The following is a 69,977-nucleotide window of genomic DNA, read 5'->3' as shown; positions in this document are numbered from 1 at the left end:
AAAAAAAAAAAAAGAAAAAAAAAAAAAACCAAAATTTTCTTTTGCTCCCAATTTTAAACCAAATTTCTTTTATATCCCACCAAAACCAAATTTTTCCCAAAAAATCCAAACCCATCAAAAACCAAATTTTTGAAAACCCATTAAAACCAAATAGTGGGCGTTGTGTCTTTTCAAAATGGGCCAACCTCATGCTCTCCATGAATACATGTATCCGTCAATAAAAATTCCATTATCATGTATTGTATTACCTCAAACCAATAACCCTTTTAAAATAAATGCAAGCATGATACAAATACTTCCTATATTTCGAGGGTTCGATTCTGAGAACCCCTATACTCATGTAAGAGAGTTTGAACAAATTTGTCGGACTATGCAACCTGATCATATGTCCGAAGACTCTCTGAAATTGCGTTTGTTTACATTTTCTTTAAAGGAAAGGGCCAAAACATGGTTTTACGGTTTGAGACCACAATCAATTAACACTTGGGACCAACTCACAGATCTTTTTTTCGAAAAATTCTTTCCACATCATAGGACCATCGTTATTCGTCAAAGTATCAATTGTTTTGTTCAATTGGATGAGGAAACTGTTTTTCACTATTTTGAACGTTTTAATGATTTGTTGAGTGAATGTCCGCACCATGGAATTGAGAAGTGGAGACTTGTCGTCATCCTCTATGAGGGACTAGACTTTAAATCTCGAACCATGGTTGAGTCTATGTGTAATGGTGAGTTTATTGATAAATCTGTGGATGATGCATGGAATTTTTTAGCCGAGATTGCAGAGAAAACCCATCAATGGGAATCCGTTAGGGAAACAGGAACAACACCACATGATATGAGTCACCCCCATGAATTAGAGTTTTATTCTTGTAATAGCTCCGACCTTAGGATTGAAAATTATCCTAGATTGCAAAATTCCTATCATGATGATGATGATGATTATGATGTTATGTTAGAAGAACATGTCTATACTGAAAATGTTATGGAACCTTTGGGTTCAAATACATTAGGCTTCTCTGCCCCGACCTTAATGCATGATATTTCTTCTAGTATTCCATGTGATGTTTCCCCTGATGTGCCGATACACGATGATGATTCTGATTGTGATCTTGCCAATTTGATTGATGATTGTGAGCATGATGTGACATGTGTAGATGATTTAGAAGATTTTGATTTGATTGATAATGATATGCCTATTCTTCTACCTAAGTCACAATCTGGTGGCCTTCCACCCAACCTAGATTTGGTTTGTACCAATATTGTAAAACCAATTTTTCTGAAAATTCCTAATCTAGGATTGGAACTGTGTGCTTCCCAAGTCCTCTTGGACTATTTTGCTTCAAAATATAACACTTTTAAAGAGCCACAGTTGGAATGCATTTCTTTGCCCATCCCGAAAACAGTCCATTATGAGTTAGACCTTTTAAATCCTGAACCCCTAAAATTGTTAGATTTTGTGCTTAAAAGTAAACCTGTTGAACAATTTAGGTTTAGGGGTGATTCATTCGGTTTTTCACTCTCACTCCCATTTAAGTTCAATTTTAGTGTTTTGAAACTTTCTATGTCTCTACACTTTTTCTTTTGGGTTGATCCTCAACTCTTTAGACTTTTGGTGTATGGTGAATTTTTTTGTATATAATCAAGTAGATAAATTTTAAAAACTTTTGTTCCTTTTGTATATATTTTGCTAATCCAATATGATCTCGGCTGAAATATGTTGGATTTTTGCCTTGAATAACGGAGTTTTAATTCTGCTTTCGCCGAAATCGGGTATTCTCTCTCCTTTTACTCTACTCAGCATGTCCCTTTCCATATGTTGCATTTTAATTCTTTCCATATTTTGAAACATTGAGGACAATTTTTAGTTTAGGTTTGGGGGTATAGAGTAGATACTTTGATAATTTGCCATAATTGAAAACGAACTCCTTCTTTTTGAAAAAATTGAAAAATTCCAAAAAAAATTGAAAAATCAAAATTCAAAAAAAAAGTAAAAAATTAAAAAAAAAATCATAAAAAATGGAGCTCATTTACCTTGAAATGTTGACTCTTGTGCAAATATGTATTTTTATTAGGAGTCTTAGTCTAGATATTTAGGCACCCTGATTCTAGCACAATTCACATAGTGATAAGAAATTTGCACGCGCACGATCTACCAATACATGTATGGCCTCGATCTTCAAGGTGTTGGATAGGAAGTTACGATTGCCAATCACTTTAGAATACTGAACGAAACTTGACTAGCTTGTTCTTTGGTTGGTTGGGATAGAAGGTGGAGGTTACATTAAGAAAGACAACCATCGAATTTAACTGGGTGCATCAAAAAGGGCTACCTCTTGCAAAGTGTCATGTAATCTTTTGTTTCCTTTTGTATATGTATCAAAAGTGTTTCCTTGTTCAAAAAAAAAAAAAAAAAAAAAAAAAAAAAAAAAAAAAAAAAAAAAAAAAAAAAAAAAAAAAAAAAAAAAAAAAAAAAAAAAAAAAAAAAAAAAAAAAAAAAAAAAAAAAAAAAAAAAAAAAAAAAAAATCAAGTATTTATCAATTCCATCCTCTCTTGTTCCAAAAATAAAAAGAGAGTAGTAAATGTAAATAAGAGTCATGTAAATAGTCATCTTTTGTTGTTTCATTGTAATAAGCAAGGAGGGTGTATGCCATTGATGTACAACGCGAGCAATTGTGAAATACCTCCAACTCATTCACAATTCTCGTAAAGTCCGGACAGCTAGCTAGATTTCGACCTTGGTTCTTAGCCTGAGAAACTATCTCTTGGTGATTAGTAGTCATAACTTCAGATCTTTCTTTACACATGTGTAGATACACTTTACACTCTTATCACATGTCTTTTTTTGTTATCAGTGCTAGGATTGTGCCTTTGATAGCTAGATTGACATCTCCATTTTGCTGTGAGCTTAACTGTTTTGCACATGTCACATTTGATGGAATCTGAGCTCATATTTTGTCCTTAGGTTTTGTAGGCACACCTCTGGTAAACCTTCACGAGACTTCAACTCGTCCACTAGGGACACTTAGTGGTTTAAAAGGCTTAGTGCATACGCTAAATGCATTCGAGAAACCAGCGACAGTGGTATAGGTAGGATTTCCTTAGTTTGTTTTTACTTGAGGACAAGTAAAATTCAGGTTTGGGGGTATTTGATGAGTGCCAAATATTGTATATATTTATCCCTTTTTGTTGGCATTTAACTCATCTTTTGATCATTAATTCTACATTTTATCCCATATTCTGTATTTTCATTGTTTTCAAGAATAAATATTTTTCTTACTTAATTTTGCATTTTTAGGTAATAAATAAAGTCTGGATGACTTGCGGAGCGGAAAAGAGCAGAAAAGTAGTGAAAAGCCGGGAGAAATCACGCAAGGAAGCCGCGAAGAATGGTGCGCACAACCTCATTTTCTACACACAAAAACGCCTCCGTTCTCAGCCATCAGATCAGTTCTCAGAAGCATCCGATGGTCGCTCCTTTATAGAGCATCAAAATCTGAAGTCTCTGCCAAGCACCACAGCGCTGAAATTCCAAGCCTTCAGATTAGATGGTAGTTGAATCCAACGGTCGCTCCCTTGCTGCTCATCAAATCCCGATACTTCCGCTTAACACTACAACACCTAACCCCATCTAGAGCCGTTAACTTCGTTGTATCAAAAAATCTGACGGTCGCTACCAGCCTCTTCAGGAGGAACCATCCGATCCACCTACCAGCTTCACATCCCACGGCCCATCTCACGAAACATCACCTCTTGATGGACCCGCCTCACACCAGAACATCCCATACCCTAAAACTATCGAACCAACCTCATTCTTCCTCTTCCCTTCTCTTTCTTTTCCTTCTCCTTCACCTGACAGTTGCAGAGCTCTGCAACTCGATCTCCTGCCTCTCTTCCTTTTCGCAACAGCCACCACACCACACCGTACATCACCACCCCATCCCAAGTTTCTCCCTTGCCTCGTTTTTAGCATCAAACTAGGTGCTACAAGCTAGAACAGTGAGAAGCTAGGGTTACACAATCGAAAGAGGGGACAAAACTTGAAGAGACAGGAGCAGAAGAAGAAGATAAAGCGTGGGTTAGACGCAAATCAACAGAAATCAGTGAGTAATTTTGGGAATTTGAGAAAACCCTAATTTCAATTTAGGGTTTCGAAAATTTAGGGTTTGTTGTAAACTATAAATATGGATGTTGTTGCTACTGTTAGGGGTGTTCTTGGACTAGCCAAGTTACCAATTAGGTTTAATTTCATTTTTTTGGTTCCAATTTTAATTGCACTGTTAATTTTTAGGGTTCTTGTTTGGCAATTTTAATTCTCTGTTTAGTAGTTCAAATGTTTGTTATGTTCTTGTTAATTTCATGTTTTAATTTCCTGTTTAATGTGTTCCTGTTTAATTTTAATTTGTCATGTTAGTGCCATGTCTAGCTCAACTGTTATGTTTAATTTGCTGTTAGTTTGATGGAATGCTAGGCTAGTTACCTTTGAAGCATTGAACTGATTGAGTAATGGATGAAATCAGTGCTCATAGCAAGCTGATTATCTTGCCATTCCTTTTGCATGCTTAGGATGCAATGTGCTGATTGTGCAATGGAAGAAATCAGTGCTCATAGCAAGCTGATTATCTTGCCATTCCATTTTTGTTTGCATGTATTCTTGCCTTAGCCTTGCTCTGTTAGTTTCACTATCATCCTTGCCCTTGGCCTTAGGCCTTGGTTCACTTGCTTTGTTCTTTGTTTTTGCCCTGTGTTGCCCTGTGTTGCCCTATGTTGCTTCCATGTTTATTTTGTTTGCTATTTTCTTTATTTCATTGCCTTGTTTTGCCCTGTTGATTGCATCTCTTTTTTCTCTGTTGCTGCTGCTGTTGGTGTTTTCTCTGCCAAGCTGCTGCTGCTTTCTCTTCTTTGCCTTGTGTTGCTGCCACTCCACTTCCCTTGCAGCTGTCTGCTACACTGCTGCTGCAGCTGCTGTTGCTGTTACTTTTGCCCTGTAGCTGTCTCTCTTGCACTTGCCCTGCTGCATTGCACTGCTGCATTGCATTGTTTCCTTCCCCTGCTGCTACTACTTGCACTGCTTGTGCAGCTGCTGTGCAGCACTTGTGCAGCTGCTGTGCAGCACTTGTGCAGCTGCTGTGCAGCACTTGTGCTGCTGCTGCTTCCTCCCCAAAGCTCACAGTTCATTCTTAGGAATAAGGCTAAAGCCAACTGAGCCCAAAGCTCACTTCAACACTGAGCCCAAGTTCAGTTCACTGAACTTAACCAAAGCCCAAGGTTTAGTTCACAACCAAAGGCCCAACCACAGTTTGGGTTAAGGTAAGCCCAAAGGCCTAGCTAAATCAAAACTGGAGTTCAGTTCCTCAAAGGCCCAAAGGCCCAGATCCTTGACTGAAACCAAAGCCCAAGTTTACAATTCATCATTCAAAGGCCCAAAGCCTAGTGCACTTCAAGACCAACTGAGCCCAAGCTCAGTTCATTTCATTGTTAAAAACAAACCCATTAGACCCAATTTACTCAAAGGAGAATCAAAGCCCAACAATAGCAATTTAGGAACCCAATTAGCTAAACACTACAAACACTCCCGATCTCTGTGGATCGACCCGTACTTGCACGAGCTACAACTGACGACCGTGCACTTGCGGTATTACTGTAGGCCCCCGTTTTTATTGCGCTTAATTTTATACACTTCTCCGGGCCCACCAAGTTTTTGGCCGGGGATAATTTTTAGGACCTTTTCCAAGCCTACCAGTTACTTTCTCCCCACACGCTGGTTACCGAACTCTCCAGTAATGGAAATTTCTAGGATTCCAGTATTTTGTTCGGTTGTTTGGTAACAAATTAACAAGTACGTAAAAAATTAGATACAACTTAGTGTTCAGAGTTCGGTTAGTTGGCAACCAATTAACCAATAACGAACCGAACCTACGTACAAATAAGAATTAACTTACTGTACAAAGTTCGCATGTTTCGCAAACTGCATGGTTATGGTAGGACTAGAAATGATCCTAAAAATTCTAACTGCAAGTGCACAGTGTCGGCAAGCAACACAGGGAAAGCACAGGTCAGTTCCACAGGGACAAGGTGGGCTTATTTGCTATTTTTGGTTTCTTGCTTCCTTTGCTAACTTGTTCCTAGGGGCAGTGAACAGTGAGGTGGAAATGGTGAAATAAGAAGATTGTGGCAGTGTGTGAAACAAGTAAAGATTGTGATGTTAAGATACCACAGTGAGCATGAGGGGAAACAAACAGTGAGCAGTTACAAAACAGAAGCATTTACTTGACACTAAACAGAAGCATTTACAAAACAGTGAGCATTGAAGATGGAGTGAGATTGTTGTGTTGAAGTAAAACAATAAGTAAAATGCAAATATGATAGGAGCTAAAACTTACTAAAACATAACATGGGAGAGAAACTGTGGATGGGAATGAAGAACAGTGGGGAATGAGTGAGAACTAGGGGATTGAATTCACCCTAGCTTAAGCTATGCATTCTCCTATAGACATGTTAAACACAACTATGGTATTCTTTCCAAAGTACTAACTGTCTTTCTAAGGTACAATTAGTCAAAAGACATATGAATTCAGCTTAAGTTGCAGCTTATCAACAGCTCATGAACCTAACTACAAAGTATACTTGGCATACATTGTGAAAGTGATCTGTCACTAAACTAAGTTCATTCAAACTTGCTTAATCATTCAAGAATAACTACACAACAGGGCTAGGGCTTCATCAAGTCCCTAGCAAGAGAGCTAGAACATGCTGGAGTCAGGAGTTTTCATGTTTGTCAAGCATTAAGACTCAAAACAAGAACATGTGAGTCAAACAGGGGAATTACAAGAACATTAACATACACAACATGGTTTAACAGTGAAGAACAAGTGATGACAGTATAATTGAAATTGAAATTGAAAAATCAAATTAACCCAATTAGGGGGAACTAGGATGACCCAAGAACCCCTTTAACATCCTACATCAGTTTCTATTTATAGCTTACATCAAATTCCTAATTTCTAAAAACCCTGATTTTGAAAACCCTAAATTGATTTGGGGAAAATCAAATTCTCTCACCCATGTGTGAATTCTGCTCGACCCATGCTCCTTGATGTCCCTCTGATGCTCTTCCTGCTCCAATTGATGTATTGCAACCCTAGCTCGAGTTGTTTCATCAACTCCACACCTAGGTCAGAGAGATGTGGGTTTGGGGAAACGACTAGGCTAGGGAGAGAAAACTGTGGTGCGTACGGGTTTTGGTAGAGTCGGAGAGGGGTGTAGTGAAGCTCGAGGAGCAGCAGTTGCAGGCTGCCATGGTCGGGTGGAAGGAGGAGCTGGTTTTGGGGAAAATTGATTTGGGAAGAAGAACCCGATGGAGAAGAAGGGTTTGTTTGGTTAGGGGTATAGGTTTCTGATGCTAGGGTGTGAGGCGGATGTATCAAAGGTTGATGGTCAGCGAAGCGAAAGCGTAAGATGAAAAGGTGATGGAATGATCCAACAGTGCGATAGGAACGACCGTTGGATGATGAGACACAACAAAACTGACGGCTTCAGATGGAGTTAGGTACTATAGTGTTTGACAGGAGCTTCGGATTTTGATGCACAATGATGAGGCGACCGTTGGATGACAAGATGGATCCGATCTGACGGCTCTCATGGAAATGGGTATGGATAATGGAAATGGATTTGGGTAAGGGTTTTGGGCCTTGGGTATTCCAAGCCCATATATTCTTTAAGAACAATTCTTCCTTCTTCAAGCCCACTTCTAGTTGATCCGGCTCTTGCAAACATCATTCTTCGCTTCCTCCTATCGAGAGTCTTTGCCGTTCCTTTGCTCTTTTCGCTCCGTGAGATAACCAGGATTTATTTAGTACCTAAAAATGCAAAATTAATTAAGAAAATTATTTATTCTTGAAAACAATGAAAATACAGAATATGGGATAAAATGTAGAATTAATGCGCAAAAGATGAGTTAAATGCCAACAAAAAGGGATAAATATATACAATATTTGGCACTCATCAAATACCCCCAAACCTGAATTTTACTTGTCCTCAAGTAAAAACAAACTAAGGAAATCCTACCTATACCACTGTCGCTGGTCTCTCGAATGCATTTAGCGTATGCACTAAGCCTTTTAAACCACTAAGTGTCCCTAGTGGACGAGTTGAAGTCTCGTGAAGGTTTACCAGAGGTGTGCCTACAAAACCTAAGGACAAAATATGAGCTCAGATTCCATCAAATGTGACATGTGCAAAACAGTTTAAGCTCATAGCAAAATGGAGATGTCAATCTAGCTATCAAAGGCACAATCCTAGCACTGATAACAAAAAAAGACATGTGATAAGAGTGTAAAGTGTATCTACACATGTGTAAAGAAAGATCTGAAGTTATGACTACTAATCACCAAGAGATAGTTTCTCAGGCTAAGAACCAAGGTCGAAATCTAGCTAGCTGTCCGGACTTTACGAGAATTGTGAATGAGTTGGAGGTATTTCACAATTGCTCGCGTTGTACATCAATGGCATACACCCTCCTTGCTTATTACAATGAAACAACAAAAGATGACTATTTACATGACTCTTATTTACATTGACTATTCTCTTTTATTTTTGGAACAAGAGATGATGGAATTGATAAATACTTGAATTTTTTTTTTTTTTTTTTTTTTTTTTTTTTTTTTTTTTTTTTTTTTTTTTTTTTTTTTTTTTTTTTTTTTTTTTTTTTTTTTTTTTTTTTTTTTTTTTTTTTTTTTTTTTTTTTTTTTTTTTTTTTTTGGAAGAAGGAAACACTTTTGATATAATTACAAAAGGAAACAAAAGATTACATGACACTTTGCAAGAGGTAGCCCTTTTTGATGCACCCAGTTAAATTCGATGGTTGTCTTTCTTAATGTAACCTCCACCTTCTATCCCAACCAACCAAAGAACAAGCTAGTCAAGTTTCGTTCAGTATTCTAAAGTGATTGGCAATCGTAACTTCATATCAAACACCTTGAAGATCGAGGCCATACATGTATTGATAGATCGTGCGCGTGCAAATTTCTTATCACTATGTGAATTGTGCTAGAATCAGGGTGCCTAAATATCTAGACTAAGACTCCTAATAAAAATACATATTTGCACAAGAGTCAACATTTCAAGGTAAATGAGCTCCATTTTTTATGATTTTTCATTTTTTAATTTTTTTGAATTTTGATTTTTTAATTTTTTTGGAATTTTTCAATTTTTTCAAAAAGAAGAAGGAGTTCGTTTTCAATTATAGCAAATTATCATGGTATCTACTCTATACCCCCAAACCTAAACTAAACATTGTCCTCAATGTTTCAAAATATGGAAAGAATTAAAATGCAACATATGGAAAGGGACATGCTGAGTAGAGTAAAAGGAGAGAGAATACCCGATTTCGGCGAAAGCAGAATTAAAACTCCGTTATTCAAGGCAAAAATCCAACATATTTCAGCCGAGATCATATTGGATAAGCAAAATATATACAAAAAGAACAAAAGGGTTTTTAAAATTTTATCTACTGGATTATTTACAAAAATATTCACCATACACTAACAATCTAAAGAGTTGAGGATCAACCCAAAAGACAAAGTGTAGCGGTTTCAACAACTTCACACATGAAAGAAAAGCACGTGAAGCTGTGAAACCAAATGAGCTACCCCCAAACCTGGATTTTACAGAAGATACAATTTTGAAAACAAAATCGCGCAGTTTTGGGGGTTCATCATGCACAAGATCTAACTCAAAGTGAACTGTGCTATGGACGGGCAAACATGCAATTTCCAACTGTGGTTCCTCAGATGTATTATACTTAGAAGCAAAATAGTCCAAGAGGACTTGGGAAGCACACAGTTCCAAACCTAGGTTGGGGACTCTCAGAAAAGTCGGTTTGTCAATATGGGTACAAACCAAATCTAGGTTGGGTGGAAGGCCATCAGATTGTGACTTATGTAGGACGATAGGCACATCATTATTAATCAAATCAAAATCTCCTAAATCATCTACACATGTCACATCATGCTCACAATCATCAATCAAATTAGCAAGTTCACACTCAGAATCATCAGAATCATCAACAGTAAAATTGACATTGGAATTAACCCAATTAGGGGGTATCTCGGCTAACCAAGAACACCTCAACAGTAATACCCAGCCCTCAATTTATACAAAAAAGGAATGACGAACCCTAATTCCCAAAACCGAGAAAACTAGGGTTAGGGTTTACCTAAAATTCTTCACCCACGTCGACGACCCATGCTCTCTTCTTGTTCCTCCTGCTCTTCCCATGCTTCTATTGCTTCTTCTTCCATCTCTGTCATGCCTATAACTCTATTTCCCTAATTTCAAAACCCTAAATTTGAGAGGGTTTGTGAAACTAGCGAAATAGGCTAATAGGATGGATGGGTTTCGATGTCTTTGATGTAGGGTGGCTATGGTGTTTGGTGATGAAGCGGCAGTGGCAGAGGTGGTGTTCTGGTGGTGGCAGGACATGGTCGGGGAAGGTGGTGGCAGAGAGGTGGCTCTGCAAATGTCGGGGAAGAAGGAGCTCAGTTGATTTTGGGAGAAGGGATGCGTTTGTTTAGGGTGTAGGTGTTCGGTCGCTAGGGTGTGAGGCGGGATCATCTGAAGTTGATGCGCAGCGAGGAGATCCGTTGGATAATCAGTTACTAATTGAATCGAACGGCACGATGTAAACAAGCTCTGAGCGACCGTTGGATTAGGTGATACAACGAAGCTGACGGCTCCAGATGGGGTTAGGTGCTGTAGTGTAAGGCGGAGATATCAAACTTTGATGAACAGCAAGGGAGCAACCGTTGGATTCAACTACCATCTAATCTGAAGGCTTGGAATTTCAGCGCTGTGGTGCTTGGCAGAGACTTCAGATTTTGATGCTCTATGAAGGAGCGACCATCAGATGCTTCTGAGAACTGATCTGATGGCTGAGAACGGAGGCGTTTTTGTGTGTAGAAAATGAGGTTGTGCGCACCATTCTTCGCGGCTTCCTTGCGTGATTTCTCCCGGCTTTTCACTACTTTTCTGCTCTTTTCCGCTCCGCAAGTCATCCAGACTTTATTTATTACCTAAAAATGCAAAATTAAGTAAGAAAAATATTTATTCTTGAAAACAATGAAAATACAGAATATGGGATAAAATGTAGAATTAATGCGCAAAAGATGAGTTAAAATGCCAACAAAAAGGGATAAATATATACAATATTTGGCACTCATCAAATACCCCCAAACCTGAATTTTACTTGTCCTCAAGTAAAAACAAACTAAGGAAATCCTACCTATACCACTGTCGCTGGTCTCTCGAATGCATTTAGCGTATGCACTAAGCCTTTTAAACCACTAAGTGTCCCTAGTGGACGAGTTGAAGTCTCGTGAAGGTTTACCAGAGGTGTGCCTACAAAACCTAAGGACAAAATATAAGCTCATATTCCATCAAACGTGACATGTGCAAAACAGTTTAAGCTCACAGCAAAATGGAGATGTCAATCTAGCTATCGAAGGCACAATCCTAGCACTGATAACAAAAAAAGACATGTGATAAGAGTGTAAAGTGTATCTACACATGTGTAAAGAAAGATCTGAAGTCATGACTACTAATCACCAAGAGATAGTTTCTCAGGCTAAGAACTGAGGTCGAAATCTAGCTAGCTGTCCGGACTTTACGAGAATTGTGAATGAGTTGGAGGTATTTCACAATTTCTCGCGTTGTACATCAATGGCATACACCCTCCTTGCTTATTACAACGAAACAACAAAAGATGACTATTTACATGACTCTTATTTACATTGACAAATCTCTTTTTATTTTTTTGGAACAAGAGATGATGGAATTGATAAATACTTGATTTTTTTTTTTTGGTATTTTTCTGATATATTTTTTTTCTGAATATATACATCGTTTTTTTTTTTTTAAGGAAACACTTTTGATACATAACAATAAAGAAACAAAAGATTACATGACACTTTGCAAGAGGTAGCCCTTTTTGATGCACCCAGTTAAATTCGATGGTTGTCTTTCTTAATGTAACCTCCATCTTCTATCCCAACCAACCAAAGAACAAGCTAGTCAAGTTTCGTTCAGTATTCTAAAGTGATTGGCAATCGTAACTTCCTATCCAACACCTTGAAGATCGAGGCCATACATGTATTGGTAGATCGTGCGCGTGCAAATTTCTTATCACTATGTGAATTGTGCTAGAATCAGGGTGCCTAAATATCTAGACTAAGACTCCTAATAAAAATACATATTTGCACAAGAGTCAACATTTCAAGGTAAATGAGCTCCATTTTTTTATGATTTTTCATTTTTTAATTTTTTTTTTTTTTCAAAAAGAAGAAGGAGTTCGTTTTCAATTATAGCATATTATCATGGTATCTACTCTATACCCCCAAACCTAAACTAAACATTGTCCTCAATGTTTCAAAAAATGGAAAGAATTAAAATGCAACATATGGAAAGGGACATGCTGAGTAGAGTAAAAGGAGAGAGAATACCCGATTTCGGCGAAAGCAGAATTAAAACTCCGTTATTCAAGGCAAAAATCCATCATATTTTAGCCGAGATCATATTGGATTAGAAAAATATATACAAAAGGAACAAAAGGGTTTTTTAAGAAATTTTAGCTACTGGATTATATACAAAAAAATTCACCATACACCAAAAGTCTAAAGAGTTGAGGATCAACCCAAAAGACAAAGTGTAGAGGTTTCAACAGCTTCAAATAATAATAGGAAAGAAACGCAAGTGAAACTGTGAAACAAAATGAGCTACCCCCAAACCTGGATTTTACAGAAGATATAATTTTGAAAACAAAATCGCGCAGTTTCGGGGGTTCATCATGCAAAAGGTCTAGCTCGAAATGAACTGTGCTAGGGACGGGCAAACATGCTAATTCCAACTGTGGTTCCTCAAATGTATTATATTTGGATGAAAAATAGTCCAAGAGGACTTGGGAAGCACACAGTTCCAAACCTAGGTTAGGAATTTTCAGAAAAATTGGTTTTACAATATTGGTACAAACCAAATCTAGGTTGGGTGGAAGGCCATCAGATTGTGACTCATGTAGGATGATAGGCACATCATTACTAATCACATCAACATCTCCTAAGTCTTCTACAAGTGTCACAACATGCTCACAATCATCAAACAAATTGGCAAGATCACAATCAGAGTCATCAACATCATTAACAGATTCATTCTCATGCATTTGCAAATCAGGAGAAATATCACAATGTGACCTAGGTAGAGAATCAGACACATCAAATATATTTTCATGCATATTAGTGTCTACAGAAGATTCAACTATTCCTATGTCATGTTCATCTTCACAGAATAATTGTACGAATCCCATGTCAATATCAAAATCATATGCATTACAATGAGTATTAGAAAAAACAACATTCATGAAGGTCGAGGGCGAGAAGCCATATGTTATTGAACCAACAGGTTCCACAATATTTTCATGTTCTTCTAACATATCATCATAATCATCATAATCATCATCATGGTAGCATGCATATTGGTCCTCATTAACAGTGGTGGTGTCATTAGTCGATTCATGTTCCTCTAAATTAGGTTCATATTCAACATTATTTACATGAATGGGACTAGATACTTCATTAGGGACAACATACATTTCCTCATGAATTTCCTCCTTTTGTCGGTGAAGCAAAATCTGATCTAAATGTGCATGAATTTGTGTTGTAGATCTATCATAGTCTTGCTTACAGAGTCTTAAAGCTTCTGTGGTGGAGTCTAAATTCATGGGAGTACAAAATTCTTCATGTTCAAATTGTGGTGAATGGTACATGTGTGCATGGTCATTAGGGTCTACAAAATATTGATCGCAACCCTCGAAGGATTGATTATGGTCCCAATGACTATCATTCTCACAATTTATGGGCATTTCATACATTGGATTTTCTCTACATTGCCTAAAATTATGCAAAATATGACAATTCTCAACAGGGTGGTCTAAACTACCACATGCGGGACATGCATAGATTTCAGGTTGCCTAAGAAAATTAGATGTGACAAATTCCTCATGTGATTGCATTTCTAAAGCGGTGATTCGAGCTTCTATTTGATCCATAAGTGATGATTGTGTGAGTGAGGCACTAGCAAAATGTTCATTTTAACGTTGCGACGAATGATGCATGTATGAATAGTCATTAGGGTTCATGTATTGCGGCTCGGGACTTTGAAAATGTCCATAATAATTCCTATGACTATTGACATCATGGTCCGTGGAAGGTTCATAACGTGGCATATGCCCATAAGCAAGTTCTCTAAGAGTTTTATTTCCATCCCCAGAAGCAGACCAAAATCCAGACATGATTGGCTCAAAAGCTAAGTAACTATGTTACAAAGCTCAGAATTTGGTTTTTAAAGGGTTTGGATTTTTGGGAAAAATTTGGTTTTGGTGGGAGACATTTTTTTTTTGGCAAGTTTGGTTTTAATGGGATATTTTAGAAAAAATTTGGTTGTCAAAATGGGAGCAAGTAAAATTTGGTTTTTGAATGGGAGAAAAGTTTTGGTTTTTGAAATTAGGAACAAAATTTATTTTTTTATTTTTTCTTTTTTTTTAAACTTAGCCTAGCATAAATTATCACACCCCACAAAAGAAAATAAAAACAACAATAAATTATTACAAGCCCAAATAAAAAAAAATAAAAAAAAACAAAAATTATTACAAGCCCACAAATTATAAATGGAAGCCCACAGGTTGGGTTCTCTTAATGGGTTTAGGCTTACTTGCTTAAGCACAGCCCAGCTGCTCAGTTAGGTTGCAAAAGCCCAGTTGGGCTTTGGATCATCCTAAGCTTTGGCTTTTCTGAGGCCCAGTTGGGCTTTGTTCAACTTGTGCAGCTTACAGCCCAGTTGGGCTTTGGTTCACTTTCTTCACCTTCTGCAGCTTACAGCCCAGTTGGGCTTTGGTTCAGCAAAGCTGCAAGTGCACAGGGTCAGTTGGCCTGGCACCAGGTGCAGCAGCTTTGGTTCAGCAACAGGTGCAACAGCTCACAGGGTTTTTGGCCTGGCACCAGCAGGAGCACCACAGCAGCACAAGAGCATCAGCAGCAGCAACAGCAACAGCAGGTGGTTCAGTTCAGGGCTTGCAGCAAGGCAGGGCAGCAGGTGGTTCAGTTCAGTGCAGGCAGGGCAGTAGCAACAGATTTTCAACAGCACCACAGCACCACAGCAGATTTCAGGCAGCAGCAGCAGTTCAGTGGCAGACTTAGCAACAACTCAACAGGAGTTACAGCAAGCAAAATCAGCAAGCAAGCATAGGAGTTACAGCAAGCAGAGTTCAGTAACAACCCAAAAGAAAGAAAGAGCAATTGCGCCGCAACCGAGTCCCCGACAGCGGCGCCAAAAACTTGGTAGGACTAGAAATGATCCTAAAAATTCTAACTGCAAGTGCACAGTGTCGGCAAGCAACACAGGGAAAGCACAGGTCAGTTCCACAGGGACAAGGTGGGCTTATTTGCTATTTTTGGTTTCTTGCTTCCTTTGCTAACTTGTTCCTAGGGGCAGTGAACAGTGAGGTGGAAATGGTGAAATAAGAAGATTGTGGCAGTGTGTGAAACAAGTAAAGATTGTGATGTTAAGATACCACAGTGAGCATGAGGGGAAACAAACAGTGAGCAGTTACAAAACAGAAGCATTTACTTGACACTAAACAGAAGCATTTACAAAACAGTGAGCATTGAAGATGGAGTGAGATTGTTGTGTTGAAGTAAAACAATAAGTAAAATGCAAATATGATAGGAGCTAAAACTTACTAAAACAGAACATGGGAGAGAAACTGTGGATGGGAATGAAGAACAGTGGGGAATGAGTGAGAACTAGGGGATTGAATTCACCCTAGCTTAAGCTATGCATTCTCCTATAGACATGTTAAACACAACTATGGTATTCTTTCCAAAGTACTAACTGTCTTTCTAAGGTACAATTAGTCAAAAGACATATGAATTCAGCTTAAGTTGCAGCTTATCAACAGCTCATGAACCTAACTAAAAAGTATACTTGGCATACATTGTGAAAGTGATCTGTCACTAAACTAAGTTCATTCAAACTTGCTTAATCATTCAAGAATAACTACACAACAGGTCTAGGGCTTCATCAAGTCCCTAGCAAGAGAGCTAGAACATGCTGGAGTCAGGAGTTTTCATGTTTGTCAAGCATTAAGACTCAAAACAAGAACATGTGAGTCAAACAGGGGAATTACAAGAACATTAACATACACAACATGGTTTAACAGTGAAGAACAAGTGATGACAGTATAATTGAAATTGAAATTGAAAAATCAAATTAACCCAATTAGGGGGAACTAGGATGACCCAAGAACCCTTTTAACATCCTACATCAGTTTCTATTTATAGCTTACATCAAATTCCTAATTTCTAAAAACCCTAATTTTGAAAACCCTAAATTGATTTGGGGAAAATCAAATTCTCTCACCCATGTGTGAATTCTGCTCGACCCATGCTCCTTGATGTCCCTCTGATGCTCTTCCTGCTCCAATTGATGTATTGCAACCCTAGCTCGAGTTGTTTCATCAACTCCACACCTAGGTCAGAGAGATGTGGGTTTGGGGAAACGACTAGGCTAGGGAGAGAAAACTGTGGTGCGTACGGGTTTTGTTAGAGGCGGAGAGGGGTGTAGTGAAGCTCGAGGAGCAGCAGTTGCAGGCTTCCATGGTCGGGTGGAAGGAGGAGCTGGTTTTGGGGAAAATTGATTTGGGAAGAAGAACCCGATGGAGAAGAAGGGTCTGTTTGGTTAGGGGTATAGGTTTCTGATGCTAGGGTGTGAGGCGGATGTATCAAAGGTTGATGGTCAGCGAAGCGAAAGCGTAAGATGAAAAGGTGATGGAATGATCCAACAGTGCGATAGGAACGACCGTTGGATGATGAGACACAACAAAACTGACGGCTTCAGATGGAGTTAGGTACTATAGTGTTTGACAGGAGCTTCGGATTTTGATGCACAATGATGAGGCGACCGTTGGATGACAAGATGGATCCGATCTGACGGCTCTCATGGAAATGGGTATGGATAATGGAAATGGATTTGGGTAAGGGTTTTGGGCCTTGGGTATTCCAAGCCCATATCTTCTTTAAGAACAATTCTTCCTTCTTCAAGCCCACTTCTAGTTGATCCGGCTCTTGCAAACATCATTCTTCGCTTCCTCCTATCGAGAGTCTTTGCCGTTCCTTTGCTCTTTTCGCTCCGTGAGATAACCAGGATTTATTTAGTACCTAAAAATGCAAAATTAATTAAGAAAATTATTTATTCTTGAAAACAACGAAAACACAGAATATGGGATAAAATGTAGAATTAATGCGCAAAAGATGAGTTAAATGCCAACAAAAAGGGATAAATATATACAATATTTGGCACTCATCAAATACCCCCAAACCTGAATTTTACTTGTCCTCAAGTAAAAACAAACTAAGGAAATCCTAACTATACCATTGTCGCTGGTCTCTCGAATGCATTTAGCGTATGCACTAAGCCTTTTAAACCACTAAGTGTCCCTAGTGGACGAGTTGAAGTCTCGTGAAGGTTTACCAGAGGTGTGCCTACAAAACCTAGGTCAAAATATAAGCTCAGATTCCATCAAATGTGACATGTGCAAAACAGTTAAGCTCACAGCAAAATGGAGATGTCAATCTAGCTATCAAAGGCACAATCCTAGCACTGATAACAAAAAAAAGACATGTGATAAGAGTGTAAAGTGTATCTACACATGTGTAAAGAAAGATCTGAAGTTATGACTACTAATCACCAAGAGATAGTTTCTCAGGCTAAGAACTGAGGTCGAAATCTAGCTAGCTGTCCGGACTTTACGAGAATTGTGAATGAGTTGGAGGTATTTCACAATTACTCGCGTTGTACATCAATGGCATACACCCTCCTTGCTTATTACAATGAAACAACAAAAGATGACTATTTACATGACTCTTATTTACATTGACTATTCTCTTTTTATTTTTGGAACAAGAGATGATGGAATTGATAAATACTTGATTTTTTTTTTATTTTTTATTTTTTTTTTTTTTTGACAAATGATACTGATTTTTACATAAGGTAGCACTTTTGATACATAACAAAAAGAAACAAAAAATTACATGACACTTTGCAAGAGGTAGCCCTTTTTGATGCACCCAGTTAAATTCGATGGTTGTTTTTCTTAATGTAACCTCCATCTTCTATCCCAACCAACCAAAGAACAAGCTAGTCAAGTTTCGTTCAGTATTCTAAAGTGATTGGCAATCGTAACTTCCTATCAAACACCTTGAAGATCGAGGCCATACATGTATTGGTAGATCGTGCGTGTGCAAATTTCTTATCACTATGTGAATTGTGCTAGAATCAGGGTGCCTAAATATCTAGACTAAGACTCCTAATAATTACATATTTGCACAAGAGTCAACATTTCAAGGTAAATGAGCTCCATTTTTATGTTTTGTTTTTTTCAATTTTTAAATTTTTTATTTTGATTTTTCAATTTTTTTTGGAATTTTTCAATTTTTTCAAAAAGATGGAGTTTTGTTTTCAATTATGGCATATTATCGTGGTATCTACTCTATACCCCCAAACCTAAACTAAACATTGTCCTGAATGTTTAAAAATATGGAAAGAATTAAAATGCAACATATGGAAAGGGACATGCTGAGTAGAGTAAAAGGAGAGAGAATACCCGATTTCGGCGAAAGCAGAATTAAAACTCCGTTATCCAAGGCAAAACTCCAACATATTCAGAGTCACAATGGATGAGCACAAAATATATACAAAAGGAAATTGAACTAACACATTATCTACAAGAAAATTTGGTTTTTAATGGGATTGGACTTTTTGGGAAAAATTTGGTTTTGTCGGGAGACATTTGGTTTTGATGGGAAAAAGAAAAATTTTGGTTTTTAGGGAAACATTTGGAAAACTTTGGTTTTTATGGGAGAAATTTTTGATTTTTGAATGGGAGAGAAAATATTTATTTAAGAAAATAAATTTGTTTTCTTTTTTTCTTTTTTTTTTTGAATTTGGGAGCAAGCCCACTGTTGGTCCTCTAATGGAATGGGAGGAAGGCTGCGGCCCACGAAACACTAAGTTTTAATTTTGAAAGTTTAATTTGGCCCAGTTGGTTAAGGCCCGACGTTTGTTTTAAAACTTTGGTTTCGAGGTCCACTCTTGAGTGGAAACAAGCCCACAATCGGTTACAAGCTCAGCTGGGTTTAAAAACCCAGAATACAAAATACCAGTCCAAATTAAACAAGCTCACAAAAATTAAATACAAGCCCACAAATTAAACAAACAAGCCCACAAAAATTAATTACAAACCCAACAGAAAATAAAAAGCCCAAAAATTGGCTTTAATATTACAAGCCCACAATTAAAAATGGAAGCCCACAGGTTGGGTTCTCTTAATGGGTTTAGGCTTACTTGCTTAAGCACAGCCCAGCTGCTCAGTTAGGTTGCAAAAGCCCAGTTGGGCTTTGGATCATCCTAAGCTTTGGCTTTTCTGAGGCCCAGTTGGGCTTTGGTTCACCTCTGCAGCTTACAGCCCAGTTGGGCTTTGGTTCAAATTGTTAAGCTTGACAGCAACTTCAGCAGGCCCAGTTGGGCTTGTGATTTGCTACTGATTGGCTTGTGATTTTTTTCCTCAGCAGCACAGTCCTGTTGGGCTTGGTCTTCAGCAGGCTCACCAGCTCAGGGCTTTGCAGCAGGAGCAGATCAGCAGCAACAGGTGCAGAAGCTCACAGGATTCTTGGCCTGGCACCAGCAGGAGCACCACAGCAGCACAAGAGCACCAGCAGCACCAGGTGGTTCAGTTCAGGGCTTGCAGCAAGGCAGGGCAGCAGGTGGTTCAGTTCAGTGCAGGCAGGGCAGCAGCAACAGATTTTCAACAGCACCACAGCAGATTTCAGGCAGCAGCAGCAGTTCAGTGGCAGACTTAGCAACAACTCAACAGGAGTTACAGCAAGCAAAATCAGCAAGCAAGCATAGGAGTTACAGCAAGCAGAGTTCAGTAACAACCCAAAAGAAAGAAAGAGCAATTGCGCCGCAACCGAGTCCCCGGCAGCGGCGCCAAAAACTTGGTAGGACTCGAAATGATCCTAAAAATTCTAACTGCAAGTGCACAGTGTCGGCAAGCAACACAGGGCAAGCACAGGTCAGTTCCACAGGGACAAGGGGGTGCAAGTGCTATTTTTCTTATTGTAACCAATTTCTAACTGATTACACTAACCAGGGCAGATTACTAATCATGAGACTTTAAACAAGAACAACAAAAGTGACAGTTGAAGCAAGTTCAACACTGACAGTTGAAGCAACAGCAACTGACAGTGAGGCAAGATGAATAATGGATAGTGAGTGTGTGAAACAAGTAAAGATTGTGATGTTAAGACACCACAGTGAGCATGAGGGGAAACAAACAGTGAGCAGTTACAAAACAGAAGCATTTACTTGACACTAAACAGAAGCATTTACAAAACAGTGAGCATTGAGGATGGAGTGAGATTGTTGTGTTGAAGTAAAACAATAAGTAAAATGCAAATATGATAGGAGCTAAAACTTACTAAAACAGAACATGGGAGAGAAACTGTGGATGGGAATGAAGAACAGTGGGGAATGAGTGAGAACTAGGGGATTGAATTCACCCTAGCTTAAGCTATGCATTCTCCTATAGACATGTTAAACACAACTATGGTATTCTTTCCAAAGTACTAACTGTCTTTCTAAGGTACAATTAGTCAAAAGACATATGAATTCAGCTTAAGTTGCAGCTTATCAACAGCTCATGAACCTAACTACAAAGTATACTTGGCATACATTGTGAAAGTGATCTGTCACTAAACTAAGTTCATTCAAACTTGCTTAATCATTCAATAATAACTACACAACAGGGCTAGGGCTTCATCAAGTCCCTAGCAAGAGAGCTAGAACATGCTGGAGTCAGGAGTTTTCATGTTTGTCAAGCATTAAGACTCAAAACAAGAACATGTGAGTCAAACAGGGGAATTACAAGAACATTAACATACACAACATGGTTTAACAGTGAAGAACAAGTGATGACAGTATAATTGAAATTGAAATTGAAAAATCAAATTAACCCAATTAGGGGGAACTAGGATGACCCAAGAACCGTTTTAACATCCTACATCAGTTTCTATTTATAGCTTACATCAAATTCCTAATTTCTAAAAACCCTAATTTTGAAAACCCTAAATTGATTTGGGGAAAATCAAATTCTCTCACCCATGTGTGAATTCTGCTCGACCCATGCTCCTTGATGTCCCTCTGATGCTCTTCCTGCTCCAATTGATATACTGCAACCCTAGCTCGAGTTGTTTCATCAACTCCACACCTAGGTCAGAGAGATGTGGGTTTGGGGAAACGACTAGGCTAGGGAGAGAAAACTGTGGTGCGTACGGGTTTTGGTAGAGGCGGAGAGGGGTGTAGTGAAGCTCGAGGAGCAGCAGTTGCAGGCTTCCATGGTCGGGTGGAAGGAGGAGCTGGTTTTGGGGAAAATTGATTTGGGAAGAAGAACCCGATGGAGAAGAAGGGTCTGTTTGGTTAGGGGTATAGGTTTCTGATGCTAGGGTGTGAGGCGGATGTATCAAAGGTTGATGGTCAGCGAAGCGAAAGCGTAAGATGAAAAGGTGATGGAATGATCCAACAGTGCGATAGGAACGACCGTTGGATGATGAGACACAACAAAACTGACGGCTTCAGATGGAGTTAGGTACTATAGTGTTTGACAGGAGCTTCGGATTTTGATGCACAATGATGAGGCGACCGTTGGATGACAAGATGGATCCGATCTGACGGCTCTCATGGAAATGGGTATGGATAATGGAAATGGATTTGGGTAAGGGTTTTGGGCCTTGGGTATTCCAAGCCCATATCTTCTTTAAGAACAATTCTTCCTTCTTCAAGCCCACTTCTAGTTGATCCGGCTCTTGCAAACATCATTCTTCGCTTCCTCCTATCGAGAGTCTTTGCCGTTCCTTTGCTCTTTTCGCTCCGTGAGATAACCAGGATTTATTTAGTACCTAAAAATGCAAAATTAATTAAGAAAATTATTTATTCTTGAAAACAATGAAAATACAGAATATGGGATAAAATGTAGAATTAATGCGCAAAAGATGAGTTAAATGCCAACAAAAAGGGATAAATATATACAATATTTGGCACTCATCAGGTTACGACCTATATAACCGAACTTTGCATAATATAAGGGTATACTAAGAGTATTAAGTTTGGTTGTTTCGCAAACTCGAAAAAATAGCATAAACAACCGAACTTAACGAACCAAAAAAAAATCTGAAGTTCCAAACATTGTTTCTTTAATTTGTTCGGTTACATGTCAACTTTGCTTTATGAACCAAACCTAGAGTTCGGTTGGTAAAAATAAGAATTAACTTACTGTACGAAGTTCGTTTGTTTCGCAAACTGCATGGTTACGACCTATATAATCGAACGTTGCTTAATATAAGACTATACTAAGAGTATTAAGTTCGGTTGTTTCGCAAACTCAAAACAACAGCATAAATAACCGAACTTAACGAACCAAAAAAAATTTCGAGATCCAGGTTTGTTTTTGTTAGTTGTTCGGTTGTTGCGATAAAATTACAGGTAACCGAACTCTAGTGTAATTCCAATTGAGGTTGTTACATTTCTTGTAGATGGAATTCCAACCTATACCAATGGTTGATCAACCTTCTCCGGTTAATATGTTGTTCGAAGATACATCTCATCACTATGCTAATGAGTTGGTATTTGACTTACCTATTGATGCGAAGAATTAGGCTAGAGAACATGCTAAGAGAGTCAAGTGCGTGTTAGTTTTGAATGAAAAACAAAGCCAAACTCGTTTTGAATTGGTTTGTGAGAGAAGTGGAGATCCCGATGTTAGTCACAACAGGAAGGGTTATGAGTATAAAGGAAAAACGACGAGGAAGAACACAACATGCTCAAAGAAAATTAAATGCTCGTTTAAGCTAGTATTTATCAAGAGAAAATTACCGAAGAAATGGTTTCTATCTATGGATAAGGTGGTAGGTCGTCACAACCACCCTCGTCCGGAAGATCTTGAAGGATATGCAATGGCCGCAAGGCTGACTTCTCAAGAAATGGAAAAATTGCTAAGTATAGGAAAATGATTATTCCACCTTCTGTTATGCTTCGCTTATTAAAGGAAGATAACCGGATAACGTATCATCTTTGTCCACCATTTACAATGCAATTGAGACAATTAAAAGGAATGAATGGAAGGATAGACAAGTAATGCAACAATTATTTTTTTTGTCTCAAGAGAAAGGCTACGCGGTTCAAAAGAAGGTAGGCCCGGAAGAAGAAATAACTCATCTCTTCATTGCTCATCCGAAGAGTGTTCAATTGGCTCAATCCTTCCATGAAGTTCTTATAATGGATTGCACTTACAAGACAAACAAATACGAGATGCCATTGTTGAACATTGTTGGTCGTACGTCGACGAAGTCACCGTTTACCGTTGCTTTTTGTTTTCTAAAGGACGAACAAGAACCAAGTTACACTTGGGCGTACAACAAGTGAAGGCGATCTACCGAGATGATGATATCCCCGGGGTTATCGTGACGGACAATGAGGTAGCATTGATGAACGCAATAGAGAAAGTCTTCCCATTGGCACATAATATGCTTTGTACATTTCATATATGGTGCAATGTGATGAATAGGTGTAAGCCTCAACTTTGTCCACCTAAGCGGATAGGATTGGAAGATATAAATAAGCTACCGGAATATAAAAAAGCGGATGCGAAAGATGCATTTGATAAACAATACACCATAAATCATGCTAAATGGGTTGCCTTTCTAGGTATTTTCTTGACTTGTTCCTGCTGAACTTCCTCTTCATCCGAGTCTTCCTCTACTGCTTCTTCATCTTCATTTTATCCATCTTCCTCATCTTCAACCGGTTCCTCTTCTCCTCCTTGATTGCCAATCTCTTCCACAATCTCACCATTAACTTGTTGGATTATACTGTCAACATTATCTCTGTTGACATCGTCTTGGATGACAACACCCGGTAATGACCCAGCTCCATACTTCGCATTTTTTGTCCCACACTTGCCGGCACCACAGTGTACTTTCCCTCTAGGCGTGAGAGTTCTCAAATCTTCCGGTAATGGTTTGTTCAATTTCTTACTTTTGCTACTAAACAAAAAAACAAAAGAAATAAGGAATAATTCACGGAAAAAAAACAACTCAAGAAAAAAATCATGTTACAGGGTACAGTTCGGTTACTCAAGAATTTTTGCGATAAAACCGAACTCCACATATATATGTAATCAGCCAACAGTTCGGTTTGTGAAGGTTTTTTTGCTAACAAACCGAACATATTGGACAGAGTTCGGTTGAAAATTTTGTTTTTCTTTTGAAATACAGGTATCGTTCGGTAACGTAAAAGTTTCACAAAAAATTGCGAAACAACCGAACAGATTGGAAAACGTTCGGTTGTATGGGTACTAAACATATAGGGGAAAAAAGAACAGTTCGGTTACATGGAAATATTTTTTTCTTTTGTAATACGGGTCGAGTTCGATTGGATGGAAGTTTTTAACATATATGTGAAACAACCGAACAGAGTTGCTAGAGTTCGGTAATGTGGATAATTTTGTTTTTCTGTTGAAATATGGGTAGGGTTCGGTAACATTACAGTTTCAAACAAATAGGGGAAAAAAAGAACAGTTCGGTTACATGACAGTTTTTAACATTTATGCGAAACTACCGAACAGAGTTGCTAGAGTTCGGTTATTTGGGTACTAAGAAGTTTGGCAAAAACAAAACAGTTCGGTTGCATGGATTTTTTTTTTTTTTGTTTTGGTAATATGCTTAGAGTTCGGTTAAATGGCAATTCAACATTAATTTGCGAAACTACCGAACTGTTCTTCGTGTTCATCATATCTAGGAGTTCGGTTGATAAACTAGGGTAGAAAAAAATGCGTTCTAACCGAACACATCACTGTAACCTCCATAAAAACCCTATTTTGATGATTTCTATCTAATTGAACTGATGAAAATCGAAGTAAAAGTAATGGGTTTGTCGAGAAGTACCTGCGATTCGGTCCCATGGAAGAATCAGTGTTGTTCTTGCGACTGTTACGCCGAATCAGTTGTTTTCCTTCCGGTTCTAGTTCTTCCTCAATTTGATTTGCTTGATTAGCTAGACGTCATAATGAGGGACCTGTTCCTGAGAATCGATTGGTTTTCTTTCGAAGAACCATTTATATAGTCGATTGATTAATCGACGATGGAAATTTTGTGAATCGACGATTAATCGATGAAGGTGATGTTTAAAGGAAGGAGAAATGTTTATTTTCTCTCCCAAAACAGTTTCAGCGGCTGCGGAACAAGAAAGTGAATTTGTTTTTTTTATTAATAGATTAGTTTAGGTTAAATTTATATTTTGGTAGTTATTAGTTTAGTTATAATCTCAATTAGGTTATGAGACAAATCAGCGATGTCTACATTTTAAGACACCCCTTATAAGTATAGGGTAAATGGCCTTATAAAACAATGGTCCCCTCAAAGAAAAGCTGGTCCCCAAAAAATCGTTCTAGGAAAAACAGATGATTTAAGCTCAAAGTCTTTAGCACCAGCCTGGTGTCCTCAAAAAGTAGTGTGCCTTGAAACTGGAAGGACTTCCACAGCCAGCACTTGTTTTCTTGGGCAATTGCAGGAATGACTGCCCATGCACCACGAAATCCAATCACAAAGAAGCACACTAATAGTTCACAAATTCAATCAACCAAACATCAAACCAAGCAACTGCAAATACCTCATTACAGTGCCAACAGATGATAAAGCAGCAAACATAGCATAGTTTCAACAGAAGAAAGATGAGATAAGAATTTAAAAGATATTCTGCCTACTGGAGAGGACCACCACAAATGTCAACAATCTTTCAATAATCACCACCACGAAGACGGAGGACAAGGTGAAGAGTGGATTCTTTCTGAATGTTATAATCAGCTAGAGTTCTTCCATCTTCTAGTTGTTTGCCAGCAAAAATCAGCCTCTGCTGATCAGGTGGAATCCCCTCCTTGTCTTGAATCTTTGCTTTCACATTGTCAATAGTATCGGAACTCTCGACCTCCAAAGTGATCGTCTTCCCAGTGAGGGTCTTGACAAAAATCTGCATACCACCACGTAGACGAAGAACCAAGTGAAGTGTCGACTCCTTCTGAATATTATAATCAGCTAAGGTTCTTCCATCTTCCAATTGCTTGCCTGCAAAAATCAATCTCTGCTGGTCTGGAGGAATGCCTTCCTTGTCCTGAATCTTGGCCTTCACATTATCAATTGTGTCAGAACTCTCCACCTCTAAGGTTATAGTCTTTCCAGTCAAGGTCTTAACAAAAATTTGCATTCCTCCTCTGAGACGCAACACCAAGTGAAGGGTAGACTCCTTCTGAATATTGTAATCAGCAAGTGTACGACCATCTTCAAGTTGCTTGCCCGCAAAAATCAATCTCTGCTGGTCTGGAGGAATTCCTTCCTTGTCTTGAATTTTTGCCTTGACATTATCGATTGTATCAGAGCTTTCAACTTCAAGGGTAATGGTCTTTCCAGTAAGGGTCTTCACAAAGATTTGCATACCACCACGGAGTCGAAGGACAAGATGGAGAGTAGATTCTTTCTGAATGTTGTAATCAGCAAGAGTTCTCCCATCTTCGAGTTGCTTGCCTGCGAAAATTAACCTCTGCTGGTCTGGAGGAATTCCCTCCTTGTCTTGAATCTTGGCTTTCACATTGTCAATTGTGTCAGAGCTTTCAACTTCAAGGGTAATGGTTTTTCCAGTAAGGGTCTTCACAAAAATCTGCATACCACCACGCAGACGAAGAACAAGGTGAAGTGTTGATTCCTTTTGAATGTTGTAGTCGGCAAGGGTACGACCATCTTCGAGCTGTTTACCAGCAAAGATCAATCTCTGTTGATCTGGGGGAATTCCTTCCTTATCTTGGATCTTGGCTTTAACATTGTCAATGGTGTCGGAGCTTTCGACCTCAAGGGTAATGGTCTTACCAGTTAAAGTTTTCACAAATATTTGCATCTGCATTGAACAATAAAAATTAAATATAAATCTATAAAAAAAAAGAAAACAATTCAATATATAAGTAATCCAAAACAGCACTTTGTAGTCTATGGATAGAAATAGTCAAACCTCAGCCTAAGTTAATGGCATATGAGAAAACAATTCAAATTATTATGTCAATGATCAGATGCTCATAAAACCAAAACAGACCCTAATCTGATACTATTGTTCAAATCAGAACCTAAGATGATCAACATTAAAATCATAAAAAATAACAATAAAGCTCTATATGTCGATTTTCAAGCCTCTATTATAACAATTCTGACAAATATTTGCATCTAAATCTTATCTAAGCAATCCATATGAATCATACTAGCAACAGAACAACCGCTTCATAATCTAGTATCAGAATATAACAATAATAACCATTAAATCCAGCTAAACACAAATCAAATCACCTCAAATAACATAATCAGATCTAAATCTGATTAAAACTAGAGGAAAATACATAATAAAATTGAGATATTAAGAAAATCAAAGAAACCTAAATACTGAACTGAAATCCAAAATCAACACCATATCAAAAAGAAAGAAAACCCTAATTCATGTTAGAGAGAGGCAGAGATCGATCGGTTGCATACCTTATATCAGAAAGACGGAGCAAGAACAATTGAAACGCGTTTTAATTGGAAACGGAGAAAAGAGTTTCGGGCGAAGCAGATAGGAAATTTAGTTGAAGAAAATTGAAGCGGTCGAGGTGTTTTTATATGGACTTTTGTGACGGAACCGGGTCCAATTTGGGAACCGACTTAGAATACTTGATAACGACGTTATTTTCTAACGGGGTTAGGAATCTTCTGGAAGGTAGGAAACGGATTAGGATAACCTAATGGCTGAGGATAAGGATTAGTAGTAGGTACAAGAAAACAATGGGTCCGATGAACTGTACTGGCATAAATGCTGGTAGATTAACAACCGGTTTTAATTTATGTTGATTGGAAAATGCCAACTGGTATCATTTTTTTGAAATTTGATTTCTTTAATATCGTCCACAACTCAATCCGAATCGAGTTGTAATTTTCCGTGTTGGCTCTTTACTAACCAGAACACACCCCACCTGCTTTAATCTATGTGAAATCCATCTTAGTCGTAATCAATGTTCCAAAGAAAGGTGGTGTCTATAATCAAAAAAAGACGGTTGAGATCAATTTTGGGTTCAACGGCAGAGATTATGTCGTGGCCCGGAAAATACCGGAAAAATACTAACTTCCGGCTTAAACTAACCGACAAGTATCGGCCTACCCAACTCTAATTCTGGCTTGCTCATAACTAGCCCAAGGTTGTAGTTGTTTATTTCTACAAAGTTGAAACCCTAATTTTTATGTTTTCACCGTAAGCAGAAGATGACTTGATAAACACACACAAAAAAAAATGCGTACGGTTGGGAAACCCCACCGTAAGTCATCTACGGTGTGGAGTTAAGAACTCCAAACCGTATATTCAGGGTTCAAAAATCCTACTGTTTGAAAAAATCATACTTCCATACCGTAAGTTGTACGAATTTTCCCAACCGTAGGTTAGCTTATAGTTCGAATTTGGGAGTTTTTAAAAGTAAAAATAAATGATGAATTTTCTAAGTTTTTTCTTTTTGTGATCGTCTTCTTCATCGCGACGGAGAATAAGAAGAGAGAAAGAAGAATAATAGGATATTTTTATGATCCTCATCTTCATCATGATTTATAAATGAAAAGAGAAGGAGAAGATAAAAATTAAGTTTTTTTTTATACGATCGTAATCTTCATCATGATGGAATTATAATCATCATCTCCATCATGATTTATGAATGAAAAGAGAAGGAAAAGGTAATAAATTTAAATTTATAATTCATTGAATGTAATTTAGTCACTACAAAAAATAGTTGGATATGGGATTTTGTTGATTACTATTTCATGACCCAATTTTGTCATTTTGTGAGCCCTCAAGACCCAATGTTTAGGCAGGTTCCTATGGTAACGAGTATATTTGTTATTTTGTCATGCCAGGTGGACTGGCAAATGGTGCACGCCACTATGGGGAAATGAATAAGCGGTCGAGTTTCCACCTAGCGGTCGAGACTACACCGCTAAAGGTTTTGTAGCGACCTCCAGGTGTAGATTACACCGCTAGCGGTGTAATATCTACCGTTCACGGTCGGTGCTCTGCCGCCTATAAATACCCTTGTTTCTATCAGTTTTCATTCACAAAACAAAAAATTCTTTTTTCCCTTCTCTTGAGAGCAGACCAGAGCGATTTTTTAAAAATGAATTCCAAAAAAGAAAGACAAAGGAAAAGAAACAAGAAGGAAAATGGAAAATCTGTTGCATATAGTGATATCGTATGTATTCATGATAAAGAGCACGAGTTCGCTAATGTTAGGAAACTAGTTGGATCTAGTGTAACATCTACGCATTTATGCACCAGAAAATGACTGTGATTACCGCAGTTGGTTCCAAAAGGTATGCAAGATAAATATTGTTGTTCATCCACAAAACTTCGGTAGTGTGGACTTTCTAGCAATTGGAAATTTGCCACTTACAAATCTTCCATCCCAACCCCCACCACGGACGGGCGAACCATGTACGTACCCTAGCACTCAAGTGGAGTCACATATGTCTCCATTATCTTGGGAAGTCCAGACTTTATCACCGAGTGGAGATGCTATTAAAGTTCCACTTACTAGTGAAGGTATATAGCAGAGCTATCCATACGATGTTGTGGATGCAATAAAAGAAGAGTATCAGACCGAGTTGAACAAATATGCGCATTTTACCTATCAATTCCGCAATTTTCACTTGAGTCAGATGCAGGCTTTGAGGGATGAATTGAGTTATGAATTGCCTGAGACTCCAAATGGAAGTCGTGCAAGTGGAATTCGTAGAGGTTGTCATGACACTCCGATGGAAGATACTATGGTGGAAGAGACTCAGATACCACCAACAACAGCAAACTTGGAGACGGATTTCCAGTCTCCTCTTGGTTTCATTCCTCAAGGTCCTGTACTTACTCTTGGTAGTGCACACATCAATTTGGATGCATTTAGGAAATCCGTGATTTATACCCCAACAAGTTCAGCATTTCATCGTTTTAAGCACCTGCAATGCCTCTGTTGCTATTTCAAGGTTATGACTCACCTGATGCTACTCAACCACCATCTCAGAGTCCATATAATGAGTTTTCACAAGATCCAACAGGCTTAGGGGATTATGTATTTGGTGGTAATCGTTAGTTTGAGAGTTTTTCTTAGTTGTTTTTGTTAGTCGTTATTTCGTGGTTTGTTTAAATCGTTAATGTAATTGCATTTTATTTGATAAATAATAATCTTCATTTAAAGTTTTCTACATAAGTTATAATTAAGAACTTAAAATTGATAAGCTAGATTAAATTGGGGGAACACTTTTAAGATTTCATAACAACTTGCATATCGGAACTTCTCTTCGTTATCACGCAGCCACTTTGCACGACATATTTGATCAATCTCCGCCAGGGTTTCACCATTTCTCATGTTTCGAGCATCTTCTCTTATCATACCAATATACTTGTTAACATTCCTGGAAATTATGGAGAACCGAGCACCCAACCCCAACGAATTCCGATTGTAGAGGTTCGTTGTTTCTTCTTCAAATTTCATTAAAACGCGTTCCCAAAACAGAATTAGGCATAATGCGCCATCAACGATCAGATGATTAGTGTAGAAAACATAATTCCTGCAGATGCATTCATCTTCCAACGTGCTAAAATTGAGTTGTTGTGCAACTCTCCAACTATTTGCTCTTCTTAATTCATTTTCCACACTAGATCGAAGTCCGACTCTTTGATTTTCGGCCGCATGTTCCTCTTCTATGAACTAAGCCATACACAAATCTTGAGCCATTGTAAAAACTAAGAAAATAAGAAGAAGGTGAGAGTTAAAATGGTAGAGGAATATGGCATTTATAGTGGGGAAAAATTATAGTCATTGGATCAGATTATACTCAGCGGTGCAAACTAAACCGGCCGGTCTTACAAAACTGATAGCGGTGCAGTAAACACCTACCGGTGTAAACTGGACCGAGCGGTCGAGCTCGATGAAAACCTGACCTGGCCTGGCTAAGTGGTAGATTTTCCACTTAGCCAGGCCATTTTTCCAGTTTTCCCCCTACATAATGGATGTTTAAATGGAAAATTCTTTGGTTTGCTACACCCATAAAAAGGGGCCTTAGAGCATCGACAATGGTGCGATCAAAACCAAAGAGGAAAGATCAAATCCAACGACCAAATATGAGTTTGGTCTGAGGTGAGACGCTACGCGAGGCGAGGATATTTAGTGGAGCGGTTATATAATGAACGCCCCACGACGAAGCGAATGTATAATCAACGCCCAACAGAAGCGGGGATATAATGAACGCCCGATATGGGGCGGAAATTATATCAACGCCGCTCAACGGGCGGAGATATAATCAACGCCTGGCTAGCGGGCGTTGATATTAGGTCCGCCCCATGGGGCGGAAGTATTAGGTTCGCCCGAAAAAGGGCGGACATATAATGTACCCTCGGTGAATTTGATCGGGCGGAGGGGTTAATCACCGTCCCATAACGGGCGTTGATATAATCTCCGCCCGTTCTACACACGCGCTCCCAACACGCGTACCCGATAGTGTAATAAAAATTTAAATTCAGCCGACTTCTCTACTTCTATGTTTCAGCTGTACAGAAAGAAGAGGCGGGGAAGAAGCGGAGAAGAAGAAGAGGAGAAGAGAAGGAGAAGAAAAGGAGAAGAAAAGGGAAGAAGGAGAAAAGAAAATTTCATTAGTCTCTGCTAATATAAGGTGAGTTTGTGTTATTTTGATGTATTTTATTTTCATTTTTTTGTTAAAATTAGGTTTTAATTTTTTGTATGGTTTAATTAGGTATGATTTTAATTAGTTTGTTTAAATTGGTTGTTAGAAAGTTGGTATGTGGGTAATTTTGAATATGTATGTATATTTGGATAAATATGAATTGGATTTTTAAAAAATTTTGATAGTATTTTTGATTATGTATATATGTTGTATGTATATTTCGGTGAAATCATAAAAATTTTAAAAATTGTTGGTAGTAATTTGTGATTTGGGTAATTTCAATATGTAAATATTGGGTAAATATGAAATTGGGTTTTTAAATTTTGAGATAGTATTTTTGTGTGATTTGGTAATTTTTAATATGTATGTTGTATGTAATATTGGGTAAATATGAAATTGGGTTTTAAAAATTTTGAGATAGTATTTTTGTGTGATTTTGGTAATTTTGAATATGTATGTTGTACGTAATATTGGGTAAATATGAAATTGGGTTTTATAAATTTTTAGATAGTATTTTAGAGTGATTTGGGTAATTTTGAATATTTATGTTGTATGTAATATTGGGTAAATATGAAATTGGGTTTTAAAAAATTTTGGATAGTATTTTAGAGTGATTTGGGTAATTCTGAATATTTATGTTGTATGTAATATTGGGTAAATATGAAATTGGGTTTTAAAATTTTTGAGATTGTATTTATAAAAAAATGGACAAAATTAGGGTATCCATGTTAATAATGAAATTGCATGTATCTTGTGTGTGCACAGATGCTAAACAAACTAACTTCGCGGTTTAGTGGTCGCGTGAAGACGAACAAGAATTCTGAAGAGGATTACAATTTAATCTCTACTGGTACAGTTAAGGAGGTTGATATTTCCCGGTTAGGGCGGTTTCCTGTACTGGAAGATGATAAACCGCACGCTAGTACAGACATTACCTTTACAGGGGAGCAGAAATTAAAGTATCAAAATCGTGGATGTCTAGCATCGGTAATTCATCACTATCAAACTATTTCACAATACTGTCCTAGAGCTAAATATATTATAGAAAAGGCGGGATGACAATATTTACTGAACATACAATGTATGGAAACCCAACATTCAATGGTTGATTATATTGTCGAGCGGTTTTGGGATACAACAAACACATTTCACTTCCCATTTGGTGAGATGGGATTCACCCCTAGATTGGGTCATGTTGATTGGACTGAGTATCGGAGATGGGACAGACATTCCATATGATTCTGGGAAGTACCAGTTTGAATATGTTCGTGAGCATATATTTCCGGATATCAAAGATGTCACGCTCAGTCCGAAAGCTCCGTCGTGTGTATCAAATTCAATTACCATTAAATATTTAAGTTTATATTTCTTATAAGACAAGTTGGTTGCGGCTGAAAATGATAACACCCTTTCTCATAGAGTAGCAATTTCCTTTTTCATGTATGTTTTGGGCCATTTTTTCTTTTCCAATGCAAAGAGCTATATTGATGCTGGATAGTTTGTTGCTTTTGAAGATCTTGATGTGGTTTCCACGTATGACTGGGGTGGTGCCGTTTTTTCTAGATTGTATGCTTCACTTCGTTTAAATGGAAGGAGACAGAAGGCACTATGCGGTCCATTCCAAATATTAGAGGTATTCTTTTAATCCACTAATTTCTTCCTTTTGTTGTTTATTTTGTCGCGAAGTTATTAAATTGACTAATTATTTTCATGGAGTAGTTTTGGGGGTATGAATACCTAGGCATATGTCGACCAGACATATCAAAGGGGAGTACAAAAACAATTTATCATGTAACTTCAAAATGGAATGTACCGAAGAATCCAAATGATATTTTCCGTTGTAGGGATTTATTGAGTAAGCTTACTGCTGAACAAGTGACATGGAGCACATGGGAATCATACAGGGAAGTTCTTGCATCTGATATGGGATGCACAGCTACGAGGCTATCAGACTCCAGATATATATTTTCTTACATGGGCATTGTGAGTTAATAACTAATTTTTATTCGATATTTGTTGCTAAAATGACAATAATTGTTTTTTTTTGGAGTGGTTTTCATGCTTATGTAGTACATATCATACTTACTTTTGTTGTCATTTCAGCATAACATGTACCTCGGAGAAAGGTGTTGGAGGCAAAATCATTTTACTTTTGCTGTTCCGGTAAAACTACACACAATTATTGGGGATATCGGTAGTATTCAAGCAGAACGCCTAAAAACAGAAGGTTTGCTGGATGCAACAGAGGTAGTGCAAGTAGTTAAAGATTATCATATGTATTTGCACTACTGGACAAAGGCAACTAACTACAACGATTATGTGACTCATCCTAATTGGGAAGCTCAAACATACGGGTTTGTCGGCGACTTGTATACGGTCCCAATTGAACACCCTGCTGAACATGTACGTATTCCTCCTCCATATCTATTATCCCACGTAAGTTAACTTTTGAATTTTTATTGTAGTTCGACATTTTATTATACATTTGTATTTATGTATTTTATTTTTTCGTGACAGCACGAAGCTTACATATTATTCCAAGAACATGTTGATTTTACTCAACAATTTCGCGATTTTACACTAAAACAAACGAAGGAGAGGATTGACGTTATTATGGCGAAAGAAGCAGAAATACAAAGGCTGAATACTATGAACATGAATTTGCAGCAACAAATGTCTTTTTTCCGTGCGCCTCACACTGGCCAACCTCCCCTTGGGTTCGGTTCGTTTTCCCAAACAATGCCACAACAAGTTTGGAGTTCTATGAGTCAAGGATCAGCTTCAACAATGTCCTCAGTCAATACCACTCCGAGAATGCAGATGCCTTTTATGCCACCACGTTCGGCACCTCCGAATACAGATAACATGAATGATTAACTTTGGATACTTTTACTGTTACATGGTTTGTCTTTATATTCTTTTGTTTTTTTCCTATTTTTGTCAACCAAGTTGATTAAATTGTCGGGTAGTTATCTTATCTTTCAGGGAGTAGTGATTTCATGTCTACTCTATCCACTATCCATTTGGGGTATGGTCATTTCAGGCTACCGACAAACACGGGATTATATAATTTTTTGGGAAGACCTTATCTTTGTGATAAGATCTCTATCTCTCACCATCTCCTTTTGGTTTTTTATTAATCCTATAAAACTGTAAAGACCGCATCACTCAAAATACATTAAAAAAACACCCCTCTCCTGCTTTAGATAGTAATGGAAAATTATGAGAACATCGGTCATTATTGCTCTTCTGCTTCTTCTTCTTCATCATCTTCTAATAGTAGTTTTTATTCCTCTGATGATGATGCAATAACAGTTATGCAAAATAACATGGCGGTTAGTATGGGAGTCCTTCTTACAAATTCAAGATGGCCTCAAACTCGTATCAGAATACCAAGAAATCGTGAAGCCGGAGCTGAACTTCTATGGAACGATTATTTTTCTCCTTACCCAAACCAACCGTCAAATGTTTTCTGGAGAAGATTCAGAATGCGTAGACAATTGTTTGACCAAATAGTGGAAGGTGTTACTAATGCAGACCGATATTTTGTTCAAAACCCCGATGCTTTAGGAGTTCTTGGATTAAACCTTCATCAAAAAGTAACAGCAGCAGTCAGAATGCTAGCTTACGGATGTGCGACAGATGCAATAGACGAGTACTTACGCATAGGAGAAACAACTGTGTTAGAAGCTACTCGGAGGTTCTGTAAGATGATTGCGTACGTGTATGGGAAATAATATTTGCGTGAACCAACTTCCGGTGATGTTGAACTGTTGCTCAGGCAAAACAAAGACCGTGGATTTCCAGGTATGCTAGGTGGTATTGATTGCATGCATTGGAAATGGGATAAATGTCCATCGGCAGAGTCAGGTGCTTACAACGCATATAATGGGAGCGAAAGTATAGTTCTGGAGGCGGTCGTGTCCTATGATCTATGGTTTTGGCACGCATTTTTTGGTATACCCGGATCTAACAATGATATTAATGTTATGAACCGTTCTTATGTTTTTCGAAGTCTTGTAACAGGAAAAGCACCACCGGTAAACTACGAGGTAAACAGACATTCGTATGATATGCCGTATTATCTAGGAGATGGCATATACCCAGAGATACCTACTATTATTATGGCCATTAAGCATCCGGTTGGTAGGAAAAAAGAAATCTTTTCAGCGATGCAAGAGGGTGCAAGAAAAGATGTATAACGTGGATTTGGTGTACTCCAACAACAGTTTGGAATCATCAAACAACCTGCAAGAATGTGGAATCCAGATGTGCTTGCCTATATCATGAAAACTTGTATTATCTTACATAATATGATAGTCGAGGATGAGCGTCTACCCGGAGACTGGCCACATGTCTATGAACAACGTAGCAACCCGGCACCGGTTAATATATTAAGATCCAATAGTGATGAGTTTTCCTGAATTAGAGCTAAGCAACGCCGATTAAGAATGCGTAACAAAGGTGCGCATATTCGCTTGCGTGATGACTTTGTCGAACACATATGGTCAGAGTATGGAAATTAAAACTTTAAAATGTTTGGGATGTCATTTTCTTTGTATTTTTAATTGTATGGGTGTATTTTTATGAATGCTGTTGATTGTAATTTTTTTGTATTTTTAATTAAGCTTAGTTGTTTCAATAACGTTTAAAGTGCATTTAATTCGACTGAAATAAACTTAAATTCCAAGAATTACATAATAATAAGGATAATTGTTAAGAAATATTAAAACATTGTTAAAGTACTAAAAACATTAAGCAGTAAATAGGAAAGTTATCCGCGATTTCAACTATTCCGCCTTTGAGTGGAATATTGGTTTCTTCTATTCTGCAATATGTCCGTCCTACGGAGTTCGAAGTACTCCTTTTGTACGGGATCCAATTTTTCAAGATCCATCATAATAATGCGAAACTCATCATCTTCCACTTCCTCGGCTTTTATTTGCCGCATATTTGGCTAGTTTAGCTGCAAACTCTGCTGCTCTTTGTTCCATCTTGAATCTTGATTGTGCTTCGTAATGATTATTGAAATTTTGTCGTTCTTTAATCAATACTCCCATCATTTCCTGCTGGACATTTGATCTCTCTCTCCCAGTTTTCTTCAATCATTTTGCTGCTTTTTTCCCCATCTGACGGAGATATGTGTTCTCTATGCCTCCCCTATCTGTATCGTTACCGGACATGGTTTGAGTTGTTGTTTGCTGTCCTTCCATAATTTCCTCGTTATTCTCACAACTTTCCAAATCGTGCGTCGTATCGAATACAAAATTCGATCGCCGATTATATTTTATGTTTTCTAAGACAATCGGGTAGCATTCTTCGTGCTTAAATCTTTTTCCATTATTGCATTCCTTGAACCGCATGTTTACTTCTTCAAGCTGTCAATGTTTTTAAAAACAATTAACTTCTTGGACATATAATTATTAGAAAATAAGTGTTCAAAAAATAAAGAAACCGTAACTTCTTTTCAGGACCCCATCCAGTATGATATTCACCTTCCACTTTCGCCTCTTTCGCCGAAAACAACGCAACATCTTTACTTATCCCATGATAACGTTTTTGCCAGGAACTCCAAGAACGCACTGGTTTATTAGGTAAATGAACTTCAATATCATCCTTGATACGATTACACAACACCACCTCTAATTGATCAGTTCCAACACCAGGATCTTGAGATATTGATAAATGAATTTTACACATCGTTACATCTTCGATTGTCGTAAAATTTGGACCGCGTGCAATTCGTGCTTCCATTGTAAGCTATTGGATGAAAATTTCCCAATTAATGTTTAGAAAAACGAAATCTTTTCTTCTTCCGTACCGAATGGAGAAATAGAAGTTTCAAACGTTGAAAAATTTACGAATGTTCGAAAATGTTCAACTGTCTGTTTTCTCAACGTTCGGATTACCAACGATAAAAATTGTGAACTCAAGCGGTGATATAACCAACGCCCGGATCAAGCGGGCATATAAGCCCCGCCTCAAGCTCAGGCGGTAATATAATCTCCGCCCAAGCACATAGGGGGTGATATAATGTACGCCTGTCTCAAGCGGGCTTATTATCAACGCCTCATTGAGGGCGTACATTATATCTTCGCCGAGCAACGGAGCGAACATTATACAACCGCTTGGTATTGAGCGGACATTATACCAACGCCTGTCGACAGGCGTACATTATATCAACGCACGACTATATTTAAGTTTGGTCTCCCAGCCGGACCAAATATGGTCCGAGATTTGGGTATGGTCGTGGATTTAATCTTTAGTCCGCTCCACTGCGTTACGACTCGGGACCAAATTTTTAGTAATAGTCGTGCACTGCAGTTGCTCTTAGAGCCCTATAATAGGTTTTTAAAAAAAAGTTAGTAACTTTTGTTCCATTTTCCTTTGTTGACTTCATTTTGTTTATTGCCTTGCCCACCAAATTAAATACAAAGTTTATACAAATTTTACAACCAACTCCAAGACCAAACAACCTCTAAAACTCACCTAATCCATCGACACCGACACTCAAATATTCAAAAACCTCAAACCGGACTGAACCCGATTGAGATCAAACCTACCAGAAGAGAACCGAAAATCGTCCAATCTCAAATCTCGTTGATCATACCTAGCTGACTCACTAGATCTACCTTTTCGACTCATCACCATCACTGATCTCCCACCATCTTTCTCTGTTCCAATCTTTTCTCTCATCAATTCATCAACCAAATCCCAAAAACCAATCCATTTATGATTCAAAAACAAGAACAGAACCTTCTCTTCACAATTCTTCAGCCTCTTCATAACACAATTGAATTCAACCGATTCACCAAAACTAAAATTACTCATTCTTTCTTTAACTTCATTCAATCTGATCACGATTCTCTTCTGAGCTGAATAAAAATCTTCACTTACTAAATTCATAACTTGGCAAACTAATTTACTCTGTTTCAAATTCAATAACTCACTTGCTTTTGAAATTTCTTCAATCAATCCAACAACAACTTCAATTTCTTTCAGTAGTTCTTCATTCAAAAGTGCACTTACCTTTTCCTTTTCATGTTCTTCATCCCCATCTCTTTTGTGCTTATCACTCTTGTAGTACAAGAAATAGTCTGAATCAGGACCCTTGAATTCTGAAGAAAGGAAGAAACCCAGAACTCTAGAAGTAAGTAACAGAGACTCAAGAATCCTAGCGTACCATCTAACCAAAGAAGACAATTCCCAAGTTTCCTGATCCGAATTATCACGAAAATTCGATAAGTTAAGGTAATTCTTACCACCATTTGATGGATATATCGAGAGCTGATCTTGAAGAATGAAAGAACCTCTTTTGATTATATTATGGATAATAATAAGACATTTGGTTGATACATACGAGTTATGAGTGTGATGTAATCGATTCATTAACGATTCGATGCAAGATGAAGCTGTGTTCCGAGAACTATGACCGAAAGAGAGTATAGAAATGATTTGATTCTCATGAGGCGGTGTGGATGATTGTTCTGATGAAGTTGCTCTGAGAATTGCAAGGTTTAATGAAGATGTATTGTTGGGTAGTTTGGAGATGATTATTTCTTTGCTTATTGTTGCTTTGTCTTTGATTATCTCAAAGAAGCCTCTCAGGTTCTTTGGTCTTCCCATGGGGATTGAGACAGAGGAAAACAGAGGGATCTAGAAACAGAGGAAAACAGAGGGATATATCTTATCTAAAAAAAATCGTTGATGAGCTAACTCAGCGAAATCGGTGGTGAAAATTGATTGACTTTCTGAAGAATCTAGATGATATTTATATGTTTCGGTGGATGATAGGATATTGGGGTTTTTAATAAAATGCCCATGTGGGAAAATGAATTTAAGAAACTGTCCACGTTTTTTTCATTATAAATTTAATGCCCATACTTTGATCTTTTCCGTCCTGTTTTATTGAAAAAACAGCTAACAGCCGTTAGTGTGCACGTGCCATTAAATCAGCTTTTACAAAGACAATTAAGCCCTCAAAATCGTTTGGCTCAGACCTACTTGACTCGGATCGTTCAAATCTGGATAAAAAACTATACCTTACATTTCTGCTCAATTCATGAAACTGAAGAGTAAAAATTACGTATGTAAATCGATTTGTATATGTTCACGAAGCCATAAAGTTCATCCTTTAATCGACAATTAAATTCATTACCATCTGTCCAGGAAAACAATGTATTAATCTCTGAATCTCATATTTGAAAAATAATTAAAAAAAATAATTCAAAGTCTTTCCACAGCGTGGTTGTGATTGTGGAGTCTAGCTGCTGTTTGTGGACTTTTCTCGAACAGCTTGGGAGCATAATACGGATAACGAAATGATGAGTTTGCTGATGATTTGGAACCCCTTTCATAGCTTAATCTCCCCTTGAAAACATGAATCCGTACACAACCCATCAACCCTAATCAATCTCGGACTTTAAAGACTTCAACATCCAAGTCATTCATCCATTAAATCATCATTCACAACCCCTTTTTCCTTGCTACTGATTTCACGACCAAATCATGACCACAATGAAATGAATTCATATGGGTTCTTCATAAAATTAATCAATTAATTGATCTGTTCACATAAACATTGAAGTGAATCCCGTAATAAGTTAAAGATAAAATACAAGGAAGGAGGCGGAGGAAGCAGAGAAAACTCGACCTCCACTCATCGTTAACCCCTTCACCTGTTTGTATCACCTTCAACACTTCCGTTTCATTTTGTATGTGAAACTCTTTATTCTTGGAGCCGTAGATTAATCAAGCGGACGGCCAAAAATGATTCTTTGATATTTTAATGTAATGGGCATTTTAGTAACTGCACCTAATAAATCTCATGAGAAATTGACAAAGTCCAAGAGGTTTTACCAAAATGGTAGGCTCTGACGGAATTGGTAACGACATGGGAATTAAATTAATTATGAAAACAACGTGGGCATTTTATGAAATGCATTTCCCCACTTGGGCATTTTATTAAGTTTCCCTAGAATATTAGCTTCTTTTTTTTCTCAATTTGACTAGACCAGTCAAACAATCCAAGCAGTCAACATGATGCTACTATAAGGTGGATAATAAAATATTGGTGGGACGTGGGCATCACCACGGTGCTATTGTGATGTCTCTTTTGACATCGATAAACATTATAAAATGATCGTTCCGGTGGAGTTTTTTCGGACAAAATAAGGGAGACAGGCGACAATGTGAGTGTCGCAGCTTTGGCCTATTGGTTTTGGTTGCACACTTTGATGCGAAGGCAGGACATATATCTGTTTATATCAAGAGCAAGCCTGTCATATGTGCATGGATAGAGCCAACTAAGGGTAGTGAAGCTATTTGCGCATCACAAGAGTTGAATGAGGTGGCTAAGAGCCTCTCACACGGGCACTGTCAAGCCATGGCTTTATTCTCAGGCTACAGAGAAAGCCACGTACTGGTACCGACACGTTATACACTTATATCTCTGGTTAATCTCCTTCGATTATCTGTAATCTAGACCATAGTAGGTCGGACCTTATGTCTAATTAATAATAGAATTTTGGGAAACCTAACTTGGGTAGTGTAACATGACTTTATCAATCGGCATTACGTTCCATAATTGGGTTCGTTATGTCATGTCTATTCTTGCTGGACAACAGCTTTGAATCCCCAACGTACTTGTGTCAAACATCTAGTACTGTATAATTAGCATTGGATGAGAACCCTATTAGTACTTCACCACCAACGGAGTCTAATAACTTAGTTGGATGAATTAGGAAGGAATAGGGTTAGGAAAAAGAAAATTTGCTATTTGGTCCTAAGCGCATATAATTATCTATAGTAGGGTCCAATAAGAATTTTCTTCTATCTGGAAGCCCAAAGTTAATTAAAACATAGAAATGATCATAATAATCTCGACTACCAAACGTGTGTGTCTACATTCTCATTATATCGAGTACATATCTGCTATACTGTTTACATAATTTGAGTACATATCTACTACACTGCTTACATCAGTTGAGTACATATCCGCTACACTGCTTGCAGGTTAAATTTCATTATTTACATAAGTTCATCACTTACTTTAGTTGCTTTTTACAATATAATTCAGCAGTACATATATGATGTACTTAAAGAAACGGGTTGCAATGAAATGTTTCACTACATATATGTAAAAATTCATATACTAGAAAAAACAGGATCTCTCTAGTGCTCCACTCCCATTGGACCACATCCTTCGAAAGCGCCAACATTCTTAACAGTAGACACATTGGACCTGTAAATGTGACCAAAATGTAACAATTAAAACACAACAACAATTTGAAAAATACAAGTAATATGACAAACATCAAAATTAATATTACCTAACGATAGATCAATTTTATTTCTGTATTCCATATATGCACTGCCAAAATCATAAGAATTAACTAACTAAAATCTATGTATAAACCAGATTCAAAAAGCAGTTTTTCAGTATTCAATATATGTGCTGTTAATTCACTATATAAAACAACTCCATGATAAAAAATAATAGAATCGAGAGAGTCTTATTTCAATATCGCATATATGTACTTATGGATGAAACAACAACAAGTGATAAAAATAAGAATAAAACATAATCAAAAGCAGTTCGTATAAGTATGCCACATATGTACTACTGATTCACGAACTAAAAAACAACTGCATGCAATGAATTTATCAAATAAATAGAATCAAGATAATCTTATTTCAGTATCGAAGATATGTACTTATGGATCAAAGAAAAACAAGTGATAAAACTAAGAATAAAATATCATCAAAAGTAGTTTGTATTAGTATGCAACATATGTACTGATGGATAATACCCCCGAAACAACAAATAAGTATGATTTTGAGAAAATAAAGAACGACAAGAAAATCAAATTGAGAGTTTCAATAAGCTAAAATCATCATAATCTAACCAAAAAATAGAATAATTACGATCAAGATTCATAAAAACAGTACGTCATATACGTACTGATGTTTAATACACAAGAAAATACTGAAACCAAACATATAAAAGCATAGTAAATACAGAAAAATCAGTACGTCATATACGTACTGATGGTTAATACACAAAACCAAAGTGAAAGAAAACCAAAAGCCAACAAAATGAAACTAAAATACCAAATCTACAAACGAAACGAACGTAAAACATGATTTTATAACTAGATCTGGACTATTTTCATCAAAAACCACCAGTACATCATATACGTACTGATGATTAATACACAAAACCAAAGATCAACAAAATGCACTACTAATGAAATGAACATAAAACATGACTATTTATCTAGATCTGAAGTATTTTTACCAAAATTGAAGTAAAAAATTAACGAAACAAGCATGAAGACCGTAAACACAAAAAAACTGAATTCAATTCCTCTTTTCGGAACCCTAAAATCTGAATTTTGAATTTTTTCCATGAAATCAAGAGTTTTGGATCTCAAATTGAGATAAAATCAAGAAGAAACTTAAAATAAAGATCAATATAGGTAAATTATGAAATACCTTTGAAGATCTTCATAGACAGAGCTTTTTACCAAAGCACAGATGAGAAAATGAAGAAGAAAAAGAATAGATCGAGAAAAAGAAGAAAAAATGGATTTGGTTACTGCTTTTATATACTTGAGGGTGTTTTCGATATTTAAAAATATTCCACACGTGTACATGACCACAAGATAAAATTTTGGATCCAATTTTGTAGTTTTCTTTTTATTATGGACCTCCACTTACTGGGCTTTAATGGGTGGATCTGCTACTAACTAAGACCACTATAATAGTACCTATTGGTAATTCCTATTGTATTTCTTTATTTTCTTTTCTATTTTCGTCAAAAGTAAAACTGTACTTATTTTATTTAGAGGAAGGATCTTAGACACTTTTATTCTCACGCTAGTTATCTCACACACTGAACTTATGAATGAAAACCAAATGCTAACGGATTTAAAGTTGATATTTTAGGGATATTTTAGGGATGTTTTTCTTGCAAAACTCTACATACCTACCAATAATGAGTACATTTAAAAACGATAAACCTTATAACTTAACGATCTTAATTTCATGGCTAAATATTCATTGATTTTCAACAGTTCATTTTGAAAATAGTAAATGATGGTAAAAGGAATATATATCCAAAATATTAGCTTTAAATCTCTTATGTCTCTATTTATATCTAATGTTGTACAAATAATGCACCCTAAATTGGTATAAATCCTAAAGACTCGCAAAAATACCCAATTTTGATAATGATTTTACCATTTTTTTTGGTCTATCAGTTTTTGTATAACATTTTTAGTATTGAAAATTGTACTTCGTCCAAAAAATAAATAAAGTTACCGGAAATGCAAGCTTATTTTGAGCTTGAACCGAGGGTCTGAAATCATTGACATAGGCGTGGTTAAAATGACCATGCTATGGCGTGATTTAAGAATGAGCTCTTTTGAGATGATCAAAGATAGAGCAAAAAGATTACTGGGAGAAGCAACTCTTTTCATTTAAAGTTGTCTACTTTTAAAACCAACAGAAGGTACATATGTTTTAGGTGATCAATTAGTTAAAGATTGCTTACTTAATACACTAGTTAAAATCAATGTAAAGTAAATGTTTGGTAGCAATTAGTACATGTACCTTTTGCTTTTCCTAGAGATAAAATCTTATAACTCATAACTTGTTCATAAAATTAACCAACCCAAACAAGGTAGAATTTTAAATTTTAGATTAATGGAGCTGAATAGTGCAAAACGAACATTATACCATGTCTTCTGCTTGTTTAAGGACACTCCGGCGAAACACCCCAAGAGGGAAATGAGGCAGTTGAGTATACGTAGTAGTCAGCTTTGTCGCCGCACAAATAACTGTTGCGCTCTGAAATCTCCATGTTTGAGTTTCCAGATAGTCCTTGCTCATCAGTTGAGCATTGAACGGAAACAGATGTCCTTGTACTCTCAGGTACAACATTATACTCAGCTTGCAGTATCGACCCATGTTCCACGTTTGCTGTAGAATCTGGCATAGACCGGCGACCGTCAAGCTTGTCTTTCAGTTCCATAACCTTAATGCATATCCACGTAATATCAGTTATAATAGTCGTATACTTACATATTACCGCAACACTTAAGTTTCATTCATATCAGTGGCTACAGCTACTAACCTCTCGATGAAGATGTTGGTTTTCCCTTACAACAACATCGTAATCCTGCTTAAGAACATTGTACAGTCGTTCAATTTTCTTTCCTTTCAGCCTAGCACGTCGATTTTGAAACCATGTCGCTACTTGACGAGGATGAACTCCTAGTTCCAGAGACAACTTCATTTTCCTTTCCGGTTCCAGCTTCACTCTGTTCTTTCTTATCTCGATAGTTCCACCAGTTAGCTGTTGTTGTTCCATCTCTATATCCTCCTGGAAACTCCTTTCCAACGCCTCCACTTGTTCATTAGTCAACTTTGTCTTCTTTCTTCTCAAATCCACCCGGTTGTTAATGATGTTTGCTTCATGCACTCCACCACCATTTTCATCCTCAAGATCACTCACAGAACTAGACCATAATTTCATCATCTCCGCTCCTACCAATCCTAATCAAACTATACGTGGTTAGAATCTACTAGCAAAATAATACTCTGAGCGTATGTATGCAATGCACACGTAGTATACACAAAAAGAAAAGAAAAACCTGGAAATGGGTGACCAGCAAAATAGTCACATTGGTAGTGAGGACCACCATTAACAAAGTGTTGCTCTTGTTCTTCTCCTCCTACTGATTTGGTACCAACTGTTGGGAAATGAATCTGGCGATTTCTAACTGCAGTTTCGCTGCAATATACATAGTTTGGGCTAGCCATTAAATATCAAAACTGATTGAAATCAAGGATATTAGGTCGGGTTGGGTGCTGCCTAATTAAAACCTAGTTAAGCAACTCTGTTTAATCGAAACTACCTGATCTATCCATCTATATATATACTACTACGGGTACGGCTACGGCTATGTATCTGTTACTTTTACTAGTATTATTTAGTACTTGAGAGAAAATGGTAGGCTTATACGCTCTAGTTAGCTAGTTTGCAATTGCCTAATGCATGCTATGCTTCTACCACTTTTTATAGAAGTGAATCTGTGTACAGTGCGGGTATTAAAAAAGATCTATTCCATTAAAGAAAACGACAGATTTGCAAACGAAAGTGACAGTACAGTATGTAGTATGAATAATGAACGGGCCAGAAAAAACAACAAACAGATTAATTTGACGGATGGAGATGCATAATTTTATCTTTTAACCTAACTCCAAGTCTCCAACAGGAAAACACAATCCAAATTTGGTGATTTTTTTTTTGTTCATTTTGAAAAATGGTAATGGGTTAAAAATGAAAGAGACCAATAATTTTCAAATATTTTTTTTTTGTAAGACTTCAAACAAAATTTGAAAGAAGTTTAAAATGCATTGATGATAGAAAACAAGAATTTACAACTAATGAAAATTGGCCTGTAGCATTGCAATCCATTCCAATCCAAAGAATAAAATTTCCACGACTATTGCTTGGGCGGGCATCAATTCGTTCATGATCTCTGGAATTGGTACCCACCCTAACAATTCTTGTAAAAAAAGCTTACAAAGTTGTAAAAAAAGCTTACAAAGTTGTGCTAGGAATGGCAAAGTGTTTGTATATATTTTGAGAAGTTGTTTTCTTAACTTGAAAACTCAGATTTTTTAGTTTTGGCGAATTTTTTTTATAATAACTTCTGGAAATACAAACAAAAAAATGTTACCTCGTCCTCTTTGGAAGCAAAAAGTCTTTGCCTCCGATTTCTGAAGTTAATTTTTGCGACCTTTTGCTTCCGATTTCTGAAGTTAATTTTTGCTTGTGAAAAAATCGAAAATCAAAAGTTAGTTTTGGCGACACATCCATACCAACTTCTAGAAGCAAATAATATAATTCTAGGAAGCAAAATCTTTTTGCCTGTGAGATTAACATCAGCATTTTGAATTCAAACATACCATGACTTCTTGTTTTTTTACTACTACTATTTGAGATCATAATTAAAATTTACTTTCTTTATTAGGTTAAAATACAGCAACGTGCAAGTAGTATTTTTGGATTGCAGTTGCATTTCTCATTGATTTGGTCCCTAGATTTTGCTATGCTTTTGGCAGAAGCAGCAGCTGTACTATTTCGTCTATATTTATTACATCACTTTCTTTATGCACCCCACTCGATCCGTATGCATTGGTTTTACTCTTTACCGACTTATGACATTTCTTGAACTTTCTGTTAGTCATATCACCTAAATTCATGGCCGTCTTGAACCATTATCAATGTTTCCCATCGATAAGTTAAGATATCATCATCCATTTCAACGATCGACAGTGAAATCATTATCCAACCATTTTTACGCACATTGCCATGGAAAAGGCATCTAATATTTTAACCCTATTTGTATAAAAAATTTAAATTTACTTTGTCCCAAATTCGATAACTCACTTGCTTCAGAAATTTCTACTATTAATCCAACTACGATTTCATTTTCTTTCAGTAATTCTTCATCAAAAATGCACTTGATAAGAATGATATTTTTTTTTTAATCAGATAAGAATGATGTTTTGAATTAGGTTCAGTACTATGAGAAGTGAGAACCAAAGCTATCGGCTAGGAAAAATATATAGATGACATGTATAGTTGCCTAGTAAAGGAAGATGCAAGATCGGCCAAGAGAGAATTCTGAGCAAAATTATGTAGGGGAGACCGGAGAGTGATATGACCCATTCCTTTCTGTTTATTTTCTCACTGGATTTTATTATTCAGGAATACACATGATGAACCTTTTTCAGACAGCTGTTTACATATGGAACTGAAAGTACTAGTTTAAATCCTGTAACTCTTAGATTTTTCCTTGAAATTTTTTGCGGGACAATTCTGGGTAAACCTAAAATTGTTGTTATCAATGCATGACTCAGGTAGGTTTAAGCACAAAGTCTAACCTAGGGTATTCTGTAAAGTAGCCTTGAATATAGACCTAATGCAAAAACTTAGTATAAGTACGGCCTCAAACTTAGCAGGAAAGACTTCCCAGGTCCCAGGCCCAATAAATGTAACATCGTTAACATGCTAATTACTAAACTAATAGCGTGTTTGGATACAAATCTATTTCTGACTTCTGCTTCTCAAAAAACAGAAGACAGAAGCAAAATTGTAAATATCGTTTCACAAAAAATTGATTTTTCTGCTTTTAGAAGTCGTTTTGAAATATTATTACCAAACTGACTTCTGACTTTTGACTTCTAGAAGTCGAAAAGCAACTTCTGAATATGCATCCAAACACGCTGTAAGGGCACTAAGCAAAAGACGAAAATAATTTTTCTGAGCAACGCCTGTTCATTCAACAACACAACTGCAAGTGGGAAAAACACATCTACTCATTCAAGTCTATTCTCCCGCCGGTTTCAGCAATAATTTCCTAGAATGAGATAGAATGAGATATATTGTAGGATTTGGTAATTTTTTTGAGTGAGGGGCCTTAAAGGAATGCCTAGTAATATTATGCTAAATTTGGGTGCGGCTGGACGGCTGTTGCCATGGTAAGCCAAGCCCTATTTGCGCCAATGCCTTAACCACTGACCAAATGACTATTTCATCTTTGCTCTACATCATTTGGGAAATGAACTGCAAGAGATCGAAGTCCATGTATTCTCACGATCACGAGCATCTATGTTACTCTCAGCTTGCACTAGCGACCCATGTTCCATTATGCCATAGAAGCTTGCATGGACTGCGATCTTCAAGCTTGTCTCTCAGTCCCATAATTAACCTCAGTGTGAATTATGTGTTGTTAAACATCAAATAAATTAAAATTCATTCTATACCCGAGCAAATGAAATGAAATCGAGAATGATTTCATACTTATTTTATGATTGAGTATTAACTGGAAAAAAAAACGGGTTAACCAGATTGGTTTACACAATACACATGTAAAAATCGTTTCCTGACATTGCACAGCAGGAATCGGTTTATAAGAATGCTCATGTAATCCGATTTTAACAAAAAAAAAGATACAGAAAAATTGAGAACAACAATTAGTTTACTCGACACACATATAAAATTCGATTCTAATATTATACATCAACAATCAGTTTTATAAGTGCTAATGTAATCCGATTCTGGTTCAAATTTCTCGAACCTGAAAACATATCAAGGACAATCGGTCTTTGTGGGCATGAATATAAACCGTTTCTATTTGCAATCGGATCACATATACATTAAAGTTAACCGATTCTGATAAACCAGGAAAAATTTGATTTGAAAATTTTCAATTTTGAGCAATTTTATGTTACTAAAACCTAGTTTATAGGATTTGGTTGAGACGAAAAGAAGAAGAATCAGTTGAAGTGGAGATGGAAATGAATTTGATTTAGATTTTAGTTTTAAATTTTATGATTTTAGTTTTCTGATTTTGATTTTGATTTTAGTTTTTAAATTTTATATTTTAGTTTTATGATTTTGATTTTAGTTTTTAATTTTATGATTAAGATTTGATGGAGACAAATTAGTAGTATTAATATTTGATAGAAGGTAAAATGGTAGTTTGATCAAACTTAGACACCCCTTATCAATCTTTATGGGGTGGATGAAAAATTCCATAGGTCCCACTTAAGTGTTATAGGCCCCAATTTAGCCAGACAATTTAAGGAGTTTGGATGTAGTATAGGGACCTCTAATTTAGGGCATAAAAAAACTAAAAGCATGAATAATTCCAGAAATGTGATGATAAATATCGAGGTAGTATTAAGTCTTCCTTTCATTATTGCCTCCACTATAAGTTCAGAATCTAGCACGAAGTATGCTCCAGCTTTAGATATGAAACATAGAGAATACTTAAGTTGGCACTAATAGTAGGTGCATAGATTTTTTATTTTCTTAATAGGAAAAGAAAATAAATTGAACGAAATTAATGAACTACATTGTTCAGGTCTTGTTCCAAGACAGGTACGTAGAAAATGGTAAATGTATAATTTGCACTGTTCTAAAACCCAAATATATGTCTAATGCAAAATCATTAAGATTTTGAGTACTTCATTCCCCAGATTGTATCTTCGAAAAAGGTACAACGACAATGATGGATGCATATCTATCTGGTCTATAAAGGTTGTGAACAGTTTTCAAAACCAAAAAAATCAAATGAAACACTTCGCGAATACGTGCTTTCAGATATACCACAAAAGTTTCCTAGAAATGAAAAATTGCAGGTATGTAAGTGATTGAATCATGATTCTTTCTCATTTTTAATCTTTATAAAAGAAAAATCAATTTATGAAACCTTGGTTCTCTCATACCAGTAAAAGAGAAATGAAACGTTCACATTCACATTCACAGTAAAGAACATGAATACCGAATTTCTCTATCATGTAGGTGATAGTGAGATGCAAGGTTTCGATGCCATTTGGGTGCTATGTTGTAAAAGGCGAGCGCCTTTGGCAGTTAGGCGCCAAAGGCGTCTTAAGTCGAGGAATCAAATTTTTCACTACTTTGCGCAGTAGCGCCTTAGGCGAGCGATTAAGGCGCTAGATTAAGCTCCAAAGGCACCATCTATCATCATCATCATCTCTTCCTCCATTCTTCTTCAACCTATCGACACAAGTAAGGAAAGATTCACGTCTACCTTTGTGGCTGGCATACTTGCCGTACATTCCCAACAATTTTTTTCCGAAAAGTCCAATTCTCCTCATGCGCTGGCTAACAATTTTTTTCCGAAAAGTCCAATTCTCCTCATGCGCTGGCTTGTATTATCAAAGCATGAACCTTCTCTTGGGTCAGGGCTTTTAACGCTGAGCTTGAGTTTCCTTTTAGCAGCTGGATGCCCAATTGGGATAATTTATTTATATGGCAGCCACCTTGAATTTGGTTGCTTACAATCGGTCTCTAATGCTTTTCCAGGTTTAGAACCAAAATGTAATTTGTATTCTTTGTACAGTTTAGTTTTTTCTTAAATTAAATCCCCTATTTCAAAATAAAAACAAAAATAAGTGTAGCGAGGAGAGCGCGTTCTTGACTGTTGACTGGCTATTGAACGAAACATAGTCAGCGTGCGGGGGTTCGTGCTGTATTAATCATTATGTAATATCCTTTTCATTGCAGTACTGAGAACCAATATGTCGGCTACTTGGGAGTAACCCTACTTGGTACTGGTAGGTAGGACTTGCACGGCTGCTTTTGCTTTTTCTTGAGAATTTGCAGACTTCCCTGTCCCAAGAAATGTAAGCCCTCGGCTCCGTTAAAGCAAAATAGCATTTGCCGCCAAGCTTTTAATAAGAAACCTATTACAGGGCTCTGATTAAAAGAGTTTTGAGAATTCCTAAAGATTCAAACATCCTATAATAAAGATAAAGTATCTAATTCATAAAAAAAATATTAAGATATCCTTACTCTATTAAATATTGAAACTTAAAAATTAATTTGTTTTTATTCTTCCATTTTCTTCTTCCCCATCATCTATTTCCTCCATTAATCATCAATTCTCAAAATAATTCATTATCGGTTAACACCACTTAACTCACTCGCAATGACTTTAATGAGGTAAAAATCAAAAAAACCATCGTATTTCATTAGTTTTTATGCATAGATAAGTCGGAATCGATAAAATTACGTTTTTGAAAAAACAGTTTCAGAATTGTCTACGGTCGGGTTTCCTAACCGTATGCACTCTCTACGGTTGGAAACTCAACCGTATGTCATGTACGGTGTGGAGTTAAGAACTCCAAACCGTATATTCTGGGTTCAAAAATCCTACGGTTTGAAAAAATCATACTTTCATACAGTAGCTTGTACGTAGGGTTGGAAGTATGAATTTTTCCAACCGTAGGTTAGCTTATACTTCGAATTGGGCGTTTTCAAAAGCAAAAATAATTTATGGGTTTTCTTAGTTTTTTCTTTTTCCGATGGTCCTCTTCATTGCGACGGAGAATAAGAAAAGGGAATTAAGAATAATAGAGTATTTTTATGATCCCCATCTTCATCATGATTTATGGATGAAAAGAGAAGGTGGAGATAAATAAATTATATGATCATTATCTTCATCATGATGAAATTATAATCATCATCTTCATCATGATTTATGAATGAAAAGAGATAGAAAATGTAATAAATTTAAATTTACAATTCATGGAGGGTAATTTGGCCATTACAAAAAATAGTTGGATATGGGATTTTGTTGATTACTATTTCATAACCTGATTTTGTCATTTTATGAGTCCTCAAGACCCAATATTTAGAGCCCCTATAATAGGTTTCTTTTCTGAAGTAATGGGAGTAAGAGTTTAATTAGAGAGAGGCAGAGAAAGAAAAAAAAACATCAATTGCAAAAGTGATTGAGGTTTCTATTTAGAGAACTTTGTAACGGAACGGGTCAATGCTGCGAACAATTTAGAATATGAAACTTAGAGAGAATACCTAGTAACCACACTATTTTGATACATATAGGTTTCTCCAAATTTTCATTTGGTGGTTCTTCGTGAACCGCCTCTCCTACGATGTGGTCGGGTCATATATATTTTGTATTTTTATCTTATGACACTTATTTAACTAAAAAACCCGCCTCCTCTAAATTCCCGTAACTGTTATATTTTTTGAGAAAAAGTAGGAAGTTGAAAAAAGAAAAACGGTTAGGTAATAAAACAATTTTTTAAGTTTTTTTACGGACGTATCAACATTTAAAGAAGGGCCACGTACTTAAAGTATGGGCTCGTTTATCATTTTAATGTGAGGTGGCGGTTTCTATAGAGTCCAAAAACACAGTCTGTTAAGACTTTTTGATTTTCATTGCCTTCTGCAATTGAAGCAACACCATTTTTCAATCTGATTTTTCATAAAGCAACATTGATAGAAGGACAACGGTTTTTTCTTTTCCTTTTTTTTCTTGTAGTTTGGGTCTTAGATTCACTATGCATGCATTTGATGAAAAAAGAAGGTACATATGTTTTAGAGCAACTGCAGTGGTGCGAGTATAACCAAAGACCAAAGAGGGAAAAAAAGATCAAATTTTGGGTTTAGTATGGTGTGTGACGCTACGGTGGAAAGACTAAATTTGGTCAGACGTACATTATACGTTCGCCTGGTGTGGGGCGTAGACTATACCAACGCCTGATTGGGACGTGCACTAAAAAAAAAAAAATTGAAAGAAGTGGGGCGGAGGTATAAAGCCCGCCCCACTAAAATGAATTTGAAAACAAAGAATGGGGCGGGGGTATAATGCCCGCCCCATACAAAATAATTAAAAAAAAAATGGGGCGTAGACTTTACGTACGCCCCATGTGGAGCGTAAACTATACGAACGCCTGGTGTGGGGCGTAGACTATACCAACGCCTGATGTGGGACGTGCACTATATGTCCGCCTGGTGGTGGGGCGTGAAGTATATCAACGCTCGACTATATCTGGGTTTAGTCTTGGTCCCAGACCAAATATACTCTGGGTTTTAGTCATTGATCAAAATTTGATCGATAGTACGTTCCACTACGTCTGTTCAAAAGACCAAATATTTGGGTTTACTCTCCCACCGTGGACGCTCTTAGCTGATCATATAAGATTGCTTGGTTAATTCAGTTATTGTGGCACTAAACGGGACATTCTATATGGTTTGTGGCACTAAACGGGACACTGTCGTCTGCTTGTTTACGGTAGTTGTCTTAGTTTTAGTCAATTTTAACAATAAAGTTAAAATTAGGAGTTGCTTGAAAAAAAAAATTCGAAAAACGCTGCAAAGAAAGTTGAAGGAACACACTAATAGATTTTTTATGCCTCTATTTTCAACAAAAATCCGTAGGAAATACATGATATGGTTAACAGAAGGTGATTTTTCATATGTTTTCCCATGATTGTCCCAAGTGCAACCACTTAGAATCCGCACAAGTGGGAATAAATACATCATAGAAACTTATTTTCTAGAATGAAATACTGTAGTCTGTGCAAGGCTTGCACAACTTATTTATTCTAAGACCTCGAGGGAACACCTCGTAATATTTATTGTAAATTAGGGCGCGTGAGGATGGACTGCTGGAGCCAAGGTAAGCCAGGCCCTGGTTCCACTCATGGCTTCATTGCTGAACAAATAACTATTGTTCCATGAAATATTTGTGCTTGAGTTACCGGTTTGTCTTTGCTCTACATCATTTGAGCATTGAACAGCAACAGAAGTCCAGGTACTCTCATGAGCAGTAATATTGTTACTCTCAGCTTTCAGTAGCGACCCTTGTTCCATGAATCCTACAGAAGCTTGCATGGACTGGAGACCGTCAAGCTTGTCTTTGAGTTCCATAACCTTAATTATTACATGTATATACATGTAATACCCTGTCAGTATTCATATATACGCACACAAAATTTTCATTTACATACTCGTAGCTATGACTACTAACCTCTTGCTGAAGATGTTGGTTTTCCCTTGAGACGATTTCGTAATCCTGCTGAAGTACATTGTATAGTCGTTCGAGTTGTTTTCCTTTCAGCTTAGCACGCCGATTTTGAAACCATACCGTAACTTGGCGAGGATGAATTCCTAGTTCCTTTGACAGCTTCAGTTTCTTTTCCGGATCCAACTTAGTTCTATTCTTTGGCAGCTCGGAAATTCTACCGGGTGGCTGCTGCTGCTCTAGCTCTATCTCCTCCTGGAAACTCATTTCCAGTGCATCTACCTGTTCAATCGTCAACATATTCTTCTTTCTTATCATATCCACTTGGTTGTTAATGATGTTTGCTTCATGAACTCCTACACCATTTTCAGCCTCATGATGATCATTCACACAACTGGACATATATAATTTCATCGTCTCTTCTAGCTAATTAGCATATATGTGAAACGCGTACGTGTATATAAGTATACAAAAAGGAAAACTGTAATATACATACAAACCTGGAAATATTGAGTGACCAGCAAAGTAGTCACATGAATAGTGATGACCACCATTAACAATGTTTTGTGGTTGTTCTCCTCCTACTGCTACTGAGAAAGGAATTTGGCCATTTCTAATTACTGCAGTGTCGTTGTAGCATACATAGTTCAAATTAACCATTATATATGATAAAAGAGTGGGTTGGGCGGTGTAAGGCCTAAGTAAAATCTAGTTTTAAGAGTAACTATAGATAACCAAAACTACCCGATCATCCATCTATTTATACTACTATTATATAGTACATATATGTCTATACCATAAAAGGAAAGAGATGTATCGAGAAACCGAGATCCATGAATGCATGCAAAGAAAGTGACTCCACAGTGCAGACAACAAGCAATTGAAAAGAGATACAGATAAAAAATAAATTCCAACTCCAACAAGAAATTTGATAGATTGGTAGATAGATGTAAAGTACGCGTTGCCATCAAAGAGTCTATTATATCCAGGGACTGCCGTAATGACCATCTTCCATTACCGAACTGACTTCTAAGGTCCATGAATGTTTTCATAAAACTCTCCGGACCATTATGTCTTGTTTGTCCTGTATAGTGAGGTTTTGTACCGCTTTATCATTTCTGGTTCCTGTGATTATGCGTATTAACGAAATGATTTCAAAAAATAAAATGAATGGCCATGAATCAGTAATGCTATATATAGATATCAAAAATATGATATAGCTATAAGTGCCGAGTATTGCCATTTTTTTATCTTGCCGATAAACAATGTCTCAACCTTTTTGCAGACCAGCTACTGTACATCAGGAAGGAACCCCTACGATCTTTTTTGACCTAAAGAGACCATCAATGAGTGACTTCACAAGGCAAACGGTTTGTGGTCAGTGAAACAACAGATTATTCAAATATTTCCTTTTCTTTATTTTTGTTATGACCATCAGTTGGTTGGGCAGCCGCAACATTCTTCTACTCTGTCAATGGTTAGCCGAAAAATAATTCCATTTTTTCTTTTTTATTTAAGGACCTCCCGCATAATTGGATATATCTTACCTAGCTCTATTGTTGAATCCTCAATCTGAAAGAAGTGAATTGTTTTACTCTGTCCCGTAGCCTTGGTTCTGAGCAGCAATCAATGCAATCCGAACACTAACATAAACACTAATATTGGGATTAGTTCTTTATTCATGTTGGAAAACAACGTATCTCTCATTATCTAAAATATACTGTATTCATCAGCATTGTTCATATGATATCATTTTCTGTACGTCTTCGTCTAAAGCAAAAACGATGACCATCACGCTATATAACCTGGCAGTAATATTTCTTTGAATGTAACAACACCTTTTCCTAGATCTTTTCTTCGCCAATTTCAGACGCAACACAGTACTCTTTCGTCTATATTTTTAAAAAATAAATAAGGTGTACCTTTTCTTTGAATGCTTTAGATCACTGTCATCTTTCTCATCATTAAATTACGTACTGCTAACAAATAGAAAAACATCTGTGCAGAACCACATTTATGAAGCCCATGCTTTAGGCTAGCTCAGAGCCTCAGACATCCAAATCGCGAATTGCTTATGATCGATCCCTGCTGGCTGCTGCAACTTTTGTTCATTGAGTGTGTTTGAGTCTAATTAACTTGACAGTGTGGCAGAAAAAAACAGAAAATGAAGAAGAAGGTGAAGCAGAAGAGGAGGAAGTCGTGTTGTGTGTATCTAACTGACAGGAACGTTTCTTCTTTAATGTTTTTAAACGCTTGAATTGTCATGGATTACTAAAAGATTTTTACTCCTCCTGTGATCTCAAAAAACAAATCTCATCAATGTCAATGTCATTTCATTGTACATTTTCTTTTATAAAGAGTGAGTTATTTCATAACATATCTATGCACTATCATTTTCATGTTAATATGTAATCAGGAAATGAAAGAATCTCAAAGCACTTTAAATCTGGCAAATGAAAATGATATCCCTTAGCTAGTCATAACAGTGACTACTTTTACTTTCTGAATTAACTGTTTGAGCCCGCTTACTTTTGCTGTTGTCTTGAATCCTTCAAAAAAAAAAATGTTTTTTTAACACATTAGAAAATTGCACCCAAATATATTGCTGTTGCCATCACAGTGGCAGAAATATTTAGAAGTTACAAAGAAAAAATTGAAAATGATAATTAAAGAAAACAAGACTATGATTTTCAGAAGTTAATGCGGACAATTGAAGTTTCTTAAATAAAAATTACGAATATGAAAATAAAAATCTACATGTGATCCAGGACGCACGATGTATATGCAATTCCAAAGTGATCTTTGAAGATAATCAAGAGGAAGAGGTTTGTCTGATGAGTTTTTTTTTTTTTATCAAAGTATTTATTTTGTAAAAATGAGTCCGTAATATTTATGAAATCGAAAATCTTAAGCCTTAAAAATTAAATTTTTATTATTGATTAATCCGTATTTATTAAATTAGACTTGCATTTAAATACCTTGGTTATGTATAATAATGGCAAAATAACGATTATATTTTGAAAATTACAACAATAACTATACCATAAAAGATATTTTGAATATTATGAATGACTTTATATTAACGGCTATATGAATGACTTTATATTAACGACTATATTTTGAAACTCACCTATTAGGATTATATAATAGCAGCTAAAACACATGTATGATGTAGCTTGATCATCATGGATATTTCTCTTGTTTGTAAAGCGTGATCTCTACGAATAGCTAAATCATAGTTTTGAGTATACTTAAGGTCACGAATTCTACGACACATTTTTGTGATTAAAGTAAGATTAGCAAGAAATTAAAATGAAATTATAAAGAAGCTCCGGCAGTAGAAAGTGGGATTTTGGAATTAATAGAAAATAGTTGAATTTATAGATAATCGGCTCATGGTGAGACATACTATTTGTCGTTTGGTTCATGCCGGGTAAAGAATGAGGTAACACTAAATTTCTGATGCATATGATTTGCCAATTTGGCTGTATCGGTAAGATTTTTTGATTCCTACCATAAACAAAGTCATTCCTTGCTAGCCATGGTGCCAGAAAACAGAAAGATGTTAGTGGTGATCTTCGGTGTTGGAATGAAGGTTCCGCTTCATGGTGGATCCCCAAGCTTCTTTTGCATACCGACATGTTAGGAGTATATTTCTGGATATAAATTACACATAGGAAAAAGGTCGGAGGTGGTGAGATGAATTTTACGTAGAAGAATACGGGTAGGTAAATCATTTATAGCTTTCCACCTGAAAAGATGTGTTTTTGAGAACCTTAAATTCCATATGTGTTGGGAGGGTTATAACTGATTGCTAGTTGTATTGGGTGGGGAGTGATGGGTTACAATACGGTATCCGAAGCTCACTATATATTTTTTCATATTTTGCATATGGCTTGTGGTAGGTGGAGTTTTATAATCCACATTAAGACGATTGCGGAAGTTTTCCCAAATGATCGTGTATCCACGAGTTTAAGATTGGGTCTATAAGATCTGATACAAATGGGTAAATCTGGCGTTGGCTTTGGTCCAATTTGGTGCGAATAGGATGCACGCAAACGTTTTCTGCTATTGCGAACTGAAAGATCGCAACAGATAAAAGCAGTTGCGAATTTCTTGTAACGTTAAATAAATAGTGGTTTTGACCGGTTAAAACAGAGTCAAAATTAGAGTTCTATCTATATAAAATGCTCGAGCAAGTTGAACTCACGTTGTTTTTGTGGTGAATTTTTTTCCTTATAGAATTTTCTCTTCTTACTTTTTTATTATTCATTTTTTTATTATGTTTGTGAATAATAATAGATATCAGATCTTTATAATGATGTTTGGTTTCTCTTGGTTTGCACATGTTGGTTGTGCTTCTCTTTGCTTTAGTGGCGATGAGTTTGATATTTTGCTTCATCATTCAATGATGTCGTGTAAAGATGGGGTGATGAGTTTGATATTTTGTTTTGTAGAATATGTATTTTGCATACTTTTAGTTTTCCATGGGAACAAAAAGGGTTTTGGGAGAACAATATATGTACCTGAAACACATATCAACTTTCTGTTCATCCTTACACTGCCAGGAATCTTGCTTTTTCTAATTTTTGGGGTTCTATTATTAGTTGAAGGTGATTATAATTTTCAATTTTGTAATCTTTTGTGAATTGGTGTTGATCAAGTACATCATTTGATGCCTTCAGCAGTAGCATGGACAGGGAGACGAAGATTAGCCGCATGGGATAGATAGTCTCCGGAGTGAATGAAGTTTTGATAGGGGTAACACTATGAATGTTGATAATTTTAAACTTTACCTGTGTTATTGTGGGGTGTCTATTTTGGTTTTATAACATTTGCTGATCACGATGATTATTAATCAGGTTTTGCTGTGTACGGTCTTGAACTAAAATACTTGGTGTAATATATTTTTGGGTTGTAATATATTAGTCTTATAAGAACTTTGGGTTCTTTAGTATAAAATCTTTTTGTTAAGATTTGCCTTTCTCTATTGTTTTAGAATTACTATCAGCCACGATAGGCAAGTCATTGCTCAAACATATTTCACTACTGTTTTAGATATTTATCAGCCATCATATGCAAGTCATTGCTCAAAAATATTTTATGAAAAAATGAAAAACGAAAATCATGGTGTTGTTTATGTTCAGGTTTGACAAGTGCAACCTTTAAATGCTGTAGAACTTATGACATCAAAATATTACTTCTTCATCAACAGAATGTGATCAGAATATTCCCCAAGTCATTTGAAATGCATCAATAATGGAGAATTTAAATGAGCATTTGCTAGGGGATCATGGTCGTGATTGTAGTTTTTTTATATACTACCAGGGAAGTAGGATAGAATTTGTTATTTATTAATTCAACCTATTTCTTGCTATGAAAGGAAACTGTTGATGACTGCAAGGATAAAAATCTTAAGAAATTTTGGGGTACTAAACAAAAAAAGGTGCAATTCTAGTGGACGTTGTTTTCCTCCCAATTGATTGCCCAACGACCAACGAGGTAATAAATTTATTGGTAAAATGGGGGAGTACCCTGTATTCCATTTCCTTCAGTTTTCAAAATTGTGTCCAGTTTCTGTTTATAAGCATATTTTTTCAGTAAACTCTCTATTATAGCCTGTAATTTTTTATACTCATGAATGCATATTAATGAGACCTAATTTAAAATATTAAAGAAATTTGTACAATAAGATAACAAATATATCCTTCAATCCCTTTAATAGACAATATATTTTGCTCCAAGAATTAAGTTCCCTAAAGATTGTATACTCCATAAATTCGATTGTTGTAATTTTCCTTTTTTATTTCTTATTTACAATTCTCTTAACAAATTTAAGAGGTTTTAATACTTGCATTTTTATTAACATAAAATAGGTAAATAATTAAGGGTAGTCAAATAAAGTATTATGGCCTCATTAATATTCTTACAAAGTCAAAACGCACTGTCATTTTGAATGGAGGGAGTATTAGCTAACCTAATTTTTTTTTTTAAATTCATACACCATAGTTTTCAATCTAAATGTTGGGTGTTTTAATGTGTTTCGTGGAAATTCATGAAAAGACTAGTAGCGCGTTTGGATACACATCCAGAAGTAACTTATTGATTTCTAGAAGTCAAAAAGCAAGGAGTCAGTTTGGATGTAGAATTTCAGAATGACTTCCAGAAACAGAAAAGTCGATTTTTTGTGAAGCAAAAAAATCCGGACTTCTAACTTCTGCTTCTGACTTCTGCTTCTGGAGAAGCACTTCTGACTTCTATTTCTGCATCCAAACATGCTATAGGTTAAATTCAGTTACTCGGAACTGCTTATGTAATTTATCATTTTTTAGTTTTTTTATCAGCAAAGCAAAATTTCCATTAATCAAAAAAGGGGGCAAAAAAGGCTTATGTAATTTATCATTTTGCCAACTTAAAACACGAGTGACCCGAAATTCAAGGATAAAGTTTTTACTATTTCAACTTCAAATTTAGAATACAAAGCATTCACATGAAATCATTAAACCTCGATCATGTTTGATGATATTTTTCTCGGTAATGGCGGTTATCATTCATGATTGATGATATTTTTAAGGATCCATCTCACTATTATGTAGCATGTGGAGAATTTATGATTGTTCAGGCTTGAGTTTTGGTAGAAATAGACCAATGAGTTGTCTTGCGGTAGTTGCTTTTATTTATGAATAGATATTATCCTAGCGTTCAGAATACTATTGGGGCCTCTGGATGCTCATAATTTTTCTTATTATAATTGGCAAGTGCAGGGTGAAATAATAATGAGTTTTATCAGCTCAATGCTTTACAGGGTGCAGGAGAAATTGGTGTACCTAAAGAAAGCTAAGGATAAACTTGATAAATGAGTGGTCTCCCAGGCTTGATGTCAGAGACTATGCAGGAAGTTTAATGAATCTTTTTGGAGAAGTTGAAGGTTCTTCTCTATGTTCATCATTTTATTGTACGTCATTCTTTTGATAGTACACAAATAATATGTATGTCATCGGGACTTAAGAAATATTTTTAGCTATACTTAGTGATGTGTTTCTTACTTTTTGTATGGAGTTCATCATGGTATGTTATGGTGAATTAACATTAAGAGAGAATTTTCTTTTTTGGATTAATTTGATTTCTAAATATACACGGGTGACTTGATTTTGTTGCTGGGAACTCTAGTTTTGACTTGGTTTTAACCGGTCAAAACCACTAATTTTTTGACCTTATAAAAAATTCGCAATTGCTTTTATCTGTTGCGATCTTTCAGTTCGCAATAGCAAAAAACAGTTGCGTGCGTCCAATTCGCAACGGTTAAAAATAGTTTTCAACTGTTGCGACTGAAAATTTGCAACGAAAAACGTAGCCATTACGGAAAAAAGCAACATCGCCTTTCGTAACAGAGATGAACTGTTGCGACCCCATTTTGCAACTTTCAGATACCGCTGCTATTGGCTAAATCTGGTATAGTGTGACACCGTAATGATGATGGTCACGTGAGGGTGAAACAAAGATTTTGATTCCTTTCGGATCCGATAGCTCTACATCCTTGACAACTCGGTATAATGCCTCTTGAAACTGTTCAATAAGGTTGTTCACCCGTCGGAGAAGCCCACTCTGAAGTATGGGACCAGATTCATTAACTCATAAGGAGCATGAGCCAGGATTTTGAATCTTATCGCCTCCCCGTTTAAAAAAAGAAAACTCATCCCCTACCCATTATCCATAAGAACTTGGTGGGTGGACGGTGACGGGTATGAAAAATACCGTAGGGGATACGGGTGTAAAAAATGCGGCGGGGTCAGGTTTTTCATGGATTACCTATAACATTAAGAGAGATATTAGAATGGCATCACAGTCCCATATAGTTTCATCAGATATACCGATAGTGAAGACATAAATGATAAAAAGTAGTTTTCAATTGTTTGCGGTTCTTGTTTAAAGTCCAATAAGCTTGATCATAAATGTGAACTAAAAAAAAGATGTAATTAACATTATAAGATCGGAACCCAATAGTATAACAATGAGTTTTACAGATACCTTACGTGCACCGTATTTTTAGTAAATCCTTATGAACATTGAACTGAGTAATTAATATAATATTTAGTAATACTCTCTATATATAAAAAAAAGTCTAAAACCTACGCATGAAAGGTACGCGGAGGAGACCTCAAAACCCGCTCCTTTTCTATCCCGCATAACTGATTATCTATATTCGACCATGTTTCCCGTTTGTTCGGGTAAAACTCAACCCAGTAGGAGTGGATCCCTAAGGAGATGGGATTGGGGTCGGGAGGGACAAATTTTCATCCCTTGGAATGCTAAAAATACAAAATAAAAAATATATTAAATACCCAAATATATTGTTCCATAAGAAAAGTATCGTGGTAACCCAATATATTGTTCCATAAGATAGGAATCCTATATTGTGGCATACCATATCATTTTCCAATCAAGGATGGATCTATAAATTGTGTCCTAACATTGGGTAGATTACTAAGTTACCCTTAATTTTTTTAAATTACTTAAATATCATTCACTCAAATTTAAAAGATAAACCAAAACTAATCAAGATCAAAAATCATTTTCATTCCTAACCTAATCAGTATCAAACTGTTTAAATATATTTTTCGTCGTCGATTATTGCTAATTCATATATCTTAGACCATTGATTAAAACAACAGCTATAAATTGAATCGTGTGAAGCGTTGTGCAAGAGAGTTAGCTCCAAATCCGCATATTGGAACCCAGATCCATGTTCATTGTTTCTTAATGTTTCAGAAGAACAGTTCGCCTGATATTGAAATATCACGCTTTCAGGCGAACCCAGATACCTTTAGGTTCGGCTGATTATCTGACATATTATTTTCAGCCGAAACTTTTTTATTCTGGACAAAATCAATGTTCGGTAAGTTCAAAAAGTTAGATTATTAGACGAACCTACAAAATTATTGCACTAAGGAAAGGTTCGACTGCAGTTGTATAGCCAAACCTTTAACTTGTGTGTTTTACACTACCATGTTCGGTTGTATCATAGTAAGGCGAACATGACTCTGTAAGTCGTAACTTATTAAAAGAAAAACAACGAAGTACAATTTTGGCCAACAACGATGGAAATTCGAATAAGCCGAACGTCAAATATATTTTCATACACTTAGGATCGCCTTTAGAAATATCTGTTGAACGGTTCTTATAACAAGATTCGACTAGTAATTCTATAGGCAAGCCTAGCGCTGAATATCCGAAATATTTTATAAAAATTCAATTTTTTTATGAATTCATTTAAAAAATGGAGATTAAACATCGTCTACAACTATACTTGTGAATCAGATTTGAATCACACATTCTGGTCACTTCTAACCACTAAATTCTAAAACCATGTTTTTTTTCTTTCACTTCTTTTTCTTCTTCCTCTAAAAAATCCCAACTCTCTCACATAAATCTGATTTCTCTACAAATTTACATTACTAATATAATTTTGATCTATCACTAACATTACTAATTAATCATTATCATTAAATCTAACCATAATCATTAACAATAATCATGCAAGGGTAGTCAGATCATTATCAAAAAAAGGATGGATAAAGGGTGATGTTTCTTGACCTAATGAGCCTATTTAGCACTATAAGATATGCCTCAAAACAGGATTCTTAAGACAGAGGGAGAAGAAGGGTGTGGAAATGGGCTTGGCTTCCGGCCCATGTTGTCAAGCCATGAATCTAACTGAGGGCGCAGGCCTTATCTTCTGGTGATCCACATGGGCTTTACAACTTTTTGGTGATCCATAGAGTTTTTTTGGTTATTAGTATAGACAACATCAAGTTTTTTTTTTTGCTGAGAAAAGACGATTCATTAACTAAGAAGCAACTTACAAGCATCCCCAATTGGTTCTTTCTTACAACACTGTTCAAAAAAGAAGGAAAACAAACCCAAACATTTTTAATACAAAACCTTCTTGCCCGTCGCGCAAGACGGTCAACTACCTTGTTCTTAGTACGCTTAATATATACAAGTTTAAACCCATTTTTATTAGCTAAAGTAACCCTACAGTCTTCCAAAATATCGTTGCTTCTCCATCCTACCACTTCATTGCTTCCGTTGACAAAATTCACCAACTGAAGACAGTCACTGACTAGCAAAAATTTATACAAATTCATCTTCTCTGCCCAGGAGATAGCCAAAATAAGCGCAGTTGCCTAAGCACCAACTGCATTTGAATTTATTCCAAAGTCCGATCTAGAATACTTTATTTTACCTGTTACATCACATAGAACAATACCAACTCCCATGTTAATTTTTTTTAAAGAACCATCTATGAAAATAACATGATCAACATCTTCAGCTGGAGTTTTAATGACCACAGGGACAACTTTAGGAGGTAAGGAAGGTGTTATATATGAATTAATCAACCTTCTGGTGTCCAATATCACTCTATCCAGATTTATAGATATATTTTTAAAAACTACATCACAACGAAATTTCCAAATACTCCACATAACAATGGCTCCAATGCTAGGCCAATTAACAACATAAGGAGAGTGACCCTAGTTATTGTCAAACCAATTCAAGAAATAATCTTCAATCCAAATATAATCAATAAACACTAAGTGTTGAAGAGACAAAGCAAACCATATATAGGAAACAATCGGACAGTTAAAAAACATAAGAAGAATAGTTTCCTCAGTATTCTTGCATAAAGGACAACAATCATCTGTAGCAGGATTATAGAACTTTAGAAGATAATTAACATGAAGCATCTGAGTAAAAATATTCCAAATAAAATATTTAATCTTCGGCAGACAATCTAAAGACCACACTTTTTTCCAAAAAGAAGATTCTTCGACTATATAAGTATCATTCATATAAGCCTTATAAGCTGACTTAATAGAAAAAACCATTTCTTGTATGTGCCCACATAATTTTATCTACTTGATTAGAATTAATTCTTAACGATCTAATTTTTATAGCATCCTCAAGTGAAAATAACATATTTCGCAACTCAACATTCCAGCGATTATTCTGCACATCTATAAGATTACTAACTAAATTATAATCATTGAAATTTTGACTAATAGATATTGGAGGCAAATTACTAAAAGGTAACCAATTCGAAGTCCAAATTGATGTTGACGTACCATCCCCTATTTTAATAACAATATTGTATTTTAGAAAGGATAAGCTATTAACAGTACCTTTCCAAATCCATGAAGAAAAATTTGCAGCTTTATCAATTTCCAATAAGTTTTGGTTTGGGAAATATTTACCTTTTCGAATTCCAGAAATTAGCTGATTCGGGTTCTGACATATCCTCCAACTTAGTTTTGCTATAAAAACCGTGTTAGTAGCATAAGAATTCCTAATACCTAGACCACCACATTTTTTGGACTTACTTATATCTTTCCAGGAACGAAAATAAGCTGCTTTTCTAGGATTCTTTTTAGACCACCAAAAACTTCTATGAATTGAATCAATTTTATTAGTAATCTTCTTAGGAAAAAGAAAACAAATCATATGATATATCGTCAGACTAGATAGCACATGCTTAGTAACTATTGTTATGCTTGCTACATTAAGATTAGATCTTTTATTATTTCTTATCCTAGAATAGAACTTATCTATTAAAAACTGAAAAGACTTCATTTTATTTCTAATAATAAAGAGGGGAGTACCAATATATTTCTCTTAACAACCTTAAAAATTTAATCCCAAGAGTTTTAGCGAGCAATTTAATATGCTTGTGATGCATTTTTGAGCTAGTGAAGGAACCTGATTTTTCCATATTAATCGCTTGACCTGATTCCCTAGCAAAGGTTTTTATAATCTTCATAAGGTTCCTAGCATAAGCCAAAGAAGCTTTACAAAAAAGCATACAATCATCTGCAAAAAAGATAAATGCGAAATCAAAGGACTATTCTTTTTAAATCTGAAACCCTGAATTAGTATATCCGATTCACCCTTTAACAGAAGCTTGGATAAGACCTGCATACAAATAATAAAAATATACGGTGATAAGAAACACCCTGCCTAATACCTCGACAAGGAAGAAAAAATTCACCCGACGATCCATTCACCAAAACTGGATAAGACACGATGTTGATACATTAAAAGATCAGCTGACGCCAATCATCAGAGAATCCCAATTTCTTAAACACATCTATAATAAAAGTCAATTCTAATCTATCAAAAGCATTTGAAATATCCAAATTGATGACTGATTGTAAAATTTCATTCTAACCATTTTTATTATTCTTTTTTTTCCTATTCTTAAAAGTATGCAAAATTTCATGACTGATTGTAACGTTATTTTGAATTTCCCTATTATCTATAAAAGCATACTAAAATGGGGAGATAAGAGAGTCTAAAAGAGGTTTCAACCTATTAGTAAGAATTTTCGATATAATTTTGTAGACCGTAATATATAGACTTATAGGTCTAAAGTCATTAGGTGTAGAAGGACTATTAACTTTAGGAATTGAGGCAATAAAAGAATGGTTAATCTAAGAAGATACCTATTTCTGAAAAAACTTTGAACGTGATTTATAATTTTAGTAGAAATAACTTCCCAATTATCTCTAAAAAAAACCCTAGAAAACCGTCAGGCCCCGGAGAATTCCAGGGGGCATCATTTTAACAGTTAAAAGAATCTCATCTGAAGAAGGAATAACTATCAAGTTGATATTTATTTCTTCTGTAATAATCGGCTGAACTTCCATTAAGACTGCATCAATATCATCATTACTAGGAAAAGAAGAAGTGTATATATTTTTAAAAGGTTGGTGAGAAGAGAAACTACTTGCTCTCTGCTTTCCAACCAATTACTTTGACTGTGTCTTAATGTGTGAATATTGTTATACATATTTCTCAGCTTCACACTATTATGAAAAAACTTTGTGTTCTTTTCATATTGAGTGAAATAATCAATCCTAGCTTTCTGTTTTTAGAAATAATTCTCAATCTCATTTCAAAAATCAAGCTGATTTGAATAATTAAGAATATAATTACCAATAGCTGGAGTATAAGGCAGAGATTGTAACTTTTCAATTTCCATATTCAGCTTTGTAATTGTGGTTTTAATATGACCAAAAAAGTTGATATTCCACGAACTAAGATCTTGTTTAAGATTCTTAAGAACCATGAACTTGCTTAATATAGAAGTTAGAAAGAACATTCTTGAAATCAGGACTTAGTTGCCAACATTTGAAAAATTTGTAAGATATATTAAGTTTTAGTTGCTGATGAAAACAATTTAACAGAATCGGACAATGATCAGAGTAAACCCTTCCTAAGTTAGTAATCCTAGTAAGCGGAAAAACCGATAACCACTTATTATTCATGAAATTGCTATCCAATTTTTCAAAAATCAACTCTTAAGGATTATTTAAATCTCTTATTACACCAAGTAAAAGGATTACCAAAAGCTAATATATCATTCATTTTCAACTGCAACAACCTATTCCTAACAAAATCAAGAGGAAAAGAGTTATCAGGATTTCCTCCTTGTTTTTCAGAAGCATGTAGAATAAAATTAAAATCACCCATTAATAACCAAGGACGGTTGTCATCTTCATTCATATGATTAAGAAAATTCCACTGGTTTCGCATACCCATAACATTCAAGGAACCATAGATAAAGATATCAAGCAGTTTTTAATAAGTGGAGTAATATCACAAATTATATGTATCATGTTAAATGAACTACTTATAACTTCAAAACTAGAATTAGCAAAGAAACCCAAAGCTAGACTTCCTGATTGTCCAACAGCAGGCACGACATACCAAAAATCAAACGGAAGGTGGTGATTATACTTATATACTGTATCAGAATCTACCATGGTTTCAAAAATACATATAACATTAGGTCTATTTTTCCTAAATATGTTTAACAAATGTAGCCTTTTTTTATCCGAACAACAACCATACATATTCCAAAAAAGAATCTTCATAACTAAAGAATCAAAGATTAAGGACAGGGTAAAAAACTCTAAACACATATTAGTTTTGAAGGGATTTTAAATCTTCTAATACACCAAGAAAATACTTAAAAAAACAGAAATAAACTAGTTTTAAGAGCAGTAAAAAAAACGAGAAAGAGTTTAAAAAATGTAGAACTTACAGGATCATGAGCCGAAGAAGGCTCTGCGTCGATCGAGTCCACAGAAACCACCATCATGAGACAAACTTCCTTTTAAAAATCTTCATCGGTAACAAAAGGTTCCGGAGGAAGTGTAGATAATGGAGTTGGTTCAAGTATAATTACTTCATCTAGGATATCATCAACTTATGGATTGCTCATCATATCATTGTTAGAGACCTGATTATAAATAACATCTGAAGAATAGATCATCTCAGTAGAAGTGTTAAAAATCACCCCAGAAGAAATAACAACAGTTTGAGATACAGAAGTGCAGGAAGCTGACCAAACTACACTAGCACCAACATTTGAAGATCAATCATTCTCATTACTTCCCAGATTGAAAGTGGACCCAACAGGAGGAGAGAAAGATGGAAAAGTAGTCATAAGAGGCCATCTAAGGGTAGTAATGAAAGATGAGGGTGCTTTAGCAGAGCTACTATCCATAAAACATGAATCATAAATGGTTCTAGATCTTTTACCCTTTCTATCAAGCAACAAAAAAATTTGCTAAGTGTAGAGTAATTACTGATAAAATTCCACTAAGGATTATTAAACTTGAAATTAAAAATTCATTGGTTCTTTATCAGCAGATCTTGTGTGAAGATAAATAAAATCCAAGAAACCTTTAGTAGCACACACAATCCATTCTTAAAAAACTGTTCCACAAGATAATCCGCTTTCCTAACACACACAGTAATTCATAGACATCTTGAAATATGTGGATTAATATAAACTGTTATTTAAATACCTCTTAAGGAAGGAAAAAATTCACAGTGTAATAACAAATCCGTGGCTAAGTAGGATCTCATGACGCTAAAAAACAGTCCAAAAAAAAGGTCAATCTTCTTTGATAATCATGACATTGACGATATAATCTGACGAAATCTAATAAATATGATATTCCTTGAAGTAGAAATCTAAAACTAGACCCAACAGAAAAACAAAACAGAAACTCCGTTTCTTATTTTACATACTAGTCTCATCATGGTGAAAAAACTTTGACCCTATGCACGCTACCTTCTTCAGTTCATGACCTAATCTGTGAACAACAGAAAAAGGAGGAAACTTTAGCAGTTAGCTACAAGAAGCACTTAACAAGAAATTACAATTATATTTTATAAACAGAAATAAACAACAAGATAAAACAAAAGGACGTTAGAAACTATAAGTTTCAAAATCCTAGTCAATTAATATGTCAAAATATTTTGAATCCATTAGAATGAGGGTTTTGAAAATAAAACAGAAATAAAAAACGGGAAGAAAAAAGGAAACGGATTAGAATTTAACAGTCATAGAATCAGGATGAACTTAGAAATATATGAGAACTAAGAAAATTTGATTCACAGAGAGTGATTCGATCGAAGAAGACGAAAAAAATTCAAAGTTGACAAAGTCAACCTCGCATGACGAATCGCCTTGATAATCGCCTTTCATGGTACAGACAACAGCAAGCTAACTGCTAAATATATGACTTTGTTAATTAATTGATCGACCCTATGTTCGTTTTAATTAATAAGCGGGCTCGTCACGTGACG

The 69,977-nt window shown here is 36.1% G+C and overlaps 2 protein-coding genes across 3 annotated transcripts; both read right to left on the bottom strand.

The window, feature by feature from the left end:
* Positions 1–25,751: 25,751 nt before the first annotated feature.
* Positions 25,752–27,867, bottom strand: LOC113286704 (polyubiquitin-like). The gene is made up of 2 exons (XM_026535301.1): positions 27,724–27,867; positions 25,752–27,100 (listed from the first exon to the last, which is right to left on the bottom strand). Exon 2 carries the CDS (start codon positions 27,098–27,100, stop codon positions 25,952–25,954), a length of 1,149 nt encoding a protein of 382 aa, XP_026391086.1. The 5' UTR covers positions 27,724–27,867; the 3' UTR covers positions 25,752–25,951.
* Positions 27,868–38,318: 10,451 nt separating this feature from the next.
* On the bottom strand, positions 38,319–39,753 carry LOC113286703 (putative clathrin assembly protein At4g40080). 2 transcript variants are annotated; one of them, XM_026535300.1, is made up of 2 exons: positions 39,201–39,753; positions 38,319–39,056 (listed from the first exon to the last, which is right to left on the bottom strand). In XM_026535300.1, the coding sequence occupies exons 1-2, from the start codon at positions 39,562–39,564 to the stop codon at positions 38,449–38,451; spliced, it is 972 nt and encodes a 323-aa protein (XP_026391085.1). In that variant the 5' UTR covers positions 39,565–39,753; the 3' UTR covers positions 38,319–38,448. The 2 variants fall into 2 exon arrangements, with proteins under 2 accessions (XP_026391085.1, XP_026391084.1); XM_026535299.1 differs by having other exon boundaries at positions 38,319–39,750.
* Between the last annotated feature and the right edge of the window lie 30,224 nt (positions 39,754–69,977).

Source organism: Papaver somniferum, chromosome 6 (genome assembly GCF_003573695.1).
Source record: "Papaver somniferum cultivar HN1 chromosome 6, ASM357369v1, whole genome shotgun sequence".
Classification (NCBI taxonomy): Eukaryota; Viridiplantae; Streptophyta; class Magnoliopsida; order Ranunculales; family Papaveraceae; genus Papaver; species Papaver somniferum.
This window is presented reverse-complemented; position numbering and strand designations above follow the sequence as displayed.

Coding starts and splice junctions, on each gene's coding strand:
- LOC113286704 (XM_026535301.1), bottom strand. CDS start 27,100: ATGCAAATATTTGTGAAAACTTTAACTGGTAAGACCATTACCCTTGAG.
- LOC113286703 (XM_026535299.1), bottom strand. CDS start 39,564: ATGGGAAGACCAAAGAACCTGAGAGGCTTCTTTGAGATAATCAAAGAC.